The sequence below is a fragment of the Gastrolobium bilobum genome, unplaced genomic scaffold (assembly GCF_033153095.1).
Source record: "Gastrolobium bilobum isolate Gb01-03AN ecotype WA unplaced genomic scaffold, APGP_CSIRO_Gbil_v1 utg130629, whole genome shotgun sequence".
Classification (NCBI taxonomy): Eukaryota; Viridiplantae; Streptophyta; class Magnoliopsida; order Fabales; family Fabaceae; genus Gastrolobium; species Gastrolobium bilobum.
In genome coordinates, this window is record NW_026899829.1 from 15,581 (window position 1) to 87,669 (window position 72,089).

At 38.0% G+C, this 72,089-nt stretch overlaps 2 protein-coding genes, 1 long non-coding RNA gene and 1 pseudogene across 4 annotated transcripts; 3 read left to right on the forward strand and 1 right to left on the reverse strand.

Moving 5' to 3' along the window:
- Positions 1 to 12,033: 12,033 nt before the first annotated feature.
- Positions 12,034 to 12,372, reverse strand: LOC133293792 (uncharacterized). The gene has a single exon (XM_061492396.1). It carries the CDS (start codon positions 12,370 to 12,372, stop codon positions 12,034 to 12,036), a length of 339 nt encoding a protein of 112 aa, XP_061348380.1.
- Positions 12,373 to 33,436: 21,064 nt separating this feature from the next.
- Positions 33,437 to 60,620, forward strand: LOC133293793 (uncharacterized; annotated as a pseudogene).
- LOC133293795 (uncharacterized) lies at positions 38,588 to 40,812 on the forward strand. Of its 2 annotated transcripts, XR_009749114.1 has the most exons (4): positions 38,588 to 39,041; positions 39,128 to 39,241; positions 39,918 to 39,986; positions 40,731 to 40,812. It is a non-coding gene; the product is annotated as an uncharacterized LOC133293795 (long non-coding RNA). The 2 variants fall into 2 exon arrangements; XR_009749113.1 differs by having other exon boundaries at positions 38,588 to 39,241.
- Positions 60,621 to 65,703: 5,083 nt separating the features above from the next.
- Positions 65,704 to 68,537, forward strand: LOC133293794 (uncharacterized). The gene is made up of 3 exons (XM_061492397.1): positions 65,704 to 66,036; positions 66,193 to 66,481; positions 68,347 to 68,537. The coding sequence occupies exons 1-3, from the start codon at positions 65,704 to 65,706 to the stop codon at positions 68,535 to 68,537; spliced, it is 813 nt and encodes a 270-aa protein (XP_061348381.1).
- Positions 68,538 to 72,089: the final 3,552 nt, after the last annotated feature.

Genomic DNA, 72,089 nt, shown 5'->3' on the forward strand with positions numbered 1-72,089 from the left:
AAGTGGACAGTAATATATCTATTGGGATGTAATATGTAAGGCGTCATGAGAAGGTAGTTTGAGGTGTGAGTTCCGAGCACTAGGACATGTGAGTACGTGTAAACCGAGTGTGGTGATATGAATTTTGGGCTCCAAGGAAAGTGTAGTCGGGGATTATGTGAGTACTAGGACATGTGAGCACTAGGACATGTGAGTATGTGTAAACCGAGAAGGTAGTCGGGGATTATTGCCTTACGATACAGAATAACAACGTGTTAATATTGATGAATTGAGTGAATGTTGTATTAGAAGGGACTAATGAGGAATAAATGTGTAGTTAAGATGGTGGCCTGATGGCCTTTCATAAGAAATTAGTTGTGATGGGATTAGGTGGAAATGCTAATAAGGACCAGTGACTTAAATTTTAGTGATTCAAGAAAGGTTGATAACTCAATGGAGTGATTTGGAGCACGATAGGCGATACATGCTAAGTGAGAGAGATATATCTCTGGGAGATACACAGTATTGATAAAATTTTTGAAAATTGTTTAAGGACGAAAATAGTGCCAGGTAATAGAACGATCGTGTTTGGAGATTATCCATATGGGAAGACTTATATGTGAGGATAATGATATAGTATTTTAAGTGGGACATCCATGATAAAAATGTCAATAATGAGGAAATGATGGTATAAATGAATGAAAAATATGTTGAATCTATAATAGTGTTACAGAATGATGAGTAGTAAGGGTTAATTGCTAAGAATATTATGGAGTAGGCCTTTGATACGGAAGACATTGATGGATGTTGAGTTTAGGCTATGAGAGGGCTAAATTTATGGAGTTTAAACGGTTAAGTGATAAACAGATTCATTGGGTGTGTAAATTATAAATATGATGTTGTAGATGGAGAGATTCATTAATAGAATTGTGGGTGAATACCTTGGAATGAATGATAGGGAGTATGAGCTGTCATGAAGATAGTTAGTTTTGTATCACTAGGAGAAAAATATAGTTATGATTATCTAAGAAGAGGTGGAGACACAAACAAAGTAAAGAAAAGTGTATAAAAATGGAATTTATGGGAGTTGGGATCATTGGTTACTATAGAGTGTCATTGGAACTAGAAGGTATGCGCTTGTGTGCCAGCTAAGGAAACAACGGAATGGTAAGATTAGTAACATAAATGGAAAGGACTGATATTTGGAGACAATGTTGAAACAGTGGGAACAACGGAAAGATTGAAGTATCAAAGAAGTGTGAGTTGGAAATATTCCAGGAATAATCAGTAAGTATACATAAGAATGATTATAGTCTATTATAGATACGGTTAGATGCTTTTGGGAACGACATTGGTTCAGAAAGATAGATAAAGAGGAGAATGAGATGAAGTGAGACAGACAAATTGTTATGTGGTTATATATTACCTATAAATTAGTGAAAATGCAGTCGTAAATCATGAAAAGCTTAAAGCATTGTGAATTAAAGGTCGTAGCACCATAAGAGACAAATTTGTAAAATGGGTATATCACGAACTACAATTAACGAAAAAGCAACAGTAGTCTATGGAAACAGTGAAAATATAATGAATCAAGAGGCCAGATCCCCGAAATTATCAAGTTTGTGAAGGATTAGGTAACGATGGATACCACAAAAACGAGGTTATGCCTGTAACGAAGGTAAAATTTTAAAGATGCACACCTAAGGAGGCTAATAGAGAGTGGAAAGATGAGATTCTCTGATTACACCCCGTGTTACGGGATCGTTAGGATGTTAATTTTGCGGAAAAAAATTCTAAAAGGTGGAGTGATTAGAACACCTCGCAATTTTAAGTTTAAATATTAAAATATTATTGAGTAATTAAGTGATGGATTAGTGAAAATCCTAAAGATTAGGCCAAAATACAAAGAAAGGGCAAAACGGTAATTAGCCAACACGCAAACTTAAGAAGATAAAAATTGAGTAGAAGGTATCAGATGATAAAAATAACCCTGAAATTGAATTCAAAACGAAAAATTGAGTGGTTAGGCAAGTTTCAGAAAAATCAGTGAATAATGTTTTTACCAGGTCAAAATACCGCGCTACGAATGCACCGTAAAACGTGCCAGTTGAGTTTTGAGCTCTAGGTTTCAAATATGATTTATAAATGGTCTATAGAACTAGGAATGGGATTTCTGATAATATTTTATGGAATTAATTCAGTTTGGGGAAGCGTGTCAACGGCACGCGAAACAGCTTAAAACAGTGTTTTCTCCGAACGAACGGTAAACTCAGGATTCATCTGAACAAGTATAATTAAAGGAGAATAGTTAATGTTAAAAATTAGAGTTTCTAAATAGGTTGTGAATTTATGGATGTTTAGTGGAATCAGAGGGAAATTCAATAAAGTTTTAAATCGCGTGAGGTGGCGGTGGGACCCACCTCACTCAAAGTCATTTAAACACCTAAGCACCTACTATTCATCACGACTTTCACCCCCTTTCTCTCTCCTAAAACCGTGAGCCCCTCCTCCATAGACATTTTAGGTTTCAATTCCTTCCTTGCTAAATCAACCAATTCTCAACCAAATCAAGTGATTTTTGTGTTGAAATTTATTGGAAACAACATTCCAAACACATTGGTGGTATCCATTTCCCTTGAAACCCTCTCTTTGGTGAGATATTGGCCATTTCCAGTTGCGAATTTTTGGAGAAATTTGAGGTTCATGGAGTCATTTGACCTTTCATTGCTTGGATAAGTCTTGGGGTAGCATCAAGCCTTAGTTGTGAGTATATTTCCACCTCATTTACATGGTTTGATTGTAGTTTATTTTCATGAACCCTAAACCTTGAAATTTTGATGTGTGATGTTAGAGAGCTCAATTGGGAAAAGTTTGTACATGAAAGTGTTTTAGAATAATGTGTATTAGTTATAATTGCCATGAAAATTTTAGGTGAAAAATGTGGATTTTTAACTTAGAATATTTTGAGTAATCATGACATGGATTTTGGAAAATGCGTGAGATGTTATTGGTGAGTTGTTGGATGATTATATGTTGATATAATGGTATTGTTTGAGGTGTGGAAATGTTGAAAATTGAATGAAATCCCTTGGAATTCCATAAGTACCAATTCGGCCTTTAGGGAAGTGTAGGAATTTGATGTTGTTTGTGTTGATTGGATAATATATCAAGTGTGAATGGTATTAAATTGGGTTGTGTGGTGGTTGGAAAGTGGTAGAATCAATGAAAAATAATAAATTGTATTTAGGGTCATAAAGGAACCTAGAGTGAATTATTTAGCAAAACGATGCTTAAAAAACGTAAAACGGAAAAACGGCACTTGAATTAGCCTCTTGGAAACCTAAGGATGTGTAATAAAATGAGAAAGAAAATTTAGAAAAATAAATTTGAAAATTTTCCTTGCTTGGCCGAACCTTCCAAGAGGAGGGGAGTGATTTTGACCTTTTTTGCGTTTTAATGTAATTGACGTATACTGTTAGCTTTACATGGTTATGTAGGTTGTCGTACGTCAATTTGAATCCCGAACCGTGAATTGGTGTATTGCCCTTGGTCCTGGACCAAGTGGATTGAGGTAAGTGATTGGATCAATGCATGTATAATTATGAATTAGCATGTGTTGTGTGAATTTTGAGTAATTGGGAATGTCCTCTGTGTAGGCATTCTGTTGAGTAACAAGTTTGGGAAATAAACTGTTGCGGAGCTAAGTGGAGGAACGTATTAAAGTAACCTCTTGGTACTGGGTCTTGTTCCCCTTGTGTGTTCCACCATGCCAGTTGATGGTATTGGTAGGAAATGTGTATGAGTAGTGTAGAACCGCATGAGCATGCATGTAGTATTTATGAGGGTACTTATGTACCGAGTCTCTGGCTAGTAGACAGTGTAGCCTTTGGGCAATGCGGACTTCCACTGGATAGGTCTTCGAGAGGGAGTTCCAGTTGACCTAGGGTCGTGGTGTGTCATCCGGGTAGGAGCACACTAGGAAGTCTCGGGTGTATATGGATGGAAGGGGTACCTTGGTTGTGGTTCTTGGAACACGCCTTGGATGAGCCCCGTAGGCTTATTGCTTGGTCGAACCGAGAGCTGCTCAGGGATATTTTTTTAGGAGCAATAATACAGAGTGATAATCGAGATTGCAAACAAGAGCAATCTACTCTGACGGATAGCAACCCTCTTCAACTATACGCAAGCGTACGTGTCAAGCAATACAGGGTGTTGTTAGCCCCAGATTTATCATCCTCTGGGAGCAGTTGTGAAGAAGGAATCGTTCAGGGAAACTTAATTCTTAGAAAAACGAAAGGAAAGTAGTTATTCTCAACCAAGCTTCACAAGGAGCAATCTCTAGCCAGCTAGTTAAACAGTGTTAACCATTCTGAACTAGATGAGAGCAGTGAATAACTTAGCATAGTCATCGAATATCAAGGCATCAAATTGAAGTAACTCAAAAGAAATTAGTGAAGTGATTATAAAAGCAGTAATAGATAAGCACAATTTGGTTGTCGTGAAGAAAGTTATAACAAAAGTTTGATGTGAGATTGAGTTTAGAAAGAGTTAAGTAGGTGTTTCGGGTTCTATATTTTCATCCCTTTGGTTAACCCTGCTTGGTAGCATATTTTAAAAATGGATTCTGCTACTTTCGTCGTTTTGCCACAAGTAAGTAAAAGAGCAAGGCCTTACTCTCCACATTACTCCATAGAACTTAGGGTTAAATGCAAGGAAACCATGCTGCCTTCTCAAAAGAGCCTGGATTCACATGGCAGTGCTCTTCATTCCAGGTGTTCCTCCCTCCTTTCTTCAGGCTGAACTACCCCAAGATCTTGACACTGCTCCGCATGCCCTTGTCAGTGTTTCATCGACCGAGTGGTCCCAGGATGAGGTTGCCAGCCCAAAGGGTTTCACAGAATCAATATATTAAACCAAAAAACAGCTCAAAATTCATTCATAAAATATGTGTTCCTTGCAAAGTTATCCTAAGACAAAAGGGATTACTTCTATGGAACCCTCACCTACTTAGAGGAAGTTAGCTCCTAGCGAGCATTACAAAAGAAAAATATCAGGAAAAATAAATGGCAAGCCCTCGAATGGTGTCCCGATCCCTTCTCATGAAGGTTGATTCTTCCTTTTATAGAGTTCTTCTGTCAGATCCACATCGTCCCTTTCATCAAGGGTTGTGCCTTCTTTAAATCCTCTCCAATAGCCGGTCTGCTCTCTGCCAGCTCAGCTCTGCATGGCAGTGGTCCCCCTTGCTTTTCGTGCTTTTTCTCGGGTGAGAATTTGGGAATCAGGGAGACACCTCCACCTTCTCTGCTGTGGCTGACGTGGAGGCTCCTGATTGCTGCCTTTTACTGCTTTTGTACTGTAGCAGGCTTTTATGCTCCCTCCTGCGCAGCATTCTTCCTTCTTTTCCTTAATGTATGGGCCCTTCTGTTAGGTCTCAGGTTTCCTGATAAAAAAAAAATCAACCTAATAATCATATCTGAAAAAGATAATGTCAATTTGCTCCAGGCCTACTCTAATTCCCATTTCAAGTATTGCTCTGGTCCACTTTTCAAGAAAATTGCTCTTCATGGAAAAAGAAGGTTAAAGAGAGTGATTTGTGACCAAAACAGGGGTTTTGTGGAGTGATATATACTTAATGGACCTCAACTTTTGAGGACCATCAATACCCCAAAACTAAACATTACTCGTCCCGAGTAATCCCGCACTACTTACAACCTTCTTGTGTTAGGTTAATGCTCCTCGAGACTACTGATGAAAAGTTAGACACGACTTCTTCCATTGCTTCATTGGAGCACCCATCTCACTTGTAAGGTTCACCAGCTTTATTCAGTTTGTGTGTGACCTCTTCCACTCTTTCAGTCAGTTTCTCACCGAGTTGCTTCAGGAATGAGCTCTTTGCTTAATTTCTTCTCTTGCTTCTTAGTTCCCCCCTTTTTTCTCAGGTCTTTTGGCTGGAAGTCAACTACCCTTGTCTTTGCATAGGGCTGACCTTCAACAGTGTGCTCTTTGAGCGGCTCTTGCTCCTAACTTTTGATGACTTGGGCCCTTTGGGCACAATTTGGGAACAGAGGAGCTGACCTTTTTTTTTTTTTAACCAAACAGGGGTGGAGCAAGTTCTTTAAATAAACTAAAGTCCCTTCCTTTTAGCAATTTCATGAGTCCACTGAATGACAGAGTATCAGATTCTTGAGTGGTGCTTTTGTGCTTGGTGTTGCTCCAAATCAGATAGGTACTCTATGTTGCTTGTCAGAAATTGTGAATTCCTCAAAGCATCTCAAGGAGCAAAAACCTAAACAGCAAGAGCAATTGGGTAAATCAGGATACTCAGGACAGCAAACTTGACAGGAAAAAAGAAAACATTTTTGGAAAACAAGTAAATCGGGGGGGCGAATCCCTGGTACACTGCAGAGGTTGTTATCTAGGATCAGTTTGGTCAAACATATTCCACTTCAAACATTCAGGCATTCATTCAAAAAGATTTAATCGAGTTAAAAGAATAGAGAACGAATGAACCTGGGGTCACCGTAGTGACCCTTATTGCTCCCCAGCTCCTTGGTCTGCTCCTCTGTGGGGAGCATTTGTCACTGCTTCTGGAGGCAAGATGTTAGGAAATGGTGCATATTGTGTCTGTCCTTTGAATTTTTCGCCCCAGTTACTGGCGAAGACTTGATCATGAGCCTTGAAGTACATCCAGAGTTGAATTTCTTCTTCTTTGTTCTTCATTAACTCATCTTTTAGGAGATTAATTTCTTCCTTCCGGCCAGTTTTGTCTTCTTCATGGGTCTGTTCTCTTTCTTACATCCTCTTTTTCAGTGAGTCCACTGCTTTTACCAAATCCTTTACCGTCTTTTGTAAGCTTGAAGATCCCTCCCCTTCCTCGAGCTTTCTTTTCTGCGGCAGCGGTTCAGCATTTTTTATCTGGGCCAGTTCTCTCTGCAGGCCTCTCTTTTCTGCTTCAGTGTGCAAGTGGGCTTCTTTCAAAGCTTGTAGCTCCTTTCCAAGTGTATCTTCTATGGCCTGCACCTGAACTGCTAGAAGGTCTGCACCGAGCCCGAACAGAGTTTGACACATAGTCGTGTCATTTGTTTCAACCAAGAACTGTCTTCTTACCTTGCTCGCAGTAGCTTTCTTAAAGGGGAGTTTCTCCCTTCTTTGAGTCTTCCAGGGTTCTTCACTTTTCACACTACCCGAAACCTCCATTCTTTCTTCTTCTTCCTCTTCTCCCTTCTCTTCTTTTTCTTCCTCTTTCTCACTCTCCATTCCTTCGTTTTCCCTAATTCTTCTCAGTGTGGACTGGTCAATATCCGATCCTTCTGGGATAGTCTCTTCCTCAATCGGACTAGTGGGCTTCAGACCAGCCCTTTACACATTTCAGTAACGAGACAGGGGAAAAAGAATGGAGAGTTCCTTGGTGCATTCACCTCCAATTGTCTGTACACTATTCTTCCAACATCGAACTTTTTCCTGGTCAAGATGCAGAAAACCAGCACTGCTCTTTTTCAGTTTACTCTAGAGTCATTGCTCACAGGAATCAGACGGGAGTTTATAAAATGCATCCATACCTTTGCTTCGAACTTGAGGTACCTCCTAAGGACAGACTCCTTGGTTCCCCAAGTTTCTCCTTCTGAGCCTATTCCCTGAAGCACCTCTCCAGTTATGACTTCATCTCCTCGGCCAGCACAGTATTTTTCGAACTCATCCTGATCAGTGGGGACTGAAGTTGTGTTGTATGCTCCATTAATCTCCTTAGGGGAGAAGTCCACCTCTACTCCACTAATAATGAGCTTGGGAAGCTCTTCCTTCCTCACCTCCTCTAAAAATGCACTTACAAACTCAGTGCGAGCTCTTGTAGGAGGTTCGACAAACAGTTCCCAGTCCAGTGTTGCTATGTCCTCTTCCAGCCATCGTTCGATCTCTCTATGCTTGGAGCTGTTAAGAACGATGCTCCTTTCCGGCATGATTGTACGGTCATTTTTCGTTTCAAAAGCTTTGAGCTTTTGCCCTCCTCGAGTTCTCTTGCAAGAAGAGGCGGCAACAGGTATAATGGTTTTCTGACGCGTCATGGTGTAAAGATCTGAGTCCGGGAGATGGAGTGAGGAGTAAAGGTTTGGTCTTTGTAGTTTTAAGGGGAATAGAGTGTGAAAAGGGGATGATGGTCCCTGTGTTAACTTATAAGGAAATGAAGGAAGGGATGAGAGGGTTTGAAATGCTCTTTGTGCATAAGGAGTGGTGATCGTGGGCTATGATGAGTAGTGGATAGGTGGGGGTGTCTACTGTGCTTTAAGGCGTGTGGGAAAAGTAACTGTCCTCTCTGCTCTGACGGTTACTCCCTCTTTGAAAATTTCCGTTTCTGTTGATTGAAGGGTTGCGACAGCTGCCTACTTCTGTTGATTGGAGGGGTGTGATAGCTGCGACGTGGGTATTACAACATGGAGCTGTTTTTTTTTTTTTTTATGTGTAGCCTATTGCAGACCATTGGATCAAAAGGGCCAGTAGGAGCAGCCCAACTAAAATTTGGGCTCAAATAGAGGAATCAAATTCTAAGTAATGGTTGCTCCATGTCTTCTATCTTTGGGATCAGGTTGCTCAAGAGCAACCCCAAAACTAGCCTCCTGCCATGGTTAGCACAATAAAACTTTTTTTCTTAAACATGAATAACATAAACATAAAAATAAATCTGGGTTGTCTCCCAGTAGCGCTTCGTTTATAGTCCTAGCTCGACTTGTTGCCCCCTTGTTCAAACTTCAACTGGGTCAGTGAGATGAGAAGTCAGCTCCTCATGCTCATTGATCCCCCTGTTGTATTTTTTTAGTCTGTGTCCATTTACTCTGTACGTTGCTCCAGATGTCTCATGAGCAATGGTAAATGCTCCATTGGGGAGTGCTTCAGTGATCTCATAAGGACCTTCCCATCTTGATTTCAACTTTCCAGGAAACAATTTCAATCTGGATCGATATAACAACACCTTGTCCCCAACTCCTAGTTCCTTCTTGATCAGCTTTTTATCATGCCACCTTTTCACCTGCTCCTTGTAGAGGTTGGCGTTTTCAAATGCCTCGCTCCAGAATTCTTCCAATTCAACCAATTGAAGCAACCTCTTTTCCCCAGCCATTCTGGCGTCCATGTTCAGCAAAATGATCGCCCAGAATGCTTTGTGTTGGAGTTCCAAAGGCAAATGGCAAGCCATTCCGAATACCAATTTGTAGGGGGAGCAGCCAATAGGCGTTCGGTAAGCTGTTCGATACGCCCATAGGGAGTCATCCAGTTTGTTGGACCAATCCTTTCTACCTGGGTTCACCACCTTTTCCAGGATCCTTTTTATTTCCCTGTTGGACACCTCCACCTGCCCGCTGGTCTGTGGGTGGTAGGGGGTGGCAATTTTGTGCTGCACTCCATATTTCTTCAGAAGCAGTTGGAATTGTCTGTTTACGAAATGTGTACCCCCATCGCTGATGATTGCTCTAGGGGTTCCAAATCGAGTGAAAATATTTTTCTTGATAAACTTCAGCACTATCCTGGCATCATTGGTGGGGGTAGCAATAGCTTCTACCCATTTCGACACATAGTCGACTGCAACAAGTATATACTTGTTCCCAAAAGAAGGTGGAAAAGGTCCCATGAAATCAATGCCCCACACATCAAACAATTCAATCTCCATTATTGGAACAAGGGGCATTTCATGCTTTCTTGTAATATTTCCTGTTCTCTGGCACCTGTCGCATTTTTTAACAAAGACATTAGCATCTCTAAACAGGGAAGGCCAGTACAGACCTGATTGTAGCACTTTAGCTGCTGTTCTTGCTCCAGCAAAGTGTCCTCCATAAGGGGAATTGTGGCATTGCTCCAGTATTTTCTGTTGCTCTTCTTCAGGGATACACCTTCGAAGTAATTGGTCGGGACACTTTTTGTAGAGCAAAGGGTCGTCCCAAAAATACTTCTTGGCTTCATGATGGAATCTCTTTCTCCCTTGGTAGCTTAAGTGGTATGGCTCTATTCCAGCAGCTAGGTAGTTTGCAATATCTGCAAACCAAGGAGCATGTTTTTCAGAGATCATTAGCAGCTGCTCATCAGGGAACGTCTCTTTGATCTGATCTCCTTCTTGTGAGGCCATCCTCTCTAATCGAGATAAGTGGTCAGCCACCTTGTTATCACCTCCTCTCCGGTCCTTGATTTCAAGGTCAAATTATTGGAGTAACAGTATCCATCTAATCAATCTTGGCTTGGCATCCTTTTTGGCAAAGAGTTGCTTGATTGCTGAATGATCAGTGAATACTGTAACTTTGGAGCATATCAGATATGACCGAAACTTGTCGCATGCAAACACAACTGACAACATCTCCTTCTCCGTCACTGTGTAGTTGACCTGCGCCGGAGTAAGAGTTCTACTGGCGTAGTACACAGTTCTGAAGATTTTGTCTTTTCGTTGCCCAAGTACTGCTCCCAAGCCGATATCGCTGGCGTCACACATCAATTCGAAAGGAAGACTCCAATCTGGGCTTTGAATGATAGGTGCGGACACCAGCCTTGACTTGAGTTCAAAGAAGGCTGTCATGCATTTTTCATCAAAATTGAACTTCCTATCTTGCTCCAGGAGTTCACAGAGTGGCTTTGCAATCTTGGAGAAGTCCTTAATGAAACGCCTGTAAAAACCGGCATGTCCCAAGAAGCTTCTTATCCCTTTCACTGTGGTCGGGGGAGGTAGCTTCTCAATTGCCTCCACCTTGGCTTTATCCACCTCGAGACCTTTGCTTGAGATTTTGTGTCCTAGCACAATGCCTTCTCTTACCATGAAATGGCATTTTTCCCAGTTCAGCACTAAATTGCTTTTGACACATCTTTCCAATACCTGTTCAAGGTTATTAAGACAAGTAGGAAAAGAACAGCCAATAACAGAAAAATCATCCATGAAAATCTCTACTGCTTCTCCTACTAAATCAGTGAATAAAGCAAACATGCATCTTTGAAAAGTTGCAGGGGCATTACACAGCCCAAATGGCATTCTTCTGAATGCAAAAGTCCCAAATGGACATGTAAAAGTGGTTTTGTGTTGGTCTTCAGGAGCAACCGAGATTTGGTTGTATCCAGAATACCCATCCAAGAAACAAAAGAATTCTTTTCCAGCCAGATGATCCAGCATTTGGTCAATAAAAGGGAGGGGAAAATGATCCTTACGGGTCGCATTATTCAACTTTCTATAGTCTTGACAAATCCTCCACCCAGTTATCTTTTTGGTGGCTATTAATTCATGTTTTTCATTTTCAACTACAGTGATGCCACCCTTTTTTGGAACACATTGCACAGGGGCAACCCATTTGCTGTCAGAGATAGGATAGATTATACCTGCATCAAGCCATTTGATGATTTCCTTTCTTACCACCTCTTTCATATTGGGGTTCAGCCTCCTTTGATGCTCCACAGATGAGCTGTCAGGATCTTGGAGCAAAATTTTATGCATGCAGATTGTTGGGCTAATTCCCTTTATATCAGCCATGGTCCAACCGATTGCTCCTCTGTAGTCCTTAAGCTTCTGTGTGAGCTGAAGTTCCTGTTCATGGGTTAGTAAAGAAGAAATAATCACAGGGAGAGTGTTTTCTTTCCCCAAATAAATATACTTCAGGTGTTCAGGTAAAGAGGCTTTAACTCCAAGGTAGGCGGTTGCTTTACTGAGGGCAAATTTGGTCTTTGCTCTTGCTCCGATCGGTTCAAGGATTCGAAGATCCTTTCTTTCTTGTCCTCAGTATGAATGGAATTAATGGACGCAAGGTATTCCTCCAATTCATCAAAGTCCTTCATGCCTATTTCTGACTGCAACTGCTCCTGTTGTTCTTCTTTTATGATCAAGTCAAGAGTTGAAATGCTAGAGCATTCCTCAGTGCTATCTTCATCAAACTTCATTGCTTTCATGACATTGAACTTCACCTCCTCTCCATTTACACTCATGGATAGTTCGCCTTTTCTGACGTTTATGACAGCATCACCAGTGGCCAGGAATTATTGGAACTTCTTGGTCTGCTTCAAAATCCAAGATGATGAAGTCAGCTGGTAGAATGAACTTGTCTACTTGGACAAAGACATTCTCGATTTTTTCTCTGGCTTGACTATGGATCGGTCTGCAAGCTGAAGAGTGACTGCGGTTGGTCTTGCTGCTCCTATGTTAAGCTGTTTGAAGATAGAAGCTGGCATTAAATTTACACTCGAGCCCAGATCACAAAGTGCTCGACCAAGGTAGTTCTTCCCAACTGTACACGGGATGGTGAATATTCCAGGGTCCTTAAGTTTGGGAGGAATCTTAGTCAGGTATTTGCATGATTCTTCAGTGAGGGCTACAGTCTCAAATTCCTCAATCCTTCTTTTTTTTGGCAAAACGTCCTTCATAAATTTTGCATACGAAGGCATTTGTTCCAGAGCCTCCACCAGAGGGACATTTATGTGAAGCTGTTTCAACAAGTCTAAAAACTTGCTAAACTTCCTATCTTGATGTTGTTTTTTTAACCTCTGGGAGGCTCAATTGGTTCACTCCTCTTTTTGCATGGTGGAACATAAGTTGGGACTGAAACTAGTTCATTGTCTTTCATTGCTCCAACATCTGCTCCAGATGTTGCGGCAACTGGTGTGACTTCAGTGAGATCATCGTTCTGGACCTTCTCCCTTGATTCTGTCTGACCTTCAAGGGGTTGAGGGTCAGTAGCTTCCTCAACTCCTTCTTCCATAGGTTGTCTTGCTAGTTCGCGTTTACGAGATCGTGCTACTAAATCTGGAGGTGGCAGAGTTTTTCCATCTCGTAAGCTTATAGCATTACAACGCTCCTGGTTTTCCTGGGACAGTTTTTCTGTGTCACTAGGGAGTGTCCCTGGTTGTCTCTGTTTGAGTGCTCAAGCCAACTGACCAATTTGGGTCTCCAGGCTCCTCATGGCTGCACTGTTCTGATTCATGTATTCCTTGACAAAAGTCTCAAAGGATTGGGACTTCCCTTCACCCTTATCCCGGTTTTGATGGTTCTGCCTGGGATATGGGGGTCAGTTCTGGTAGTTTCCTCCACTACCTCCAGCATTATTCTGACTTTTCCATCCCCGGTTGTTGTTCCCTTGATAATTATCATTGCTCCTGTTGTTATTATCGTAACCACCTGCATAACACACAGCAGCCAAATTGTTACAATCCTCAGATTCATGAGGACCTCCACAAATAGAGCAACTTTGACTTGATTGAGTCAAGAGAACTTGCTCGGCTGGTTTTTTCTGTTCCATGGGCTTCCAATTTTTTATAGTATTCTGGAGCGAAGCCATCTGTGCTGAAAGAGCATCAGTTGAGCTTATCTCAAGAACTCCTGCTTTCTTGGAAGCATTGTTCTGTGTGGAAGGCCATTGAACATGTTTTTTTGAAAGTTTTTCCAACAACCGGTAGGTTTCCGGATAAGTAAAATCCAAAAGATCTCCCCTGCAGCCGCATCAACAGTGGCTTTCAATGGTGGGGTTAAGCCATGATAAAACGTGTGAATAATTCCCCAATCAGAAACTCCAGGATTTGGGCAAATTTGTATTAATTCCTTAAAGCGCTCCACGCTTCAATAAGACTTTCTCCATCATACATTTGGAAAGATGCTATATCAGCCCTCACTTGGGCTTGTTTTGCTTGGGAGAAAAATCGGGTGACAAACTGTTCAGCTACTTGCTCCCAACTAGTGACGAAATTTGGGGGCAATGTTCTCCTCCATTATTTGGCTTTTCCTGCTAGGGAAAATGGAAACAGCCTCATTCGCATACTTTCCTCTGAGATACCATGAACTTTGAAATTATCAACTATCTCAGTAAAGTTGTCCGAATGACTGTGGGGGTCTTCCATAGGCAATCCATGGAATTGACCAGCATTCATAATCATTTGGAACATTGCAGGTTTGATTTCAAAGTTCGGGACATCCAGAGGATGAGGAACATAGCCTCGTTCTGGACCATTTCTGAAGGGAGCAGCCATATCATTCAACGATGGCCCTCTTCCTCCATTCTATCCTTCTTCATTCTCATGATTATTATTTTCATTGTTACCATTTTCACCATTATTTAGAACTTCCTCCATTGTATTATTTCTTAACCTTTGAACTCTTCTTCTATTTCTGAAGGTTCTCTCGGGTTCTGGATCAAAATGTACCATTTCCAGTCCAAGTTCTCTAGGTTCTGTGCTCATACAATAGGAAGAAGTCAAACACAATAAAAACAAACAAGATTTCAAAAACACAAACAACAATGATCCCCGGCAAAGGCGCTAATTGCTTGGTTGAACCGAGAGCTGCTCAGGGATATTTTTTTAGGAGCAATAATACAGAGTGATAATCGAGATTGCAAACAGGAGCAATCTACTCTGACGGAGAGAAACCCTCTTCAACTATACGCAAGCGTACGTGTCAAGCAATACAAGGTGTTGTTAGCCCCAGATTTATCGTCCTCAGGGAGCAGTTGTTAAGAAGGAATCATTCAGGGAAACTTAATTCTTAGAAAAATGAAAGGAAAGTAGTTATTCTCAACCAAGCTTCACAAGGAGCAATTTCTAGCCAGCTAGTTAAACAGTGTTAACCATTCTGAACTAGATGAGAGCAGTGAATAACTTAGCATAGTCATCGAATATCAAGGCATCAAATTGAAGTAACTCAAAAGAAATTAGTGAAGTGATTATAAAAGCAGCAATAGATAAGCACAATTTGGTTGTCGTGAAGAAAGTTATAACAAAAGTTTGATGTGAGATTGAGTTTAGAAAGAGTTAAGTAGGTGTTTCGGGTTCCATATTTTCAACCCTTTGGTTAACCCTGCTTGGTAGCATATTTTAAAAATGAATTCTGCTCCTTTCGTCGTTTTACCACAAGTAAATAAAAGAGCAAGGCCTTACTCTCCACATTACTCCGTAGAACTTAGGGTTAAATGCAAGGAAACCATGCTGCCTTCTCAAAAGAGCCTGGATTCACATGGCAGTGCTCTTCATTCCAGGTGTTCCTCCCTCCTTTCTTCAGGCTGAACTACCCCAAGATCTTGAGACTGCTCCGCACGCCCTTGTCAGTGTTTCATCGACCGAGTGGTCTCGGGATGAGGTTGCCAGCCCAAAGGGTTTCACAGAATCAATATATTAAACCAAAGAACAGCTCAAAATTCATTCATAAAATATGTGTTCCTTGCAAAGTTATCCTAAGACAAAATAGATTACTTCTATGGAACCCTCACCTACTTAGAGGAAGTTAGCTCCTAGCGAGCATTACAAAAGAAAAATATCAGGAAAAATAAATGGCAAGCCCTCGAATGGTGTCCCGATCCCTTCTCATGAAGGTTGATTCTTCCTTTTATAGAGTTCTTCTGTCAGATCCTCATCGTCCCTTTCATCAAGGGTTGTGCCTTCTTCAAATCCTCTCCAATAGCCGGTCTGCTCTCTGCCAGCTCAGCTCTGCATGGCAGTGGTCCCCCTTGCTTTTCGTGCTTTTTCTCGGGTGAGAATTTCGGAATCAGGGAGACACCTCCACCTTCTCTGCTGCGGCTGACATGGAGGCTCCTGATTGCTGCCTTTTACTGCTTTTGTACTGTAGCAGGCTTTTATGCTCCCTCCTGCGCAGCATTCTTCCTTTTTTTCCTTAATGTGTGGGGCCTTCTGTTAGGTCTCAAGTTTCCTGATCAAAACAAATCAACCCGAAAATCATATGTGAAAAAGGTAATGTCAATTTTCTCCAGGGCTACTCTAATTCCCATTTCAAGTATCGCTCTGGTCCACTTTTCAAGACAATTGCTCTTCATGGAAAAAGAAGGTTAAAGAGAGTGATTTGTGACCAAAACAAAGGTTTTGTGGAGTGATATATACTTAATGGACCTCAACTTTTGAGGACCATCACTTATATGCCGAGGAGTTGCGTAGTATTGGTAGCTACCATTCCAGCTTCGTCGTATTTTATATCCCGATATTCCCCAGTTTCTCTAAATCCCTTGCTATATCCCGTTTTGAAAGTGGTTGTTTTATATTATTTATATGCCTCGAAGTGAACCATTGGGCGGAGTTTTCTCCAGAACCTCTGGGTTACTGAGATATATCCGTATATCTCACCCCGTCTTGGGGCACTATTTCAGGAAGTAGCAGTGGCAGTGGAGCGGCGGGCAAGAAGCCCGTAGGATGACTAGTGGGAGCACCTTTACCATTTTGCATTTTGTTGGCCATGTGGCCTAGGCTAGACTTAGGGCATGAACATCTCATATATATGTAGGATGAGTTTCATTAGCATATTTGTTCATGTCGTTTTGCTTAAGTCTAGTAGTTTGTATCATTTAAGCTTATGTTTCATTTTGTAACTAAAGTTATAATATTTATAAGTTGTAAATTGAAGTTGAAGTTGTAAGTTGTAATATGTAAGTTAAATGTTGTAAATGTACAAGAAATGCATGATATACTATGATGGAAGGGCTTTAGGCCTATTGTAGGTTTATGATTACTTGTATGTTGGAAATATGCATGAAAAGGGACTTTGTTGATTGAAACCATTTAAGGATTTAAAGTGAGCTATATTGTGTAATAAATATAAACTGAGTTGGGTTGTAAGTGCCCCAAGGCATTGTTGGTCCTTGTGTGTGCCACCCATTGGATTATTAGGTAAATTTGAGGTAGTAGTGAGCTTATGCAAATTTGGGGATTTTAGGAAAAACAAAGGAAACTCTAGCGAATTTTCTGTAGAATTGGCAGATTTTAGACGAACTTCGAGAGAGCATATCTCCCTCCACAGAGGTCCGATAGGGACATGCCATACGCCACTTTGAAGCTTGAGATGTCCCCTACATGGTGTTAAAATGGGCTTAGATGGGAACAAATTTACGTCCGATCACCTATCTGCCCTCATCTCATTCATGAAGGCGTGCATCATATCAGGGTCTCGGTCATATTTCTATTTGCAGCAGTCTCTTTCTACAGAGCATTCAGAACTGCAGTAATAGGATCTGGTGCTGCTAGACGCCCTTCACCTCGAGTTCCACGGCGACCTCGTGCCCTACTCATGATATCTGTACATGTAACACAAAGGAATGAGCTTATCAGACCCACACTGAGGAATCACATATACATTAATCATAAACAGTTCACAGATAGCTATGCAACACGAAATACAGTAATACATTATCAGAGTTCCCTTACAAAACTGCTCTGATACCATAAAATGTAATAGCCCGTTGTACACCGGTATTGTTAACATTAATTATGATATTAAGCGCAGTTACAATCATAACAATTCATTTATAAAAAAGCGAGTAAACTTTTTTCATTTATTACGCGAGCATTTAAAACAATAAAGAGCGTAATAATTAAAAGCCATGACCGTAACTGTAAACTATTTGCGGAATACTTATTTAGACTATTTTATAACTTATTTTAGTTACTACAAGTTACTAAGGGGTTCCCATAAACCCACTTAGCTAATTTCTCACTTTTACGTTTTCTACCTATCCGAACATGGTTCGGTCTTTATTTTTCTGCGAACAAACCACATTCTACAAGCCTTCCATCTTTTGATATGTTATTCTAAACACAATTACCTTTCTAAGAAACTATCACACGAGTTATTTCGACCTCGTTTGCTCCGGATATCGCAGTTTGAGGTTGGACAAGCAAAGCTGCCAGCCAACCCCAAAACAACTCCAAACATCCCTCACGCCACGATTTACTGCAGAAAATCCACTCAACCAATTGCTCTCAAATTTTTATACAACAAACTAGACACCTCAAGCTTCAATTTTATATATCATACACTTAATTTGACTACGAAACGAAGTGGGAATTAATTTCCCAAAATTGGTCCAGAACTGCCACATGTGCAATAAGCAAATGGGTAGTTTGCGTTTACAGACTCCTATAGGACGGCGCTCAACTTAGAATTTTACCAAATAATACCACAAGGTAGAGGACATCTCAACCTTCAAAATGGAGTATGGCACGTCCCTATCGGACCTCTGTGGAGGGAGATATGCTCTCTCGAAGTTCACCTAAAATATGCCAATTTCTAGAAATTTCGCCAGAGTTTTCTTTGTTTTTACAAAAATCCCCAATTTGCAAATGCTAATGATACCTCAAATGTACCTAATAACCAATGGGTGGCACACACAAGGACAAGCAATGCCTTGGGGCATTTACAAGCCAACTCAGTTTATAGTTATTACACAATTCATATCATACTGCTCACTTGATTAATACTTAATACGTTTCAATCATCAAAATCCATTTACATGCATTTTCTAAGCATTCACATAATCATAATCCTAAAATAGGCCTACAACCCTTCCATCATATTACATCAAGTATCCATTGTACAATTACCACATCTCAATTACATATTACAACTTACAAATTCATAACTTGAAATTACAACTTGAAACATAAAGCTTAAATGACATATACAACTAGACTTAGGCAAAATGACATGAACAAATATGACTATGAATCTCATCCTACATACATATGGAATGTTCATGCCCTAAGTCTAGCCTAGGCCCAATGGCCATCAAAATGCAAAAGTGCAAGGTCCTCCAAAGACTTATCCTACGGGCTTCTTCCCCGCCGCTCCCGTACCACTGCTACCTCCTGAAATAAAGCCCACAAGACGGGGTGAGATATACGAATATATCTAAGTAACCTAGAAGTTCTGGAGAAAACTCCGCCCAATGGCTCACTTCGATGCATATAAATAATATACAATAACATCTTGAAAAAACGGGATATAGCAAGGGATTTAGAGAAACTGGGGAATATAGGGATACAAAATACGACGAAGCTGGAATGGTAGCTACCAATACCACGCAACGCCCTGCCTAATGGCTCAACATAAAAGCCTACGGGTCTCATCCAAGGCGTGTTCCAAGAACATCCAACCAAGGTACCCCTCCCGTCCGCATACACCCGAGACTTCCTAGTGTGCTCCTATCCGGATCACACACCACGACCCTAGGTCAACTGGAACTCCCTCTCGGAGACCTATCCAGTGGAAGTCTGAAACGCCCGAAGGCAAAACTGTCTACTGGCCAGAGACTCGGTACATCTAGTGTACCACTAACATACATAATAAATGCATGATCATGTTATTCTACATTACTTACATACACTTCCTACCATCACCCTCAACGGGCATGGTGGAACAAACAAGGGGATTAAGCCCCAGCACCAAGAGGTTACCTGTTTAGTCCTCTTCACTTAGCTCCCAATAATATATTCTCCGAGCTCTTTATACAGCAGAAATGCCTACACGGAGGACATTCCCAATTACTTAAAATTCATACAACACATGCAAGTCATCAATTACACAAGCATGGTTCCAATTACTTACCTCAATCCCACTTGGTCCAGGACCAAGGGCAATCCACCGACTCACAATTCGGGGTTCAAATCGACGTACGGCAACCTACAACAACCATGTACGACTCGTCAGTACACGACAATTCTATCAAAACGCGAAAAACGTCAAAAACCTCCCCTACACCCTTGTAGGTTCGGCCAAAGTGGTGTAATTTTGAGATTTATTTTTCTAAATTTTCTTTCTCATTTCCTAAGCATCCTTAGGTTGCCAAAAGGCCATATCAAGTGTTGTTTTTCATCTTACGTCTTTTAAACGTCGTTTTGCTTAATATTTCACTCTAGGACCCTTTATGACTCTCAACACCATTTATTATTTTTCATTGATTCTCCCACCTTCCAACCACCACACAACCCATCTAAATATCATTTAACACATGATTCATCATCCAAGCCACGCCAACAACATCAAATCCCTACAATTCCCTAAATGGCTGAATTGTAGCATAAGCAATTCCAAAGGATCTTTACTCAATTTTAACCACTCTACACCTCATACAATCCTATTATATCAACATACAATCATACAACAACTCACCAATCCAATCCTAACACATTTCTAAAACTCAAAGTCATGACAACCTAAAATTTTCTAAGTTAAAAATCCACATTTTTCACCAATAATTTTTATTGCATTTATGGCTAATACACATCATTCCAAGAAACATTCATGTACAAACATTTTCCATTTGAACTCTCTAAACACATCAATCAACTAAGCCCTCTTTAGGGTTCATAACTCCAATCACATTATTCAATCGTTTAAATGCAAGGAAACTTACTCAAAAGCTTGGCACAAGGCTCCTCCTAAACATACTCCACCATTGGAGCACCTAGAAGCTCCATGAACACAAATCTTCCTATGTGAGCCACGGCCCTTGGGGAGAAATACCTCAAAATCTAGTCACTCTCATGGTCCAAGGGTACCACCAATGGCTTTAGAAGACAATTTCCAACAAAATTCAAGTTAAACTTTGTTGGATTTGGTTAGGATTTGAGTGATTTAGCAAGGAAGAAGAAATCTTGGTGTATTTCCATTGGGGAGGGGGTTGGCTGCGGGTTTCAATGGGAGGGAGGAGAGAGATGATGATGACAAATGGGTTATGCACATGTGGCATGCCCTACTTAAGTGGGGTGGGTCCCCCGCCACCTCTTGCGATTTAAAACTAATCCGAATTTTCACTAAACGTCCGTAAATTCACGACCTATTTAGAAAATCTAATTTTTAACATTAACCATTGTCCTTTAATTATACTTGATCAGATGAATCCTGAGTTTTTCGGTTATTCGGAAATACTGCAGTTTTAAGTTGTTGCGCGCGCCGTTGGTGCGCTTCCCCAAACTAACTTACTTCCATCAAATTTTATTAGAAATCATATTTCCTAGTTCTATAGACCATTTGTAACTCATTTAAAACCTAGAGCTCAAAACTCAATCGGCACGCTTTACGGTGCAACTGTACCGCAGTACTTTTACCTGTAAAAACACTATTCACTGAATTTTCTGAAACTTGCCTAACCACTCAATTTTTTGCTCTGAATCCATTTCCAGGGTTATTTTTATCATCTGAGACCTTCTACTCAATCTTTATCTTCCTAGGGTTGCGTGTTAGCTAATTACCGTTTTGCCCTTTCTTTGTATTTTGGCCTTAATTTTAGGATTTTCACTAATCCTCCTCTTTATTTCTCATTTAATATATTGATATTTAAACTTAGAAATGTGAGGTGTTATAGTATTCGAATACTTTTCGTGTAGTATTCGAATACTTGTTCATTGGTATTCGAATACTCCTTGCAAGAGTATGGGAATACTTTTCTGGGAAAAAAAGTATTCGGATACCTTTGAAGAAGTATGCGAATACTGGAAAGTATTCGAATACAGTGAGGTTTGGTATTCGGATACTGTGGTATTCGGATACTAGGGGGAAAAGTATTCGGATACTTGTAAGTATGCGAATACTTAAATGCAAGTAATCGAATACTTTCTGGAGACAGGGAGTATTCGAATATTCATCGAGGAGTATTCGAATACCTCCTGCAGAAACAACATGATATGAGTTAAAATGAGTAAGAAAGCCCTAATCACTTCATGTAATCTTGAGCAATGATTATTGATGATTAATTACTGTATAAACAGATTGTGATTGTGCTGTTTGTGGGCCTTGAGCTTGTGTGGACTCTTGGCTTGGATTGCAGCTTGCAAGGTAAGCTTTCGTGTCCTCGATTTAGCCATTGTGTGGTTCCACCATACCCCATGGGGAAATGGTTTATATGCATGATGTGTTTACATGCTTTGATAATTGAAAATGCTGTTGAGCTTTATGTGCAATTGCTTATAATATGTATGTGTTGTTCCACTTAGACGGTAAGCCTGAGTATGTGGCGTCATACAAGACGGTGACACTGTGGGTGGGTGCAAGTGGCGTCTTGCACTAGTGTGGGTAATAGACGTATTCCTGCATTTCTCTGGCCAATAGATTAGTTATAACACACATGACATGATTATCTGCTGCATTGCACTATTTTGGAACTTATACTGTTTAACTATTTTTAGAACTTATATTGCACATGTAAGTGAGCTTGGGGTGGAAAATCCTTGAGGACCCCTTGCCTTACTGAGATTTCTGTTCAGAGATCTCACCCCACGTTTGGGGCGCTTATTTCAGGTTCAGGTAATCGAGGGGTTGAGACCTCTAGCGGCAGGAGGCCGGAGCTTAGTTGATTGATGTTTATCTGCTTATGCTGACTATGCTTGGATGCTGGTTTATGTCTGTTGATATCATGCTTATAGCTTCATTTGATGTTATTGTTGAGACTCTGTTGATTATGTTGCTATTTGGTGAGCATGGGGTTTGTCTATGCCACATTGACTTGACTTGATGTTTTTAGTTTGGAGTTGTACTAATGTATTAGGATATTGTCCGAACTACGTTTTGTAGATCTGTGACTTAGATACTCACTTATTTATCTATTGAAGTATTCAGTTAGCTGTCTTTTGCAATTTACATACAGGCGATGCTTTATGAAAATGATTAAGTAATCAACTTGGCTAAGTTAATGACGTCATAATTGAAAAGAAAAAGAATATTCCGCATTTTAATTAAGCGTGGCTTAATACGATGACATGTTAACAAACCGGGTATACACGGGGTGTTACATACAACAACCATGTACGAATCATCAATACACGGTAAATCTATCAAAATACGAAAAACGTCAAAAATCACCCCCCACATTATGTAGGTTCGGTCAACAAGGTGTTAATTCACATTTTATTTTTCTAAATTTTCTTTCTCATTTTCTTAGGCATCCTTAGGTCACCAAAAGGCCATATCAAGTGCCACTTTTCATTTTACGTCTTTCAAACGTTGTTTTGCCTAATATTTTGCTCTAGTTTCCTTTACAATTCTCAACACCTTCAATTATTTTCCATTGGTTCACCGACCTTCCAACCACCACACAACCCCTCTAATTACCATTTAACACATAATACATCATCCAAGCAATGTCAACAACATCAAATCCCTAATTTTCCCTAAATGGCCGAATTGCATCACATGCCACACCAATGACCATTCAATTAAATTTAGCAATGTAATAAACCCTATCATCCCATTATTAACTCATATACACCTCCAATAATCCAATTACACAATCCTAACAATAATCTCAAACACAAAATCCTATTTTTCGCCAATAATTTTTATTGCATTTAAGACTACTACACATCATTCTAAGACACATTCATGTACAAACATTTTCCATTTGAGCTCTCTAACATCACAAATCAACAAAACCCCCTTTAGGGTTCATGAATTAAATTTGAAAATCAAACCATCAAAAGGGTGTAGGAACTTACTCAAAAGCTAGGCACAAGGCTCCTCCAAGACATACTAGACCATTGGAGCATCACTCAACAACATGAACACAAATCTACCAATGTGAGCCGGGTTTAGGAGGTGATTTCCATTGAATTTCAAGTTAAACTTTGATGGATTTGGTTAGGATTTGATGAAGTTATAGAGGGAAGAAGATTGAAATCAAATCTTGCTTCTAATGGGGGGAGGGCCGCGAGTTTTGAAGGGTGAGGGGAGAGAGAAGAAGATGAATAGTTCCTTTGCCAATTTGTCATCTTATCACTTAAGTGGGGTGGGGCCCACCGCCACCTCACGCGTTTCAAATTAATTTAAATTTCCCTCCGATTCCACTAAACGTCCATAAATTCACAACCTATTTAGAAACTCTAATTTTTAACATTAACCATTGTCCTTTAATTACCCTTGATCAGATGAATCTGGAGTTTTTCGGTCGTTCTGAGAAAATGCTATTTTAAGTTGTTGCGCGCGCCGTTGGCACGCTTTCCCAAAATTACTTATTTCCATCAACTTTTATCAGAAATCATACTCCCTAGTTCTATAAACCATTTATACCTTGTATTGAAAACCTAGAGCTCAGAACTCAATCTGCACGCTTTACTATGCAATTGTACCGCGAAATTTTTACCGGGTAAAAACACTATTCACTGAATTTTTTGAAACTTGCCTAACCACTCAATTTTTCGTTCTGAATCCATTTCCAGGGTTATTTTTATCATTTGAGACCTCTTACTCCATTTCCTTCCTAGGGTTGTGTGCATGGCTAATTTACCGTTTTGCCCTTTCTTTGTATTTTGGCCTAATTTTCAGGATTTTTACTAATCCTTCCCTTTAATTCTCATTTAATATATTAATATTTAAACTTAGAGATGTGAGGTGTTATAAATTTGTTGAGTGTATTTTCCAGAATAATTGATTGAGTAAAGGCTGTTTGGAGCCGTTTTGGGGTTGGCTGGCAGATTTGCTTGTCCAACTTCAAACGGCGATATCCAGAGCAAACGAGAACTTTAGGACTCATGTGATAGCTTCCTAGAAAGGTAATTAAGTTTAGAATAACATATCAAAAGACGAGATGCTTGTAGAATGTGGTTTGTCCGCAGTAATTAAAAGACCGAACCATGTTCGGATAGTTAAAAAACGTAAAAGTGAGATTTTAGCTAAGTGGGTTTATGGGAACCCCTTAGTGACTTGAGAGATGTAATATATGATATAAAAGTAGTTTAAATAATTATTCCGCAAAGAGTTTATAGCTACGGTCACAACCTTTAATTATTACGCTTTTTATTGTTTTAAATGTTCGCGTAATAAACAGAAAAGGTTTACTCGCATTTTTATAAATGAACTGCTCTGATTGTAACTGCGCTTAATATCATAATTAATGTTAACAATACCGGTGTACAACGAGATGTTACACATATTCTCTTAGGGCGTCCATGGCATTTTGATAGACGTGTGATGCACGATGGGTACACTAATAGATACGCATTGGTTATGAATAACAAAACCATTACTCTTGCTCTTTTAAGTCCAATGCAAGTGTATAAGGATCAAGTAAGGCTGAAAAAAAATAGTGACCAGAAAAAAGAAAGAGAAAATCAGAGAGAAGAAGAGAGTGAAAAACAAGTTTCAGGTAGTGAGAAAAGAAAAGAGAGAAAAAAAGGAGAACTTCTTTGTGAAAGTTAGGGAGATTAACAAAGCATTAGTCGTAAAATAGCCTATGATTGTACTCTTGTATAAGGAGGCTTGCTTTAACACTAATGAAGTTGATTCCTCTTTGCTTAGTGCAATTGTTTCTATTTTGCAAAATTTTGAGGATGTGTTCCCTAAAAAAATACTTGATGGTTTACCACCAATAAGGGGAATAAAGCACCAAATTGATTTCATACCAGGGGCAACAATTCCAAATAGGCCAACATATAGAACTAACCTTGAAGAAACAAAGGAACTCCAAAGGCAAGTTAATGAGCCTATGCAAAAGGGGCATTTGCGTGAGAGCATGAGTCCATGTGATGTTCCAGTATTGCTTGTGCCTAAGAAAGATGGTTCTTGGAGGATGTGCGGTGATTGTCGCTCCATCAACAATATCACTGTAAAGTATAGACATCCTAATCCTAGAATTGATGATATGCTAGATGAGTTGCATGGTGCATGTGTTTTTACTAAAATTGATCTTAGGAGTTGATATCATCAAATCAGAATGAAAGAAGGTGATGGGAAAATTGCATTCAAAAAACAAAATATGGGTTGTATGAATGGTTGGTTATGCCATTTGGTTTAACTAATGCACCCAGCACCTTTATGAGGTTGATGAATCATGTTTTGCGTGCATTCCTTGGAAAATTTATGGTTGTATATTTTGATGACATTCTGATTTATAGCAAAAACTTGAATAAGCATGTTGAGCATTTAAAACTTGTTTTGAATGTTTTGAGGAAAGAGAAGTTGTTTGCTAATCTAAAAAAAATGTTGATTTTGTACTAACAAGCTTGTGTTCCTTGGTTTTGCTGCTAATTCTTAAGGGATAGAGGTGGATGAAGAAAATGTAAAGGCAATTCAAGATTGGCCTAGTCCTACTTGTGTGAGTGAAGTTCAAAGTTTTCATGGGCTGGCTAGTTTTTATAGACGGTTTGTGAAAAACTTTAGTAGCCTAGCAGCACCATTGACTGAGGTTATTAACAAAAATGTGGGTTTTAAGTGGGGTGATGAAAAAGAAAAGGCATTTAATCTGATTAAGGAGGAATTAACTAATGCTCCTTTGCTTGCTTTGCCTAACTTTACAATACTTTTGAAATTGAGTGTGATGCCTCAGGAATAGGTATTGGAGTTGTTCTAATGCAAGAAGGCAAAGAGGACCAAATCCTTTTGGTCAAGGACCAAAGGCAATCCACTAAACTCAATCCTCAAGGATCACGTCCATGGGAGGCAACCTACAATGATCACACATATGATCATCAATTCAATTGTAAATCAAGTTGAAATTGCCAAATGGGCCAATCACAAGATCAAGGGCCAAGAAGTTTGTAGAAGCTCTTAGTGGGTTGATCCAGCAAATGTGGGCTAATCATGAAGACATCAAGTCCAAATTTATTCATAATTAGAACTTAGTTAATGTCATCAATGCAAAAGAAGTTAAGTGGAATGAGTAGCAATTTCAAATTTCAATCAATGTTTAGTGGGGCTACCAGCATTTTCAATGTTATTAATGCTTGGTGGGGTTGATTAACATTTTCAATGTCATTAATGTTTAGTGGTCTGATTAGAGTCTTTTCCTTTTTCCAAGTTGTCAACTTTAAATTAGTGTCTTTTCATTTGCTAGTCTTTTCCTATTCTTGGAGGGATGTTCCAAGATAAGGGAGGATATAACTCTTGTAATCAGATTTTGAAGTTATAAAATAATAGAGAGGTTTCTTCTCTCTGGTTCTTATCTAGAACTCTGAACTTATCAAGAAGTTTGTTTTTGTGGCGTTCAAACTAGACTTATCAATCACCTTCTTCTTTCTTGAATATGGCATCTCTATCCTTCTTATACCTTTGGTTCTTATCTTCCATAGATAACGAGTCAAGGTTCTTTATTTCTTGTTTTAAATTCCTGATTGTAGAAACGATCCTAACTAAATTGGTCTTGGGTCTCACTATTCTTAGTGAGGTTCATATCACATCCTCCGGCTTAATCCGGATCTGGTGATATCCGGACTGAAGACTGGTCCAGAAGATACACAAGCACCCCTCAACTGGTCCAGAAGATCATCAATTCATGGTAAAGGGCACATGTTCTTAATCGTAATCTTATTCAAATGTCGGTAGTTAATACACAATCTCATGCTACCATCCTTCTTTTTCAAAAATATAACAGGTGCTCCGCATGGAGACACACTAGGTCTGATAAAATTCTCTGTAGATAGCTCCTCAATATGCTTCTTCAACTCAGCCAACTCCAGTGGCGACATCCGTTATTGAGCCAAAGAGATAGGCCCCACACCTGGCAACAGATCAATGGAGAACTCAATCTCCCTCTCAGGTGGAAATTTCGGTATCTCATTAGGAAATACGTCCACAAATTCATTAACCATCAAAATATTCATAATTTCTTCTTCCTTATCACCAACAAGTCCACCCAATAGTACATAACCCAGATCACCAGCCTTCAAGGCCTTCTCAGGAATCACATATAGATTAATCATAAAGAGTTTATAGACATCTATGCAACACAAAACACAATCATACATAATTAGAGTTTCCTAATAAACTGCTTTGTTACCATAAAATGTAACAGCCCGTTACGTACCGGTGTTGTTAACATTGATTATGATATTAAGCGCAGTTACAATCACAGCAGTTCATTTAAAAATGAGAGTAAACTATTTCCTTTTCATTACGTAAGCGTTTAAAAACAATAATAAAATGTAATGACATAAGCTGTGATCATAACTAAATTCTAAACGCGAAATAAATAAAATAAATTCCTAACTATCATACATTACTTATTTTAAGCTACTAAGGGATTCCTATAAACCCACTTAGCATAAATCTCACTTTTACGATTTTTCTATAACCGAACATGTTTCAGTCATCTGGACACCGTGCAAAATTCCCATGCTACGAATCTCTCATCTTTTAGTATGTTATTCTAGACTCAATTATCTTTCCAACAAGGTATCACACGCCTCATAAAGATTACTCTAGCTCCGGTTATCACCGTTTGAAGTCGGACAAGCAAAACTACCAGCCAACCCAAAACAGGGCACCAAATATCCCTCACCATTTCTGCGATTCTAGACAAATCACTCAACCAATTGCTCTCAAATTTTTATACAGCATACCAGACACCTCAAGCTTTAGTTTGACATATCATGAGCCTAATTTGAGTAAGAATTGAGGGAGAATGATATGAACCTAACCAAGAATAGTGAGACCCAAGGAAAATTTAGTTAGGATCATTTCTACAATCAGGGATTTAAACAAGAAATAAAGAACCTTGACCCGTTATCTATGGAAGATAATAACCAGAGGTATAAGAAGGATAAAGACGCCACACTCAAGAAAGAAGAAGGTGAGTGATAAGTCTATTTTGACACAACATAGTTGACATCTCAAGCTTCAAACTGATGTATGGAACGTCCCTATTGGACCTCTGCTCTCCCAAAGTCAGCCTAAAAACTGCCATTTCTCCACTCAATTGAACCTACAGGTTGCTATAGAGCTTCAAATGCTACCAAATTTTGACACAACATAGCTGACATCTCAAGCTTCAAAATGATGTATGGAACGTCCCTATTGGACCTCTGCTCTCCCAAAGTCAACCTAAAAACTGCCATTTATTATAAATTTGGACGACACCTCCTTTCTTTATTCAACCTATTCCACTTTATCAAAAGTGTGTTTTAAAGCCTCAAACGGTACCTAATAGACAAGGGTGGCACACAAGGACCAACAATGCCTTGGTGTTCTTGCAACCCATAACTATTTACATCATTCTCCTTAATTTACAATCCATTACTTAACTTTATCAAAACTTAAACTCATTACAATCACATAATTCCATTTCATGCATTCTTAAAAATTGACATATAATTCAAAACCTAAAATAGGCCTATTGCCCTTTCATCACATACATGCTTTACAATTTTACACAAGGTCCATAATCATTACATTACAATCCTCCAATGTCAAAATAGGTAGTTATGAACAAATGAAGCATGAACAAATAAGGCATGATACAAATTATTAATGCAATATATAATGTTCATGCTCTCAGTCTAGCCTATGCCAAGTGGCCCAAAATGAAAAATAGCTCTAACTCCACAAGCTCAACCTGTGGGCCTCTTGCCTATAGCTCCAGTCCCGCTACAACCACCTGAAACACAGCTCCATAACGCGAGATGAGATATACGAATATATCTCAGTAACCCAGAAGTTCTGGAGGATCACTTCGCCTAATGGCTCACTCACATGTAAATGTACAACAATGAATCATAACAACAAAGGGATATAGCAAGGGATTTAGAGAAGTAGGATGTATAAAGAGAAAACAAACGATGAAGGAAGAGAAAGAAAACATACAATGAATCATAACAACAAAGAATCCTTTCCCGTTTGAATCTCGATTCTCTCATGAGAAAAAAACATGACATGATCATGTGGGGAATCATTACCATATCAAAGGTGGATCAATGGTTATAAAGGAAGAGAAAGAAAAAATAATACTAAAATAGGTAGTTATAAAATCATAACCGTTGATTCACCTTTGTATAGTTATGATCTTCCCACATGATCAAGTCATGTTTTTTTCCACGTGAGAGAATCAAATTCCATTTGGATCTGGATCCACTCATGTGGAAAAAAAAAACATGACATGGTCATGTGGGGAATCATAACCATATCAAAGGTGGATCAATGGTAATAAAAGAAGAGAGAAAAAAAACTAAAATAGGTTGTAATAAAATCATAACCATTTATTCACCTTTGTATGGTTGTGATCTTCTCCCATGACCGTGTCATTTTTTTTCATGTCAGAGGATACATTTCCATTTGGATCTGGATCCTCTCAAGTGAAAAAACATGACATGGTCATATGAGGAATCATAACCATACAAAGGTGGATGAATGGTAATAAAGGAAGAGAGAAAAAATATATTAAAATAGGTAGTTACAAAATCATAGTCGTTGATTCATCTTTGTATGGTTGTGATCTTACCACAAGACCATGTCATGTTTTTCTCCACATGAGAGGATCCAAATCCAAATGGAAATGTATACTCTCATATGGAAAAAAACATGACACAGTCATGGGGGAAGATCACAACCATACAGAGGACGATCAATGGTAACAAAGGAAGAGAGAGAAAATATATTAAAATAGGTAGTTATAAAATCATAACCGTTGATTCACCTTTGTATGGTTATGATCTTCCCAATATGTTTTTCTCCACATGAGAGGATCCATTTCCGTTGGATCTGGATCCGCTCATGTGACAAAAATATGACATTGTCATGTGGGGAATCATACCCACATCAAAGGTGGATCAATTCTAATAAAGAAAGAGAGAAAAATATTAAAATACGTAGTTATAAAATCATAGCCGTTGATTCATCTTTGTATGGTTGTGATCTTACCATAAAGACCATGTCATGTTTTTCTCCACATGAGAGGATCCATATCCAAATGGAAATGTATCCTCTCACGTGGAAAAAAAAAACATGACACGGTCATATGGGAAGATCACAACCATACAAAGGAGGATATGGTAACAAAGGAAGAGAGAGAAAAATATATATTAAAATAGGTAGTTATAAAATCATAACCGTTGATTCACCTTTGTATGATTATGATCTTCCTAATGATCATGTCATGTTTTTCTCCACATGAGAGGATCCATTTCCGTTGGATCTGGATCCGCTCATGTGACAAAAATATGACATTGTCACGTGGGAAATCATAACCATATCAAAGGTGGATCAATGCTAATAAAGGAAGAGAGAGAAAAAATACTAAAATAGGTAGTAATAAAATAATAACCGTTGATTCACCTTTGTGTGATTGTGATCTTCCCACTTGACTATGTCATGTTTTTCTCCACATGAGAGGATCTATTTGCATTTGGATATGGATCCTCTCATGTGAAAAAAAACATGATATGGTCATGTGGGGAATCATAATCATATCAAAGGTGGATCAATGGTAATAAAGGCAGAGAGAAAAAAAATACTAAAATAGGTAGTTAGAAAATAATAACCGTTGATTCACTTTGTATGATTATGATCTTCCTACATGACCATGTCATGTTTTTCTCCACATGAGAGGATCCATTTGCATTTGGATCTGGATCCTCTCATGTAAAAAAAAATGACATGGTCATGTGGAGAATCATAACCATATCAAAGGTGGATCATTGTTAATAAAGGAAGAGAGAGAAAAAAATACTAAAATAGATAGTTAGAAAATCATAACCATTGATTCACCTTTATATAGTTGTGATCTTCCCACATGACCATGTCATGTTTTTTCCACGTGAGAGAATCGAATTCCATTTGGATCTGGATCCTCTCATGTGAAAAAATAATGAAATGGTCTTGTGGGGAATCATAAACATATAGAGGTGGATCAATGGTAATAAAGGAAGAGAAAAATATATTAAAATATGTAGCTATAGATCATAACCGATTGATTCACCTTTATATGGTTGTGATCTTCGCAAATGACTATGTCATATTTTTTTCGCAGTAGAGGATCCATTTCCATTTGGATCTGGATCCTCTTATGTGAAATTGACAAGGTCATGTGGGGAGTTATAACCATACCAAGAAGGATCAATGGTAATAAAGGAAGAGAGAGAAAAATATTAGAATAGATAGTTAGAAAATCATAACCGTTGATTCACCTTTATATAGTTGTGATATTCCCACATGACCATGTCATGTTTTTTTCCACGTGAGAGAATCGAATTCCATTTGGATCTGGATCCTCTCATGTGAAAAAAAAATGAAATGGTCATGAGGGGAATCATAACCATATCGGAGGTGGATCAATGATAATAAAGGAAGAGAAAAATATATATTAAAATATGTAGCTATAAAATCATAATCTTTGATTCACCTTTGTATGGTTGTGATCTTCGCAAATGACTATGTCATATTTTTTCCACAGTACCTCATCCATTTCCATTTGGATCTGGATCCTCTTATGTGAAATTGACAAGGTCATGTTGGGAGTCATAACCTTACCAAGAAGGATCAATGGTAATAAAGGAAGAGAGAGAAAAAATATTAGAATAAGTATGTATAAAATCATATCCATTGATTCACCTTTGTATGATTGTGATCTTTCTATATGACCATGTCATGTTTTCTCCAAATGAGAGGATCCATTTCCATTTGGATTTGGATCCTCTCATATGAATAAAAAAATTACAATATCATGTGGAGAATCATAACCATATCAAAGGTGGATAAATGGTAATAAAGGAAGAGTGAGAAAAAAAATACTAAAATAGGTAGTTATAAAATCATAACCGTTGATTCATCTTTGTATTATTGTGAACTTCCCACATGACCATGTCATTTTTTTTCCACGTGAGAGGATCCATTTCTATTTGGATCTAGATCCTCTCTTGCGAAAAAAATATGACATGGTCATGTGGGGAATCATAACCATACAATTGATCCTAACTAAATTAGTCTTGGGTCTCACTATTCTTGGTGAGGTTCATATCATTTGGTATCAAAGCTCTAGGGTTCTAATTCAGGTACAAAAAATGGGTTTTTGTTTTCTTGTTCCTTCTATACCTTTTTTTTTATCTTTTTCTTATTCAAGTACTTCAATATAAAAAAAATCGAATTTATTATTTCTGATATTGTCTTGTTTGAAAAAAAAATAAAGCAAAAAAATAAAGAAAAAAAGGAGAGGAAATTGATGATCTTGTTCTTTTAGCCTTTTTACATCAAGAAAAACTTCAACTGAGTTCATTGAGTTTTAGCAAAGAACTAAAAGAGTAAATTAAAAGAGGGGTAAAAGGCAAAAGTGTGTGAGCTTATAAGAGGGTAAAAGTCTAATTTTGAAGCACAAGTGTGAGAGCTACTAATTGGGCGAGAAACACGTGAGGGTGTGTTTGTGAGGATATTATAAGTTTTTGTCTTTTGCAGATTAAAAATTAATGTCTGAAGAGGGTGAAACTCAAATTCCTAAAGATTTTAAATTCTACTTTGAAGCCATGGTACAAAGATTTGAAAGATTGGACTCCAGGTTCAAGGAAATGGAAGATAGAATAGAAAGAGTTGGACAAAGGGAGAAACAGCCTATAACTTCAGAACATCAAAATAAAGATGATACCAATTCTACAATTGATATGAGGCAGAATGAACGATGAAATGAAAGAATAGAGTACGCATTAAAGAAAGGGTTGATAACAACCAAGGAAGTGATGAAGATTCCTTTCTTCCAAGGCAGAAATGATTCAGATGCTTACTTGGAGTGGGAAAGAAAGATGGAGTTGGTGTTTGATTGTCATAACTACTTGGAATTGAAAAAGGTAAAATTTGCTGCCATAAATTTTTTTTATTATGCTATTGTTTGGTGGGATCAATTTGTGTCAAACAGGAGGAGACATGGTGAAAGACCCATTGAAACATGGGAGGAAATGAAAGCTGTCATGCGAAGGCGATTTATTCCAAGTTAGAATGAAGATTACATTCTTACAAGGCAGAAATGATTTAGAAGCTTAGTTGGAGTGGGAAAGAAAGATGGAGTTGGTGTTTGATTGTCATAACCACTTGGAATTGAAAAAGGTAAAATTGGCTGCCATAGAATTTTCTGATTATGCTATTGTTTGGTGGGATCAATTTGTGTCAAACAGGAGAAGACATGGTGAAAGACCCATTGAAACATGGGAGGAAATGAAAGCTGTCATGCGAAGGCGGTTTATTCCAAGTCACTACCATAGGGACATGTTTCAGAAATTAAAAAGTCTCACACAAGGTTCTAAAAGTGTTGAAGAATATATTTCAAGGAGTGGAGACAGCCATGATTCGAGCCAATGTAGATGAAGATCGTGAAGCTACTATGGCTAGATTTTTGCTTGCTTAAATCGACACATTGCAAATGTGGTAGGATTACAACATTATACGAAGTTAGATAACATGGTGAACATGGCCATAAAGGTGGAGAGGCAACTAAAAAGGAAGGGTACCATGCGTATGGGACATAATTCGACTTCATCTTCAAGACCAACATGGAATAAAAATGAAGAGAAGCCTCATTTCAAATCTCCAGTTGGTTCCTCCAAAACCAACAAGTTGAAAACACTTCCAACCAAGGTAAAACTGAATCTCAATCCTCTAAAAATAGAGATGTAAAATGCTTTAAGTGTTTGGGTAGGGGTCATAGTGCTTCTCAATGTCCAAACAAGAAAGTCATTTTTTGAAAGATAATGGTAATATTGAAAGTGAAGGGGAATATGATAATGAATCCATGCCATCCTTACAAGATGCAAGTGATATTGAATTCCCAGTTGAAGGAGAGCTTTCAATGGCTAGAAGAACTCTTAATGTATAGATCAAGGAAGAAGATAAGGAGTTGCAATGAGAAAATATTTTTAATACTAGATGCAATGTAAAGGACAAGGTGTGTTCCATGATTATTAATGGAGGAAGTTGTACAAATGTTGCTAGTACTAGTTTGGTGGAGAGGTTAAATTTAGTAACTCTGAAGCATCGTAGACCATATAAACTACAATGGTTGAATGATTATGGAGAAATCAAGGTGAACAAACAAGTGGTAGTTCCATTTTCAATTGAAAAATATAAGGATGAGGTGTTATGTGATGTTGTGCCCATGCAAGCTGGGCATATTCTCTTAGTTTGATAGATGTGTAATGCATGATAGGTACACCAACAGATATTCCTTGGTTATAAATAACAAAATCATTACTCTTGCTCCTTTAAGTCCAATGCAAGTGTATGAGGATCAAGTAAGGTTAAAAAAAAAGAGTGACCAGAAAAAAAGAAAGATAAAATATGAGAGAAAACAAGAGTGAAAAGCAAGTTTCAGGTAGTGAGAAAAGAAAAGAGAGAAAAAAAGAGAACTTCTTTGTGAAAGTTGGTGAGATTAACAAAACATTGGTCTTTAAACAACCTATGATTGTACTCTTGTATAAGAGGCTTACTTAGCACTAATGAAGTTGATTCCTCTTTGCCTAGCGTAGTTTTTTATGTTTTGTAGGATTTTGAAGATGTGTTTCCTGAAGAAATACCCGATGGTTTATCACCAATAAGGGGTATAGAACACCAAATGATATTATACCAGGGGAAACAATTCCAAATAGACCAACATATAGAACCAACCTTGAAGAGACAAAGCAACTCCAAAAGCAAGTTAATGAGCTTATGCAAAAAGGACATGTGTAACAGCCCGTTGTACACTGGTATTGTTAACATTAATTATGATATTAAGCACAGTTACAATCACAACAATTCATTTATAAAAAACGTGAGTCAACTTTTTCCGTTTATTACGCGAGTATTTAAAACCGTAAAAAGTGTAATAAATAAAGGGATAGGATATTGTGACACCCAAGTTATGTTACACCCATGTGACACCCAGTCAATCTCACCGTTAGATCGTTTATGATGATCCAACGGTTATATTTATTTCCATCTTTGTATGGTCATGATTTCCCAAATTTAAAGTGAAAGCATTAAATATGGGAAATCATAACCATACAAATGTAGAAATAAATATAAAATATTAAATTTGGGAAATCATGACCATACAAAGATAAAAATAAATATAACCGTTGGATCAACATAAGCGATCTAACAGTGAGATTGACTGGGTGTCACATTGGTGTAATATAACTTGGGTGTCACAATACCCTATCCCATAAATAAAAGTTGTGACCATAACCGTAAACTCTTGCGGAATACTTGTTTAAACTAATTTTATATCTTATTTTACTTAATACAAGACACTAAGGGGTTCCCATAAACCCACTTAGCCAATTTCTCAATCTTACGTTTTCTACTTATCCGAGCGTGGTTCGGTAATTATTTTTCTGTGGACACACCGCACAAAACCAGTCCTTTATCTTCAGTTATATTTTTTTTCTTACTTAAATACCTTTCCAATGAGCCATCACACAGGTCATTTCGATCTCGTTTTCTCCGGATATCGCCGTTTGAAGTTGGGCAAGCAAAACTGTCAATCAACCCCAAAATAGCTCAAAACATCTCTCACTCCACGAATTAATGCAGAAAATACACTCACCTAATTGCTCTCAAATTTTTATACAACAAACTAGACACCTCAAGCTTCAATTTGACATATCATACACTTAATTTGACTAAGAAACGAAGCGGGAATAAAATTTCCAAAAACTGCCAGAAACAGCCCCTGCACAGGTGCGTTCTGGGCAGTCTGAGTTCACAGGCTTCTACAGGGTTGCGTGAAACCCAGAAAATTCTCAGATATTAAAAACATGTAGGGGACATCTCAAGCTTTAAAATGGCGTATGGCACGTCCCTATCGGACCTCTATGGAGGGAGATATGCTCTCCCGAAGTTCACCTAAATTCTGTCAATTCTACAGAAATTTCGCCAGAGTTTCCTTTGTTTTTCCTAAAATCCCCAAATTTGCAAATGCTTCTAACACCTCAAATGTACCTAATAACCAATGGGTGGCACACACAAGGACCAACAACTCCTTGGGGCACTTACAACCCAACACAGTTTACAGTTATTACACAATACATATTATATGGCTCACTTTATAATTCCTTAACTTATTTTAATCACCAAAGTCCATTTACATGCAATTTCTCAACATAAGCATATAATCATATTCCTAAAATAGGCCTAAAGCCCTTCCATCATATTACATCAATATCCATGTATACTTACAACATCTCATACAAATATTACAACTTTAACTTACAAATTGAAACATAAGCTTAAATGACATAAACTACTAGACTTAAGCAAAACGACATGAACAAATATGACTATGAAACTCATCCTGCATACATATGAGATGTTCATGCCCTAAGTCTAGCCTAGGCCAAGTGGCCATCAAAATGAAAAAAAGGTGCTAATCGTCCAATGACTCAACCTACGGGCTTCTTGCCCGCCGCTCCGTTGCCACTGCTACCTCCTGAAATAAAGCCCCCATGACAGGGTGAGATATACGAATATATCTCAGTAACCCAAAGGTTTTGGAGAAAACTCCGCCCAATGGCTCACTTCGATGCATATAAATAATATAAAATAACCACTTTTCAAAACGGGATAAAGCAAGGGATTTAGAGAAACTGGAAAATATAGGAATACAAGATACGATGAAGCGGGAATGGTAGCTACCAATACCACGCAACATCCTCGGTATATAAGCCTATGGGTCTCATCCAAGGCGTGTTCGTATAACATCAACCAAGGTACCCCTCCCATCCGCATACACCCGAGACTTCCTAGTGTGCTCCTATCCGGATCACACTTCACGACCCTGGGTCAACTGGAACTCCCTCTCGGAGACCTATCCAGTGGAAGTATGAAACGCCCGAAGGCAAAACTGTCTACTGGCCAGAGACTCGGTACATAAGTACCCTCATAAATACTACATGCATGCTCATGTTGTTCTACACTACTCATATACATTTCCTACCATCACCCTCAACGGGTATGGTGGAACACACAAGGGGAACAAGCCCCAGTACCAAGAGGTTACCTTATTAAGCCTCTTCACTTAGCTCCACAGCAGTATGCTCTCTGAGCTCTTTACTCAACAGAATGCCTACACAGAGGACATTCCCAATTACTCAAAACTCATACGAACACATGCAAGTTAACAATTATACAAGCATTGTTCCAATCACTTACCTCAATCCCATTTGGTCCAGGACCAAGGGCAATCCACCGACTCACGGTTCGGGGTTCAATTCAACATACGACAACCTACAACAACCATGTACGAATCATCAGTACACGTCAATTCTATCAAAATATAAAAAACGCCAAAATTCACCCCTACACCTTGTAGGTTCGGCCTCTTAAGGCTTATTACAAAATTTATTTTTCTAAATTTTCTTTCTCATTTTATTATACATCCTTAGGTTGCCAAAAGGCCATACCAAGTGCCGTTTCTCACTTTACGTCTTTTAAACAACGTTTTGCCTAATATTTCGCTCTAGGATCCTTATGACTTTCAACACCATCAACCATTTTTCATTGATTCTCCAACCTTTAAACCACCGCACAACCCATCTAAGTACCATTTAGCACATCATACATCACTCAAATAATTTCCAACAACATCCATTCCTTAATTTCCCTTTAAAGGACGAATTTCACATAAGCTATTCCAAGGGATTTTCACCCAATTTTAACCATTCCACACCTCATACTGTAACATCCCGTGAAAGTTAGGAACTTATGTAAATTGTCTTTGGTATTGTGAATACATGCTTCGGATTCGTGTTACATACATTTAACTAGGGTAGAATGAAATTTTAATACTTCTAATTACATTATATGTAGAAACATTAGTTAATACCTAGTGAAAACATGAAATAATAATTGTTAGGAAAATATTTAAATTGCAATTGAGAGTGTGAAGTTATGTCATGAAATCGAACAACATGTAGGGTAGGATAGGTTTAATTTCCGAATTACATCACATAATAAATCCTATATAATACATAATAAATCACATAAAAATTATGATCCATTAGGAGTTAAATTTAGACCATCTTGCCTTAATGGGCTACGGCCCAAATACCTTTGAGGGAGGCTCCAATCAGCCAAAGTCCTCTTACAATTGATCTATGAATAATCCTTATCTCTTAACTGCTCTTAGAAGTAAGAATGCATGCTTTTCTATTGGTTGAATAAAACCTCATTCAATCATCCACACTACTTCATCTAGCGCGCTTATGAGAGAAGAACAAACTGAAACATTAGTCTTGGATTCAGAATGATAAGTAATCCATTATCCTCTCTTCCATCTATGCGCACGGCTAGGAACAAAAGAATCAGAAACCCAGCCAACCATTTCTCTCCCAAACCGTAAACTATCAAGAAGAACACCTCAAGTGTTGATTGCATGACCTTCCTTCTCATCCTCCCCATCAACCGTGAACCCCTAAGACCAGAACTTTCACCTCAACTCTCACTTTGTCCCCTTACTGTTCGGAACCGAAGGTACACCTCAAGGAGGTGAGACATTCTTTGGTGGTCTTCCTTGTTCGTCTTTGCCTTAGGCGATTTGAGGGAGACCTCTCTGCATGCAGCTCGAAATCCAAAGTCTCCTCATGGCCTTTTTGCTTCTCTTGTGCCCAGCCGAAGACCTTCATTCAAGGAGGTAAAACAATTCTACTCCTTGTTCAACGCAACCTAAATCAGTTCTGATTAAGTTTTGTTTCTTTCCACTGCATGCCCTTGACTTAGCCGCGATGGAATCTCTCCTTCCCTTGTATACAATTGGTTTCGGCCTCTTGGAGCATTGGATAGGTGAAGGGCAACTCCTCATTTGGTTATGATCTGTTGTATGCTGGTGAACAGGTAAATTGAGTTTCAGGTCTTCCATTCCTTTTTACTATACCCTGTTTCAGTTTACTTGAGTGTCCTAGGAAGCTAAATTTTGTTTTGCTATTTTTCCCTAATTATGTTCCGGCAGTAAACCCTTGCTATATGAATGTTTAGAACAGATTTTAGGAGCTTGGAAAATAACTCCTCTTGATTTTTTCTGGACTGCCATTGGACTAGGAAGATTTATTAGGCCTTGTATGTAGGAAAAACAACTAAGACAGCATGCTAAGATTAGTTTGTTCATGCCAAAGTAATGTAGTCGATACTTTAATAAAGACAAATCTTTAAGCACCTAAAATTCTAGCCAAAAACCCGAACCTGTCTTGTAGATTACCTTGGGATTTTGCGGGTACTTATTATTAATTGGCAGAATAAAATTTAGGGCAGAAAACTAATAGCTTTGGAAGCACGGGGAATCGATTAAGAAAATACAAACATAAGAAGTATGGTAAAACCCGAATTGGTATGCTTGGGAAATGTTGGATTTTTTCACTGTTTATGAGTGGATAAAAATTATTTGAAGTCAGAATTTTGTTAGGGAAAGAACCACGCAAACCGAATAGGAATAAAGGGTCTAGGGGAATGAAAACGTCTTATAATGTATAAGAAAATTTTGGGTTGTAATTCTGAGTTGTTACATTCTATTTAGGTGCGCAAAACCCTTAAGAACGTGGGCTAATTTTGGTGCTGTTTGCATTAATATTTGGACGCATGCAAGGTAAGTTTCTGGTGGCATTACCTAATGTGACTATTAGCTAGCGTATAGAATTGTGAATTGTTGCTCACACGTGCCTTGGATTAATGTGCTGTTATATGCTATATGTATGCTGCCTATGAATGTGACAAGATGGAAAATTCTGTATGAGAAGTAATTGTTATGTGGCAGCTTGGTACGGAAAGTACATGAAATATATGTTATTATGATGATGATCTAGTCATGCATATACACCTCATAATTCATTTATTTCTTGTTTGTGTGTGAAGCATATCATGGCATACATGCATGAATTTCATGCTGCTCATGGACTAGGATAGTTATATATATATGCATACGTTTGAGCACGCATCATATAGGCATCCCTTCGGTACCAGGGTATGGGACACTTGGCTTCCGCCCGCATAGGCCACAGTTGGAATTCACCTTTGAGGAGGAGCCATCATGGAATATCCACTGTGTATGTTAGTACGCGCACGACGGTGCTATGAGCGTAATGATGGCGTTATATACGCACTAACAAGGAAATGTCGTAATATACGCACTATTATGACTATTACGAATATACATGACCATGGCGTTATATGCGCAATAAGATGATGATTAACAGTTGTACGAAATTTTAAATGTTGATGCGACTGGTTTGGAATTCTGTGCCTAGTTTAATACTGTTGCATTATTGGTTTTGCTATCACACTACTGAGATTTTTCTCACCCCTTCGAGGGCTCAATTTTTATAAATTGCAGGAGTACTTAGAAGCATTTGAGGAAGTGTTTGATGACATGATCACATGAATAAATCTATTTGAGTTATGCTGTTGGCAACACTTGAAAAAAGGTTATGAAATATTATTTATTTTTATTTGAATCTGTACATAGGGGTCTCTATTTATAGAGACTTCTTGACCTAATTTTGACTTAATGGGCTTGGCCCAATATACAAGTAACAGAATGACTACATAATTACTATTTACAACACTCCCCCTCAAGCTGAGGAATAGATATTTATCATTCCCAGCTTGCTAGCAAGTTCTTGAAATCTATCTGAAGGAAGCCCATTTGTCAATAGATCAGCTAATTGACGCCCAGTGGGAATGTATGGAGTGGTAATCAACCCGCTATCAAGTTTCTCTTTGATGAAATGGCGGTCGACCTCAATATGTTTAGTCCGATCATGTTGAACTGGATTATGAGCTATACAAATAGCGGACTTATTATCACATAGCAGCTTCATAGGTCCCTCATATTTTATTTTTAGATCATCAAGTACAATTTTCAGCCACAGTAACTCACAAATGCCTTGGGTCATAGCTCGAAATTCAGCTTCTGCACTTGATCTGGCGACCACATCTTGTTTCTTACTTCTCCATGTCACCAAGTTACCACAAAGAAACATGCAATAACCAGTGGTAGAACGACGGTCAGTCACGGATCCAGCATAATCAGCATCTGTGTAGACTTCTAAAGATAGATTGCCATCACGTCGGAATAACAACCCTTTACCAGGAGTACCTTTCAGATACTGAAGAATTCTCTCTACTGCCTGCATATGTTTCTCCTTTGGATCGTGCATAAACTGACTGACAACACTAACAGCATAAGCTAAGTCTGGTCTAGTATGGGCCAAATATATCAATTTCCCAACTAGCCGTTGATATTGTCCTTTATCAACTGGAGGACTCTCCTCTTCATAGCACATCTTGTGATTCTGCTCAATAGGAGTATTAGAGGGTTTACACCCGAGCTTTCCTGCTTCTTTGAGAAGATCAAGAACATATTTCCTCTGGCTGATAAAGATTCTTTTGCTCGAATGAGCTACTTCTATCCCTAGGAAATATCTCAGTTTCCCAAGGTCTTTGACTTCAAACTCAGAGGCAAGCCGTGTTTGCAGAATCTGTCTCTCCACAAAATCATCATCTGTGATAATAATATCATCAACATATACAAGGATCACAGTAAGCTTCCCATTTTGGGAGTGCTTGAAAAAAAGAGTGTGATCTCCTTGACTTTGTTTATATCCTAAGGTCATCATAACCTTAGTAAACTTTCCAAACCAGGCACGAGGTGACTGCTTCAATCCATACAAGGCATTTTTTAATTTACAAACTTTATTTTCTCCCTTCACAGAATCAAAACCAGGCGGAATTTCCATGTAGACTTCTTCTTCTAACTCACCATTGAGGAAAGCATTCTTCACATCAAATTGGTTTATATCCCAATTGTAATGGGCAGCAAGGGATAACAAAACTCTCACCGTATTCATCTTTGCAACTGGAGAAAATGTTTCTTCATAATCAATGCCATAGGTTTGAGAGTAACCTTTGGCAACTAATCGAGCTTTGTATCTCTCAAGAGTTCCATCAGAATTATATTTCAGGGCATAAACCCATCTGCACTCTACTGCTTTCTTTCCAGTAGGTCTATCAATAACCTCCCATGTTTTATTTTTCTCCAATGCATTCATCTCCTTTTGCATGGCTTGAGCCCAATTCCCATCTTTCAAGGCTTCATGTACTGATTTTGGGATTGCAATAGAGTCTAGTGCTGAAACAAAGCTTTTGTGCTGCACAGACAGATTAGCAGAGGAAACAAAATGGGAGATAGGGTATTGAGTACAAGAGGAACAAGATTTCTTGGGACATGATCTTTTTCCTTTTCTAAGAGCAATGGGTAAATCATCAGAATCAGTAGTAATGGGTAAGTCATCAGAAGTATCATGATCAGAAATATGAGATCCAGGACTTACCAGTGGTTCAGACGATTGAGGTTGCTGCTGAGGCAATGTAGGTTGTGTATCAGTCATAGGAGGATCAGTCACAGGAGGATCAGACATAGACACATTGAGAACAGGAACAAGAGGAAGACACACTGACTCAGGTGAAGGAGTAGACACTGAAGATTCAAATTCAAAGAAGGAAGGTGATGAGTCTTCTAGTGAATTATTCTCCCCCTGAAGATGAGGACCTTGGAAAAAGGACTCAGATTCCTGAAATGTAACATCCATAGAAACAAAAAATTTCCGACTACCAGGGTGATAACACTTGTAGCCCTTCTTATCAGGAGCATATCCAAGGAAGACACATTTAAGAGCCCTAGGATCCAACTTACTGCGATGCTGTTTATGAATATGAACAAAGACAACACACCCAAACACTCGAGGAGGAAGACTTTGCAAAGTTGGAACAGAAGGAAAAAAAGAAGTCATGGAGTGAATAGGACTTACATGATCGAGAACCCGAGTGGGTAGACGGTTGATCAAGAACGCTGCAGTAAGAATGGCATCTCCCCAATAGCATTTGGGTACATGTGTTTGAAACAGTAAGACACGAGCAACTTCAAGAAGGTGACGATTTTTTCTTTCAGCAACCCCATTTTGTTGAGGGGTGTCTACACAAGTAAGTTCATGAATCATACCTTGATTTCGTATAAATTGGGAAAAACTGTGATTAACATATTCAGTACCATTATCTGTTCTTAGTCTCTTGATTTTTCTACCAAATTGGGTCTCAACCATTTTATAAAATTGAAAGAACAGATGTGGTACCTCAGACTTTTCATGCATTAAGTAAACCCAAGTTACACGAGTGCAATCATCAATAAAAGAAACAAACCATCTATTTCCAGAAGCATGAGAGACTTTAGAAGGACCCCAAACATCAGAATGAATAAGATCAAAAGGTTCAACACTCTTAGTACTACTAGAAGGAAAAGACACACGATGATGCTTAGAAAACTCACAAACATCACAATGAAAAGACTCAACAGGCTTAGTTAAAAACAATGACGGAAATAAAGACTTGAGTAAACCAAATGGAGGATGTCCCAAGCGCTTATGATGAAGCCAAATCAAAGAATCAGCAGTTGATTGACCATGAGACATCAAGATGTGATCTGTTACTTTATTTGCGGGAGATTGTGACACCAGATAGTACAGCCCACCTTGCTCTTTAGCACTATCAATCGTCTTCCCCGTGGCGAGATCCTGAAAAACACAATGGGTAGGGAAGAAGGTTACAGTACAATTCAGATCTTTTGTAATTTTATGAATAGAAAGAAGATTCGTGGAGAGATTAGGAACATGAAGAGCATCTTTAAGATGTAAGGACTGCTGTAAGTTTATGTCACCAGAACCCGCAACTGATGTATGTGAGCCATCAGCTATGGCTATAGTATGAGTTCCAATGGTAGGATGATAAGAAGCAAAGGAGTCAGCACAACAAGCCATATGATCAGTAGCACCAGAATCAACAACCCAGGAATGTTTAAAATCATTACATGAAGAAAGGAAACAATGAGTTTTAGGGCTCATACCAGTCAAAGCCAAAGCACTAGTATCAGATGGCTTACTCAGATAATCAAGGATGGTTCGGAGCCGTTCTAACTCATCTAGACGAAATGCAGGTTGGGTCTCATTAGGTGCAGGAGTTATTCCAAAGGAAGTAAAATGCGCTTGACCACGCATCCTTGCCATCTTTTCTAAGACAGTTTGCTTTCCATGGAGGCGAAAGCATAAATCCTTGATATGACCTGTTCTTTTACAATAAGAACACCATCGATCATCTCTCTTAGGTTTAGAAGATGCACCATCATAAAACTTTGTAAAGGAACTCCTTTGAGAAGAGGCCATACTGCACAAAAAACAGTCAACGAAAAAAAGGCTCTAAGAAGCCAAAAAATTCGGAAGAAATACCAAACGATGTTCGATCTGAGAAAACAACACAAATCCAGAAAGAGAACAAGGAGACGAGAAGAATGGTGGTGGTCCGGTCAGCGCGCACCTGTCTGTGGGTGGTTGCGGTTGAAAATTCACCGGAAAGGGTTCTAAACGGTGAAGACAGAACTGGTTGTAGGCAGTCGGAGGTGTTTGGGTTGTTTGTGGCGGAGGAACGTTGCGTAGAATGATAGAACGAAAAAAAAGAAGGTCAACAGTGGTCCCCTTAGTCCAAAAGGTCCCCGGAAAAATTTTTCCGGTGGCGGCAAGAGGCAAAGAAATTAGGGTTTTGTAAAAAAAAGACAATAGGCGCGGAAGCAGAGCCCTCAGGATCGAGAGCTCTGATACCAACTTGAAAAAGGGTTATGAAATATTATTTATTTTTATTTGAATCTGTACATAGGGGTCTCTATTTATAGAGACTTCTTGACCTAATTTTGACTTAATGGGCTTGGCCCAATATATAAGTAACGGACTAAATAAATACAAATAAATGACTACATAATTACCATAATTACTAATAAATGACTACATAATTACTATTTACAACAGCAACCCTGTTGTTTGCTCACTGTTTTTGCTGATTGTATTCTGATTATTTGACCTTGTTGTATTTTCTTAAAGAATGGCATGCCATGATGTATATTCTGTTTTGAAAAGAAGTGTAGCATGATGTTTATAATTCTGGTAATTAGTTTGCGAAAAGAATTGTTGTTGTACTTAAATTCGGATTTTTGAACTGTTTTTGCGAGCACTTTGTGAGTTGACGTTCTGGGGCTACAGACCTCCGAATGAGGTATAATTCATATGTACGTAAAGCCCCAGTTGTGTACTTTCAGATTATATAAACTTTACAATAAAATTCTGAAATTCCAATTTATTATGATTTTTGTAAGTCAGGAGGTTTCTGGAAAAATACAATGAATTTTCAAGTACCTTGCGAGTTCTATTTCGTGGGGCTATTCACCTCCGATTCGCTTATAATTTATATGTACGCGAAGCCCCAGATGTCTAGTTTCTATGTATCAAAGAATATTTTCTTAATCTGTTGATTTCTAATTTACATTATTTTTTCAAGACAGGCTATTTCCAAGAAAAATCAGAGTTGTGCAGCGAAAGCCTTCCAAAAATTTACTTGCTGCTTTTATTTTGTGAAGTCAGTTTTCCAAGAAAGATTTTAATTGGTAACATGAAATTGTTTTTACTGAATAAAGAATTTTACACGTCAACGTTACGTCTCTAATTCCGCTTAGCAGACATCTCCCTTGAATGCATACAGGGGAGGGTGTCACACTAAATGGTATCAGAGCAGTTTTGATTCATGGTGTTTGTATTTGATGAAATGTGTGTTTTTGTACTTGGTCGTTGCATTGTTGTGTTTTGAAAATTTTGACTGTTTGAATATGTCGTTGAATGATTGCTGTTTGGATATAACTGCTGCATGGGTTGATGACTAAAATTCCTTATCCCTTAGGTGTGATGGTACTGGTAGTGCCCGGTATTAAGCATGGTTGTACCCATTCCCTTGCTAAGTGGTGAGCCTGATCAACTCACTGTCGCGCAAGAGGTGTGTGCACAATTATGGTTATCACAGGGTATACTTGTGCCTGAGCACTATGTGTGAAATAGTGAAATGCTACTGGAATTAATGGTTAATTGTCAATTCTGTTCCCTATGGATTATAAATGAGGTTCTATATATATATATATACTTGATGTGATTTTTTTTTTTTTGTGATGCCTTGAGCCGTTAAGAATCATTGCTGTTACATAATTGTCTTAGTGATATATAACATTTTCTTGGAAGTTATGATTACGTTATAATGCTGTTATGTGTATTCCTAGAGTAATCTGTTGACTCATATATATTTCTTTTATGATCATTGTGAGGCAAATTATGTGGTAAGAACCTTGAATCTTTCTTTGTATTAATTCGAATTCCTCATGAAGTGAACATACCGAATTTCTTATTTAATGACGCACATCAGTTAGATATCATGCCAGCTCATGAATTGTCTGCATATAACTGAACATTATATCCACGATGTACTGTGTCATACATAATCCACGGTTATGAGAGAGAGTCTAATTGCATTTACTCACGATAGCTTTAAGGGATGTTGTCAGGTTGGGATCAATAAGAAGTAAGTACCCATACTCTCAATCTTTCCCTGTTTGTTTTGATTAAGGCTGTTGAAACCTTGGTATGTTTCATGCTTTGTTGGATTGGTACTTTAAATTGAAGAGATGAAGTGTCTAGTGTGTGAATTATGACCCACTTAACCTTGCTTCAGTTTTAATTGGTCTTTGTTGAAATAATTAGTGAGGAACTTTTAATAGTGTTGGTACCTCAAAATTTTAAAGCTATATTTTATCAACCACAAGATTTTAGATTCGAGATAAGCAAGATATTTTGTATTATTTCTATGTAACGTAAGGAGCAGTGACATAACTATTGTAGTAGTACTCGAATAATTTAGATGTTATATATTTGATTTATGTAATCAGTTTCTTAATCATAAAATAAGATTGCCTATTATAGACCCATACAATAGATGAATTCTGCCTCGTGTATATTGAAAGCTTTATAGTATCAGCTCATTTTTTTATGAAGCAAAGTCTGCAAATTCTTTAGTTGGTTTTGGTGATCTGAATATGTATGAATATGTTGTCAAGTATTCAATTTTCTGTTTTGACATTGTTAAACGTTACATTTTAAACTTTTACTGCATCTTTGATTTTGTTCACTAACACCCAACACACTTAAGAAATTTTATAAAGTATGTCTTACCTTGTTGGTAGAACTCTCTTGATATGCCTAAACTTGTCCCACTGAAGAATGTTTGTCTTTTTTTTAATTTATTGTCATCAAGGTGTAATCTTATGCATGCAAGATACTATCTGAAATTATGGATTCAAACTAAACTTTGTGGTCTAATTGATTGAAGGTGTTAATCAGCTTATTGTGTATTTTATACCAATATCTGATTAATTGACTAAAGGAACTAATCAACACCTGTTTCGCATAGCATACTATGTGTAATCTTTTTAACCAATTTTAATCGAGTTTTATTAATTTTGCCCAAAACTACAACATTCAAGTGTTACATACTCTTACAGATAATATACACCTCATATACGTTCCCGATGTAAAGACATGCAATTTTCATGCATAGGAGTTTAAATGGTCGAAGCAATTATATTTGACGTATTGGGTGCTTAAGCATGCAATTTTACATATGCATCATTGTCCTTACGTGGGTCTGCACACTGATTTATATATATAAGAGTTTACCTTATCCGTACACTTTAAGAGTTTGAACTTTGCACTATCATGATATTTCTGAATGGTAGTACCTTACACTGGCATCGTAGTAAAATTTTGTATTTGTCTTAGGGGTACATTTTAAATTTCAACGTAGTACATGTTGGATTTTGAAATATGAATTGTATGTACAGGTGAATCGGTATTAACTTACGATGTGTAATTAAGAAGACTGATCTAGCTGCATTTTGTGATAATCTGAACTAATCTCTCGATTTAATTGTGTGTGTGCTCAAACCTCTAAATATAAATTAAGATTAAGCTTCTCTAACTTTCGTTAAATTTTTGGGAACCGTTGATGGTTGGTGAATATGCCTAGAGTCAGTTACTAGTTAGAACTTCTTGTATACTTGCATAGTTCTTTGGACATCTAACATAAAGACTGAGTATACGAAATAAAAGTTAAATTTAACGTGAACACCCTGATGTTGTTTAATCATTAGTTAACAGGCATGATATTAAATCTTTAACTTAAATACGCTGTTGTAAATCATATGCTTAAAAGTTTTATATCTGTTTTGTGTGCATCATGATATATTAGTATTATTTTGAGATGTTCCTATCGACTAGATGCATTGCTGCTTGTATGGATGGGATTAGCCAATTGTTAAGGAACTTTGTATTTGGTGTATTTCTTGCATGAGGTCTCGTACCATAAATTTTATTTGTCCTTTGAATGCAAATTTAACTACAGCTAGGAACTTTGAATGCAATTATTGTGAACCTGATTTATGAAAGCCTGGTCTGTTTTGATGGGTCATGTTTGATAGCTGTTTCAAGATTGCAATACGTGTCAATGATTGAAAAGTTCATATCATGGTTAATGGATCCCCTGATCAGTGGAGTCAATTACATCTGAGGTACCTAGGACAACAGAAAGCTCGAGGAAGTTTCCTCATATGGGTGTTTTGACGAACTGTATGAGAGGTACCACTTAGCATGATATGTCTGAAAAGCAGGATAGAGATTTTGTGATTTTATGAAGATTCTTCTCGTTTGAAACTTAGAATGTAATGTGCTCTGTTTTACTTGCTTGACTTCCTGAAGGCTAATAAGTATAGAATTTTGTCTGTGATGTTATTAAGTAAAGTAATTAATGTCGAAGTCTGAATATAATACAAGTGCGTGATGTGTTTAGTGAGTGAACTGAATCGTTATCATTGATAAGAATTAAGTTAGGGAATAATGACAATTCTAAATTGTAACATGTACATTGTGAAGACAAAACACTTGTAATTGGAGGCCCTAGTTAATCAGCCTATGTTTGCGTAAGTAATAGGAGGTGAAGTTACTTCATTGTTACATGGAAACCTACCTTCTAAGGAACCTCTTCATTTTAACCACTGATTTGTTAGTTGTATTTTGTATGGGAACTTGCAAACCTGTGATCGGTTGAGTGGTAGTGTGATAGGACATCAAGGATGAGTGATGAGGTAGGGATTCGAGAAGTCTTCTGTCTATTGCCACGATCTACTTCACATGTTATCGTTTTGAATCGGAGGAATAAATTTTAGATCAATTATGCTCACTCTAGTATTATTGTTAAAGTTTATTTAGTGAAGAAGTGTTTCGTGAATGGATTTGTTTAGTTTGCCAATCAAATGTGTGCTAGAGTCATGAGCCTCATTATAAATGTTGATAGTTGGAGTTCTTTGTTAGTAATCTCATACGTCAGTTGTGCTTCACTTTGTGGTAGTATGATTTTTTTAAGGTTGATAAAAAGGGAACCAGACATTTGTTTTTTTATGAGTGAGTTTAGAAATTTTTTATCTTCCTCCATGTGAGTAAAACCGGGTTATATATATATACTTGACGAACAAGTAAGGTGCAATTTGATTATATCCCCGGATTAATGTTCGATGACTTTGTAGATGCCTACCTGGATGTAACATAACGTAGTGTACGAATGAAATTGCGTTAGACACCTGAATTAAGTAGCTTTTGGGATAGTATGCGAGGAAGTTTGGGGACAAACTTCGAAACAAGGTGGAGAGAGTGTAACATCCCGTAAAAATTAGGAACTTATGTAAATTGCCTTTGGTATTGTGAATACATGCTTCGGATTCGTGTTACATACATGTAACTAGGGTAGAATGAAATTTTAATACTTCTAATTACATTATATGTAGAAACATTAGTTAATACCTAGTGAATACATGAAATAATAATTGTTAGGAAAATATTTAAATTGCAATTGAGAGTGTTAAGTTATGTCATGAAATCGAACTACATGTAGGGTGGGATAGGTTTAATTTCTGAATTACATCACGTAATAAATCCTAGATAATACATAATAAATCACATAAAAATTATGATCCATTAGGAGTTAAATTTAGACCATCTTGCCTTAATGAGCTACGGCCCAAATACCTTTGAGGGAGGCTCCAATCAGCCAAAGTCCTCTTACAATTGATCTATGAATAATCCTTATCTCTTAACTGCTCTTAGAAGTAAGAATGCATGCTTTTCTATTGGTTGAATAAAACCTCATTCAATCATCCTCACTACTTCATCTAGCGCGTTTATGAGAGAAGAACAAACTGAAACATTAGTCTTTGATTCAGAATGATAAGTAATCCATTATCCTCTCTTCCATCTATGCGCACGGCTAGGAACAAAAGAATCAGAAACCCAGCCAACCATTTCTCTCCCAAGCCGTAAACTATCAAGAAGAACACCTCAAGTGTTGACTACATGCCCTTCCTTCTCATCCTCCCCATCAACCGTGAACCCCTAAGACCAGAACTTTCACCTCAACTCTCACTTTGTCCCCTTACTGTCCGGCCGAAGGTACACCTCGAGGAGGTGAGACATTCTTTGGTGGTCTTCCTTGTTCGTCCTTGCCTTAGGCGATTTAAGGGAGACCTCTCTGCATGCAGCTCGAAATCCAAAGTCTCCTCATGGCCTTTTTGCTTCTTTTGTGCCCAGCCGAAGACCTTCATTCAAGGAGGTAAAACAATTCTACTCCTTGTTCAACGCAACCTAAATCAGTTCTGATTAAGTTTTGTTTCTTTCCACTGCATGCCCTTGACTTAGCTGCGATGGAATCTCTCCTTCCCTTGTATACAATTGGTTTCAGCCTCTTGTAGCATTGGATAGGTGAAGGGCAACTCCTCATTTGGTTATGATCTGTTGTACGCTGGTGAACAGGTAAATTGGGTTTTAGGTCTTCCATTCCTTTTTACTATACCCTGTTTCAGTTTACTTGAGGGTCCTAGGAAGCTAAATTTTGTTTTGCTATTTTTCCCTAATTATGTTCCGGCAGTAAACCCTTGCTATATGCATGTTTAGAACAGATTTTAGGAGCTTGGAAAATAACTCCTCTTGATTTTTGTTGGACTTCCATTGGACTAGGAAGATTTATTAGGCCTTGTATGTAGGAAAAACAACTAAGACAGCATGCTAAGATTAGTTTGTTCATGCCTAAGTAATGTAGTCGATACTTTAATAAAGACAAATCTTTAAGCACCTAAAATTCTAGCCAAAAACCCGAACCTGTCTTGTAGATTACCTTGGGATTTTGCGGGTACTTATTATTAATTGGCAGAATAAAATTTAGGGCAGAAAACTAATAGCTTTGGAAGCACGGGGAATCGATTAAGAAAATACAAACATAAGAAGTATGGTAAAACCCGAATTGGTATGCTTGGGAAATGTTGGATTTTTTCATTGTTTATGAGCGGATAAAAATTATTTGAAGTCAAAATTTTGTTAGGGAAAGAACCATGCAAACCGAATAGGAATAAAGGGTCTAGGGGAATGAAAACGTCTTGTAATGTATAAGAAAATTTTGGGTTGTATTTCTGACTTGTTACATTCTATTTAGGTGCGCAAAACCCTTAAGAACGTGGGCTAATTTTGGTGCTGTTTGCATTAATATTTGGACGCATGCAAGGTAAGTGTCTGGTGGCATTACCTAATGTGACTATTAGCTAGCGTATAGAATTGTGAATCGTTGCTCACACGTGCCTTGGATTAATGTGCTGTTATATGCTATATGTATGCTGCCTATGAATGTGACAAGATGGAAAATTCTGTATGAGAAGTAATTGTTATGTGGCAGCTTGGTACGGAAAGTACATGAAATATATGCTATTATGATGATGATCTAGTCATGCATATACACCTCATAATTCATTTGTTTCTTGTTTGTGTGTGAAGCATATCATGGCATACATGCAAGAATTTCATGCTGCTCATGGACTAGGATAGTTATATAAATATGCATACGTTTGAGTACGCATCATATAGGCATCCCTTCGGTACCAGGGTATGGGACACTTGGCTTCCGTCCGCATAGGCCACAGTTGGAATTCACCTTTGAGGAGCCATCATGGAATATCCACTGTGTATGTTAGTACGCGCACGATGGTGCTATGAGCGTAATGATGGCGTTATATACACACTAACAAGGAAATGGCTTATATACGTACTATTATGACTACTATGAATATACATGACCATGGCGTTATATGCGCAATAAGATGATGATTAACAGCTGTACGGAATTTTAAATGTTGATGCGACTGGTTTGGAATTCTGTGCCTAATTTAATACTGTTGCATTATTGGTTTTGTTATCACACTACTGGGATTTTTCTCACCCCTTCGGAGGCTCAATTTTTATAAATTGCAGGAGTACTTAGAAGCATTTGAGGAAGTGTTTGATGACATGATCAAATGAATAAATCTATTTGAGTTATGATGTTGGCAACCCTGATGTTTGCTCATTGTTTCTGCTGATTGTATTCTGATTATTTGACCTTGTTGTATTTTCTTAAAGAATGGCATGCCATGATGTATATTCTGTTTTGAAAAGAAGTGTAGCATGATGTTTATAATTCTGGTAATTAGTTTGCGAATAGAATTGTTGTTTACTTAAATTCGGATTTTTGAACTGTTTTTGCGAGCACTTTGCGAGTTGTCGTTCTGGGGCTACAGACCTCCGAATGAGGTATAATTCATATGTACGTAAAGCCCTAGTTGTGTAATTTCTGATTATATAAACTTTACAATGAAATTCTGAAATTCTGATTTATTATGATTTTTATAAGACAGGAAGGTTTCTGGAAAAATACAATGAATTTTCAAGTACCTTGCGAGTTCTGTTTCATGGGGCTATTCACCTCCGATTCGCTTATAATTTATATGTACGCGAAGCGCCAGATGTCTAGTTTCTATGTATCAAAGAATATTTTTTTAAGCTGTTGATTTCGAATTTAAATGATTTTTGCAAGACAGGCTGTTTCCAAGAAAAATCAGAGTTGTGCAGCGAAAGCCTTCCAAAAATTTACTTGCTGCTTTTATTTTGTGAAGTCAGCTTTCCAAGCAAGATTTTAATTGGTAACATGAAATTGTTTTTACTGAATAAAGAATTTTACATGTCAACGTTACTTCTGTAATTCCGCATAGCAACATCTCCCTTGGATGCATACATGGGAGGGTGTGACACATACAATCCCATTATATCAACATACAATCATACAACAACTCACCAATACAATCCTAACACATTTTCAAAATTCAAAGTCATGACAACCTCAAAATTTTCTAAGTTACAAAACCATATTTTTCACCAATAACTTTCATGGCATTTATAGCTCTAACACATCATTCTAAGACATTATCATCTAATGCACATTTTCCATTTGAGCTCTCTAACATCAGAAATCAAACAAGTCCTCTTTAGGGTTCATAAACAAATTCGAAAATAAATCTTCAAATCAATCCATGAGGGATGTTGAAACGTACCCACAATTACGTCACAAGACTCCTCCTAGAACTCCACAAGCAATGGCTCAAGAAATCAACCCCAAAATCACAAAAATCCTAAGAATTTCGTGGCTGTAAATGCCTCTTTTCTCACAATAGAGAGGGTTTCAAAGGAAACTAATCGGTGGAACGGGTTCGGATGATGATTTCCATCGAATTTCAAGACAAGAATCACTCGATTCGGTTAAGATTTGATCAAGTTATGGAGAAAAAATAAAAAAAACTCCATGGGCAAGGAGGAGGGGGCTGTCACGGTCTTGAAGGGGGAAGGGGAGAGAGAAGATGTCATGTAAATGTGACTTTTAAGTCACTTAAGCCATAGGTGGGTCCCACACGCGATTTAACTTTAATCAATCACTAATTTCAACCACAAATTCATGACCTACGTTTTTTTCTCGTTCATGTCATATTTTTGTTTCCTAAAAATACTGATAAAAATTTCATGCTTATTGGTACAATTATGCCACAGTATTTTTACACCGGTAAAAACTCTATTCACTGATTTTCTAAAACTTGTCTATCCACTCAATTTTTCGTTCTGAATCCATTTCCAGGGTTCTTTTTATCATCTGAGACCTTCTACTCAATTTTATCTTCCTAGGGTTGTGTGCATGGCCAATTACCGTTTTGCCCTTTCTTTGTATTTTGGCCTAATCTTCAGGATTTTCACTAATCCTTCCTTTTTAATTCTCATTTAATATATTAATATTTAAACTTAGAAATGCGAGGTGTTATAACATGTGTGTGACAGCTTGAGTCCATGTGCTTTTCCAGTATTGCTTGTGCCTAAGAAAGATGGTTCTTGGAGGATGTGCATTGTTGTGCCATCAAAAATATCACTCTAAAATATAGACATTCCATTCCTAGAATTGATGATATGCTAGATGAGTTGCATGGTGCATGTGTTTTTACTAAAATTGATCATAGGAGTGGAAATCATCAAATAAGAATGAAAGAAAGTGATGAGTGGAAAAATGCATTCAAAACAAAATATGGGTTGTATGAATGGTTGGTTATGCCATTTGGTTTAACTAATGCACCCAGCACCTTTATGAGGTTGATGAGTCATGTTTTGCGTGCATTCCTTGGAAAATTTGTGGTTGTATATTTTGATGACATTCTGATTTAAAGCACAAACTTGAATGAGCATTTGAGCATTTAAAATTTGTTTTGAATGTTTTGAGGAAGGAGAAGTTGTTTGCTAATCTAAAAGAATGTTCTTTTTGTACTAACAAGCTTATGCTCCTTCTTGGTTTTGCTGTTAGTTCTAAAGGGATAGAGGTGGATGAAGAAAAGGTAAAGGCAATTCGAGATTGGCCTAGTCCTACTTGTGGGAGTGAAGTTCAAAGTTTTCATGGGCTGGCTAGATTTTATAGACGGTTTGTGAAGAACTTTAGTAGCCTAGCAGCACCATTGACTGAGGTTATTAAGAAGAATGTGGGTTTTAAGTGGGGTGATGAACAAGAAAAGGCATTTAATCTGATTAAGGATGAATTAACTAATGCTCCTTTGCTTGCTTTGCCTTACTTTACTAATACTTTTGAAATTGAGTGTGATGCCTTAGGAATAGGTATTGGAGCTGTTCTAATGCAAGAAGGGCATCCTATTTCCTTATTTAGTGAAAAGCTCAGTGGAGCTGCTTTACATTACCCTACATATGACAAGGAGTTGTATGCATTGGTCAGGGTTTTAGAAACATGGCAACACTATCTTTGGCCAAAGTAGTTTGCAATTTACACAGACCATGAATCCTTAAAGCATTTGAGGGGCCAACACAAGCTGAACAAGAGACATGCCAAATGGGTGGAATTCATTTAAACATTTCTTTATGTGATTAAGTATAAGAAGGGTAAGGAAAATGTTATGGCTAATGCATTATCTCGAAGGTATACTCTACTTTCCACTTTAACTGTAAGATTGCTTGGATTTGAGTACATTAAGGACTTGTATGCTAATGATCTTGACTTTGGTAATGTATTCAAATCATGTGAGAAAACTGCATTCGGAAAGTTATTTAGAAATGAATGATATTTGTTTAGGGAGAAATAATTGTGTGTGCCTAAAAGTTCATTGCGTGAGTTGCTTGTTAAACAAGCTCATGGGCGAGGCTTGATGGGGCAATTTGAAGAGTCTAAAACCTTAGATGTTCTGCATGAACATTTCTTTTGGCCTCGTATGAAACGTGATGTAGAGAGAGTTTGTGAAGGAGGCATTACTTGTAAACAAGCTAAATCTAAAGTTAAGCCTCATGGGTTGTATAGTCTTTTGCCTATACCTAGTGAACCTTGGGTAGATATATCCATGGATTTTATTTTAGGATTGCCTAGGTCAAAAGGGGATAAGGATTCAGTGTTTGGGGTTGTTGATAGATTTTCAAAAATGGCACATTTCATTCCATGTCATAAATCCAATGATGCATCACATATCTCTGACTTGTTTTTCAAAGAAATTGTAAGATTGCAAGTGTAACACCCTCCCTTGTATGCATCCAAGAGAGTTGTTTGCTAAGCGGATTAGAGTTCTTTAATCATATTTTAGAGACTGAAAATCACTTTTACAATGCCAATTAAAATAAATTTATTTTGAAATCGGGTTCATCACAAGAATCAGAGTATACTTTCAAAATTTCTCAACTACTAAAAATATAACTTTCCTGGCAGACCTTGCTGTCTTTAAAAATTCGTATAAAATTCACTTCAACGATTCAAAAAAATATTCTTTGTAATCTAGAAACTAGACATCCGGAGCTTCACGTTCATATAAAATAATAGTGATTTGGAGTTCGTTTGACCCTCGAAACATAACTCGCAAAATAAGAGAGAAAGTAGTGGAAATATCACAAATGTCCTGGCTGGTAAAATTCATAATAAATCGATTTTTCAGAATTTCTTTGCAAGGTTTATATATAATGAAACTAGACACCTGGGACTACGCGTGCATATAAATTATAAGAAAATCGGAGGTCCGTAGCCCCAGTACGACAACTTACAAAGTGCTCGCAAAGACTTTTCAAAACTCAGCATTTAGATAACATGTCAAAATCCTTTTCGCAAACGTTTCAACATCTGTTTCCAAAATATTTGCTGGTCATAAAATCGTAATGCAATAATAAAATCATAGTTCACAGTAATAAAATCTTCTCAATTTCATACAGTCATCCATAAAATATCACATCAATAGCAGCATGCCCAAACAGTAGAAGCCAACAGCAAATATCCAAGTCCTCAAAAGCTTTTACGTCCTCCTGCCATTTTGTAAAAATAGCAGCCCCAAAGGGGTGAGAGAAAATCCCAGTAGTGTGGCAACAAAACCATAATGCAACAATATTAACTAGGCACAAAATCATAAATAGTCACTTCAAACATTTAATCCTTTTCATCATATATCATAACGCGTATATACCGCCCTTTTTCCTTTACGCTCATAGCACCGTCGTGCGCGTAGCATCACAGTGGGTATTCCTAATGGCTCCCATGAAGGCGAATCCCACTGTGGAACCTATGCGGACTGAAGCCAAGTGTCCCCTCTCCTGGTACCAGGCATGCCTATATGATGCATGCTCAGTCACATGTCCTCAATACAAATATATATATATTCAAGATGTCATGAATCAAGTGTACATGCCGTGTTATGCAATCGCACCCAACAGAAAAATGTATTATGATGTAAAATGCATGCATATATCATATCATTCTTTCATATTCTTACCATTGGCTCATCATCATCATAACATACATAGAACAAATGTGAGCAACACATCACAATTCCATACACTAGCCAATAGTCACATTAGGTAATACCGCCTACACATACCTCGTACGTCGAAATTTACTTTACCGATTCACAATGAAACAGTCCAACGTCTCAAGGATTTTTCACACCTAATTTACAGTATAATAAATCAGTGCACATTCGATTTATTCAACAAATCTCCAAGTTTAAAGTTCCTACATTCTTCGACCAGCAAGGTTTATTTTTTCTAAAATTATTCTTGACTCTCATTTAACCTTTATACACTTTTAACAGCGAGAAATTTTCCTATAAAACAGTGAGCAGAGGATCCTATTATAGCAGCGTTTTCTCAGAGATTAAATATAACAAGCTGTCTAGTAAATTTTTTACAATGAAACAATGAGCAGGGGAGCATCAATCAGCAACTTTATTCAGCAAAAACAGTGACATCAACAGTAACGTTTTTAAGCAAAACAGTGGCCATAAAATAACATCCAGGACAAAAGTATATATATAATTTACATGTACATAGCGCTACTAAGAGAGCATGCACACTACCTTTATTTCTTTTCTTCATAAAAGTTCATGATACCTTTATTAATACCAAACAGTCCCATGTTTATACTAGGTTAGTTCCAAGTTAACTTCTTTAGGTTTTTATTTATGCTAAGTTTAAACATAATAGAGTACCACTAAACAGAATAATCCAGCCCTCCAAAATGTTCTAAAACCGAAACAAGTGCACAAAGGAATAGAAGGGAACTTACGGCTCTTTGTCCTCAACCAAGAGTTTAACTCAAAAAGACAAAATAGACAGGGCTTCCTCTACTCAAAACTCCAACGTTCAGCCTAGTGACGCACGATGAAGGGAGAAGCTTTACCAAGATGAGGTCCACGCATACAACAAAGGATGGTCTTATAAGAATCTTGTGTGATAAAAGGAAACGAGAAGAAAATTTAACCACTTAGGAGCTTTCGGCCAGCAGAGGAAAAAGAATAAGATGATGTCCATCCTTGTTTCTCATTCAAGAACTTACGGTTTCAAGAAAGAAGAAAAAGAAGGGAGAACTAGATGATAGCTACACTCCTTCTCTTGATGACACAAGGTCACGGTTTTGGTAGTATGAGGGGATTTGGACTCTTGTTCCCTTTTTTTTTTCTCTCTATGATGATACGGTTTTTGGAGGGTGAAGGAAATAAGAGGTAGGTGGTTGGTTTAAGGAAGATAGTCACGGTTTGTTGAAGGAACAAAAGAATGGGATTGAAATGTGGTTCTTTTTCTCTATGGTATTCGCGGCTAGGTGATGTTTTGGCACTAGGTTCTCTTCTTAACTCATATACAGTGCTGTTAAGAAATGAGGGAGAGACAAAACTGATTTTTTTTTTTTAAATGGTTCAGCATTCTACCTTTGGTTGTTGCATCCTTTTGGACGCACATGGAGGAAAAAGTGAGAGTGACAATTTTGCCCAATAAAGAAACATGCAAGCTGAGGGTTTTTGCCTCAATTGGCTGCATGTCAAGGCTGGTCAATAGTGTAGAATAACGATGGAAGGTTCAACAAGTAATGTCAGCTCCTTTTTGCTCCTTCAAAGCGCATGTGAGAGAGGTGGAGTGCTGGACTTGAGATGTTTTATTTTTAAAACTGATGGCTGACTTGGTTTCCTTTGGGTAGTCTAACAAGCAACCAAGTTGCTTTTTGGTACAACCTATGCGTAAAGGGAAAGAAAGAAAAGTAAGTGGACTGCTTTGGGTCATAAAAGGTACTTTGATTCAGAATTTTCTGATCAACATCAGCCCCCTTTTTGACAGCATCTAGCGTACAAGATGAGGAATGCAAGGTGAAAAAAGTTGTTGCCATGTGGAGATATTTGTCCAATTGTAAGTTGCCTTGTAGGATTACTAAGTTAAGATAAATTTTCAGCAAAAATATAGGGGTTTTGGGCTGACCTAATGACACTCTTCCATGCTCTATAAATTCGGCCAAAAGGGGTAATTAGGGACCAATACATATGTAACCCAAAAGTGATACTACTTAGCTTCTAGCCTTTAACATTTCGATTCACATGTGACCTAAAGTAACATCATGTTTTTCTTTTTTTTTTTCTATTATACAATTTATACATTCTTATACTTTATATCTAAAGTTTCATATGTCTAAAATAAATCCTTACTATAATTCAATAATTTCCTAATTTAATTTTAATTCTATGCTAGTTCTCAATAAAAATTGAAAGTCAATAAACAATATTAGCGTAATCTATATTAGTTTTTCCTAATTTTGAGGGATGTTACAGCAAGGCATTCCCAAAAGTATTATTTCTAATCGAGATTCAAAATTCTTAAGTTATTTTTGGGAAACTTTGTGGGGTAAACTGGGAACAAAACTTTTGTTTTTTACTACTTGTCACCCACAAACACATGGGCAAATAGAGGTGGTTAATAAGACCTTATCTGCATTATTGCATTCTTTGATTCAAAAGAATTTGAAATCATGGAAAGAATGTTTGCCACATGCTGAATTTGTATGTAATACGATAGTCCATTCAGCATCTAAGTTTTCAACATTTCAAACTGTGTATGGATTTAATCCATTATCTCCTTTGGATTTAACTCCTTTACCGGTATGTGAACATGTTAACTTGCATGGAAAGAAGAAGGCTGAACTTGTTAAGCAGATTCACGAAAAAGGTCGGCAACACATCGAGAGGAAAACTGAACAATATGCCAACCAAGCCAATAAAGGGCGCAATAAAGTAGTTTTTGAACTAGGAGATTAGGTTTGGCTACATATGAGAAAGGAAAGATTTCCAGCCCAAAGACATTCCAAACTGCTTCGAAGGGGTGATGGACCATTTCAAGTGATTGAGAGGATAAATGATAATACCTATAAGCTTGACCTTTCAGGTGAGTACAATGTTAGCGTAAGCTTTAATGTTTCTGATTTATCTCCTTATGATGTAGGTGCAAATTTAAGGACAAATCTTTTTGAAGAGGTAGGGAATGATATGAATAAGGAGATAATACCAAATGATCCATTACAGTTGCGAAATGGTCCAATAACAAGATCAAGAAGTTTGAGGAAGCTCTTACTAAGCTGATTTAAGAACTGTGGACTAATCATGAAGACATCAAGTCCAAATCAAATCCTAATCAGAATTTAGTTAATGTCATCAATGCAAGGGAGGTTGAGTAGAATTATTAGCAATTTTCAATGTCATTAATGTTTAGTGGGCTGATTAGAGTCTTTTCCTTTTTCCAAGTTATCAACTTTAAATTAGTGTCTTTTCCTTTTTCCAAGTTATCAACTTTAAATTAGTGTCTTTTCATTTGTTAGTCTTTTCCTATACTTGGAGAGATGTTCCGAGTATAAATAAGGGAGGATACATATAACACCTCGCATTTCTAAATTATATATTAAAATGTTAAACATGGATTAAAGGGAAGGATTAGTGAAAATCCTGGAAATTAGGTCAAAATACAAAGGAAGGGTAAAATGGTAATTAGCCAACACGCAACCCTAGGAAGATAAAAATTGATTTGAAGGTCTCGAATGATAAAAATAACCCTGGAAATGGATTCAGAACGAAAAATTGAGTGGTTAGGCAAATTTCAGAAAATTCAGTGAATAGTGTTTTTACCGAGTAAAAATATTGCCGTACAGATGCAACGTAAATCGTGCCGATTGAGTTTTGAGCTCTAGGTTTTGAATACAAGTTATAAATGATATATAGGACTAGGAAATGTGATTTCTGATGAAAATTGATGGAAATTAGTAAGTTTGGAGAAGTGTGCCCATGGCGCGCGAAACAGCTTAAAGCAGCATTTTCTCCGAACGACCGAAAAACTCTGGATTCATCTGATCAAGGGTAATTAAAGGACAATGGTTAATATTAAAAATTAGAGTTTCTAAATAGGTTGTAAGTTTATGGACGTTTAGCAAAATCGAAGTGAAAGTTCATGTTATTTTGAAATCGCGTGAGGTGGCGGTGGGGCCCACCTCTTAAATACCCTTTAAGCCACCTAAGCTCAACACTAGTCACCATTTTCTCTCTCTGTTCCCCTTGCTCAAACCGACAGCCCCCCCCTGGACTACGTTGTTGATTTTGATTTTCTTCATCTCATAACTTCATCAAATCTTAACCGAATCGCGTGATTCTTGTCTTGAAATTCGATGGAAATCATCACCCAAACCCGTTCCACCGATTAGTTTCCCTTGAAACCCTCTCTATTGTGAGAAAAGAGGCATATACAGCCATGAATTTATTGGAGAGTTTGTGATTTTGGGGTTGATTTCTTAAGCCATTGCTTGTGGGGTGCTAGGAGGAGCCTTGTGACGTAATTGTGAGTAAGTTTCTTCACCTTTTGATGGTTGATTGATGAGTTTGATTTTCATGAACCCTAATCTATTTTTGGTTGATTTGTGTTGTTAGAGAGATCAAATGGAAAATGTGTTTTAGATGATAATGTCTTAGAATGATGTGTTAGAGCTATAAATGCAATAAAAATTATTGGTGATAATATGATTTTAACTTAGGAAAATTTTGAAGATGCCATGACTTTGTGTTTTGGAATTGTGTTAGGATTGTGTAATTGGATTGTTGTATGGTTGTATGATGATATAATAAGATTGTATGAGGTGTGGAATAGTTAAAGTTGATTGAAAGTCCCTTGGAGTACACTTGGTTCAGTTCTCTACCTTAACGACAGAAAAAAGGATTGATCAAATTCTATTGAGTCTGACTTATAGTGATCATTTATCAAAGAATAACTCTGGTTATCAAATGATTGAACAACCGGGAGCAATTTACTTACGATACTTAGTTGACATTCATAAAAAGTATCTAATGAATTATGAGCTGAATACATCCTGTTTAGCAGAAAGACGTATATTTCTTGCTCATTATCAGACAATCACTTATTCACAAACCCCATGTGACCTATGTAGAATTCGACCTTGTGAAGAAATTAAGGGATTGATGTTGTAAAAATTCTTTGAATGATGTGTTGTGTATTATAAGGTAATTAGAAGGGTTGTGTGGTGGTTAGAAGGTTGGAAAACCAACGGAAAAATAATTGATAGTGTTGAGTGGTGTAATGGAACCTCGAGCAAAATATTAGGCAAAACGATGTTTGAATGCTGTAAAATGAAAAGTGGCCGAACCTACCTTGTGTGGGGGAGGATTTTTGACGTTTTCGTATTTTGATAGATTTGCCGTGTATTGATGATTCGTACATGGTTGTTGTAGGTTGTCGTACGTAGATTTGAACCCCGAACCGTGAGTTCGGTGGATTGCCCTTGATCTCGGACCAAGTGGGATTAAGGTGAGTAATTGGAACCATGCTCGTAGAATTGTAACTTGCATGCATTTGTATAAGTGGTAATTGATTGGGAATGTCCTCTGTGTAGGCATTTCTGTTGTGAAACGAGCTCAGAGAATATAATACTATGGAGCTAAGTGGAGAGGACTATACAGGTAACCTCTTGGTACTGGGGCTTGATCTCCTTGTGTGTTCCACTATGCCCGTTGAGGGTGATGGTAGGAAGTGTATGTAAGTAATGTAGAATAACATGTTCATGCATTTAGTATGTGTGTTGGTACATAGGATGTACCGTGTCTCTGGCTAATAGACAGTTTGCCTTCGGGCGTTACGGACTTCCACTGGATAGGTCTCCGAGAGGGAGTGCCAGTTGACCTAGGGTCGTGGTGTGTGATCCGGATAGGAGCACACTAGGAAGTCTCGGGTGGATATGGATGGAGGGTGCCTTAGTTAGATGTTCTGAGAACATGCCTTGGTTGAGACCCGTAGGCTTATATGCCGAGCCAATAGGCTGGACGTTGTGTGGTATTGGCATCGACCATTCCAGCTTCGTCGTACTTTGTATCCCTATGCTCCCCTATTTCTCTAAATCTCTTGCTTTATCCCGTTTTCAAGATGTTATTTTATGGTATTTATATGCATCGAAGTGAGCCATTGGGTGGAGTATTCTCCAAAACTTCTGGGTTACTGAGATATATTCGTATATCTCACCCCGTCTCAGGGGCTTTATTTCAGGAGGTAGCAGTGGTGCAGGAGCGGCGGGCAAGAAGCCCGTAGGATGATTAGCTGGAGGATCATACATTTTGTATTTTGGTGGCCTTTGGGCCTTGTCTAGACTTAGGGAATGAACATCTCATATGTATGTAGGAGGAGATTCATTGTCATATTTGTTCATGTCATTTTTCCTAAGTCTAGTTACATATGTCATTTTAAGATTTATTCATTATGTTGTAATTGAAGGCTATGGTTTGTAAATTGTAGTATTTCATTTGGAAGTTATAAATTGTAGATGGATAGTTGATGTAATATGGAAGCATGTAATATGATGAAAGGGCAATACGCCTATTTTAGGATTATGAATAGAAAATGCATGCAAATGAACATTGGTGATTGAAATATGTTAAATGTAATAAAGTAAGCAATATGGTATGGATTGAGTATTTTGATATAAACTGTGAAGGGTTGTAAGAGCCCCAAGGCATTGCTGGTCTTTGTGTGTGCCACCCTATGATTATTAGGTACCATTTGAGGTCATAGATCACTTGTAAAAATTTGGGGATTATTGGAAAAATAAAGGAAACTCTGGCGAATTTTCTATAAATATGTAGAATTTCGGCGAAATGCGGGAGAACATATCTCCCTCCACAGAGGTCCGATAGGCACGTTCCATATGCCATTTTGAAGGTTGAGATGTCCTCTATCTTGTGGTAAAATTTGGTAAAAATATGGGTTGGGAGTCTGCCTGTAGGAGGTTGTGAACTCGGGCTGTACAGTGGGCTATTGCACATTGGGCAGTTCTGGACCGGTTTTGGGAAAATTATTCCCACTTCGTTTCTTTGTCAAATTAGGTGTAGGATATATCAAATTGAAGATTGAGGTGTCTAGTTTGTTGTATATAAATTTGAGAGTATGTGGTTAAGTGTATTTTCTGCAGTAATTGATTGAGTGATGGATGTTTGGAGCTATTTTGGGGTTTGCTGCCAGCTTTGCTTGTCCAACTTCAAACGGTGATATCCGGAGCAAACGAACTCAAAATAACTCGTGTGATAGCTTCCTATAAAGTTAATGAGTGTAGAATAACATATCAAAAGATGGGAGGCTTGTAGAATGCGGTTTGTCCGCAGAAAATTAAAGAGCGAACCTTGTCCAGATAGGTAGGAAACGCAAAAGTGAGATTTTAGCTAAATGGGTTTATGGGAACCCCTTAGTGACTTGAGAGATGTAAAATAAGTTATAAAAGTAGTTTAAATAATTATTCCGCAAAGATTTTACAGTTACAGTCACATCTTTTATTTATTACGCTTTTTAGTGTTTTAAACGTTCGCGTAATAAACGAAAAAAGTTTACTCGCATTTTTATAAGTGAACTGTTGTGATTGTAACCGCGCTTAATATCATAATTAATGTTAACAATACCAATGTACAATGGGCTGTTACATTTTATGGTATCAGAGCAGTTTTGTAAGGGAACTCTGATAATGTATAACTGTATTTTGTGTTGCATAGCTATCCGTGAACTGTTTATGATTAATGTATATGTGATTCCTCATTGTGGGTCTGATCAGCTCATTCCTTTTGTGTTACATGTACAGATATCATGAGTAGGGCATGAGGTCGCCGTGGAACTCGAGGTGCAGGTCGTCTAGCAGCACCAGATCCTATTACTGCAGTTCTAAATGCTCTGCAGGAAGAGACTGCTGCGAATAGAACTATGACCGAGAACCTGATGAAAAATAATCAGGATATGATGCATGCCTTCATGAATGAGATGAGGGCAGATAGGACTCGGCACAGGAGGGATGATTCTCCTCCACATACGGCTACGGTGACTCCTACCCGTACGCCATATGTTACTCCTCAGCAGGAGGGGAGTGGGGCTAGTCGTCATTCTGAGGAGGCTAGTCGCCACACTACTGATCCTACTTATATCCCAAAGCCTTCTGTGGATCCTTCTGTTGTTGCTCAGTCTTCTGGGGTTGCTGGGCAGGTATTTGCTGGTACTGATGAGAAAAGGCTCATTTCTTTTAGAAAACATAAACCGCTAGCATTTCAAGGGTCAAGGGACCCGAAGGTAGTGACTACTTGGCTGATAGGGATGGAGAAAATATTTCAGGTTATGAGGTGTCAGGATCCCCAGAGATTGATGTATTCTGTCTATATGCTTGAGGGGGATGCCCACGAGTGGTGGTACAATGCATCTCGCCCTTTTACTATTCAGGGGGAAGAATTAACTTGGGCATTATTTGAGAGATTGTTTCATGAGGAGTATTTTCCCAGGGATGTTCGGGAAGATAAGCAGGGTGAGTTTGATAAATTGGTACAGGGTACCACGACTGTTGATGCCTATGTGGCGAAATTTAATGAGCTGGTTAAGTTTGCAAACTACGGGGGTATGCTGCCAGCTCCTGAGATTTTATCTTCTAAATTCCAGAGGGGATTAAATGAGAAGATTGCCAAAAGAATGTCTAATACTGCTGTGAGAAATTTTGCTGATCTAGTGACCCAGTGCAATAGGGTTGAAAGTGTTTATAGCAGGTATCCGAAGTCTAGTTTTGCGAGGACATCTGGTCCGTCTAATAATAATAACAGAGGTGGCTACCATCAGAATAATAATAGAGGTAGGGGGTTGCAGGTAAGGCAGCCTCCAGGTAAGTTCAAGAGGGGTGGTGGTCAGAGAAGTGGGTTTAATGACCGAAATTCTAATCCTCGATGTGAGAAGTGTAAGAGGTATCATCAGGGGCCTTGTACTGCAGCTCCGAATTCTTGCTTCAAAAGTGGTAAGGTTGGGCATTTTGCCAAAGATTGTTACAGTAATACGGGGCAGGCTGCGAATCTGCAGTCCTTGCCATCTGCTCCTACCGTTGGACGGGTTTATACTACAAATGTGCAGCAAACAGAGAAGGCACCTAATCTGGTTAAAGGTACAATTTTTATCTCAAATATTGATTTGTTTATTTTATTTGATTCGGGAGCGACACACTCGTTCGTGGCTGAATATGTTGCAAAAAGGGTTGGGGTTAAGAGTATCACGGATGATTCCCCCTATGCGTATTACTACGGCTACAGGAGAGATTAGTGATTCCTCCTTTATTTGTAAAGAGGTCGAGTTTATCTACGAAGGCATACACAATTGATTTGATTATCTTGCCTCTGGCCTCTGTTAATTTGATATTGGGTATGGATTGATTTTCTCAAAACTGCGCCATAATTGATTGCTGTGGAAAGAGGTTGATATTATCTCAGGAGAAGCCCTCGGTAAGTCCGTCTCCCTTTCTGTCTATGTGTCAGACAATTAAAGCCTTAAAGGCTGGTGATCTGGGTTATGTTTTCTTGGGTGGATTGGTGGGTGATAAGGAGATAGAGATTTCTAGTATTCTGGTGGTTAATGAGTTTGTGGATGTATTTCCTGATGAGATACCGAATTTTCCACCTGAGAGAGAGATTGAGTTCTCGATTGAATTGTTTCCTGGTGTGGGGCCTATCTCTTTGGCTCCATACCGGATGTCGCCGCTGGAGTTGGCTGAGTTGAAGAAACATATTGAGGAGCTATCTGCAAAGGATTTTATTAGGCCGAGTGTGTCTCCGTGGGGAGCACCAGTAATATTTGTGAAAAAGAAGGATGGAAGCATGAGGTTGTGTACTGATTACCGGCAGTTGAATAAGGTTACGGTTAAGAACAGGTACCCATTTCCGCGTATTGATGATTTGTTGGATCAATTGAGGGGTGCCTTTGTATTCTCTAAGATTGATCTCCGGTCCGGATACCACCAGATCCGGATTAAGCCGGAGGATGTGCCTAAAATGGCATTTCGTTCTAGATACGGATACTACGAGTATCAGGTGATTCCTTTTGGGCTTACTAATGCCTCGGCGGTGTTCATGGACTATATGAATCATATTTTTAAACCGTATTTGGACCAGTTTGTAATTGTGTTCATTGATGACATTTTAATCTATTCTAAGAGTGAGGAAGAGCATATTGAGCATCTGAGGACTGTGTTGCAGATATTAAAGGATAAAAAGTTGTATGCGAAGCCGTCTAAATGTGAATTCTGGTTATCTAAGGTGCAATTTCTGGGTCATGTGATTTCTGCTAGGGGTGTTGCAGTGGATCCAAATAAAATTGATGCTGTAATTGACTCAGAACGACCGAAGATTGTTACTGAGATCTGGAGCTTTCTGGGTCTTGCTGGGTATTATCGTAGATTTATATAGGGTTTTTCCACAATGGTACTGCCATTGACCCGATTGACACGAAATGATACTCCTTTTGTGTGGACCCAGGAATGTGAAAGATGTTTTCTGGATCTTAAAGAGAAATTGACTACTGCTCCTGTGTTGTCCCTCCTTGATCCGAAAGGTGAGTTTGAATTATACTGTGATGCTTCCAAGAAGGGTTTGGGGTGTGTGTTGATGCAAGAGAGGAGAGTGGTTGCTTATGCTTCTAGACAATTCAAGCCTCATGAAGAGAATTATCCGACACACGACTTGGAGCTTGCTGCTATTATATTTGCCTTAAAAATCTGGAGGCATTTTCTGTATGGGATGAAATTTGTTGTGTTCATTGATCACAAAAGTCTGAAATATTTGTTTGATCAGAAAGAGCTGACTATGAGACAACGGAGGTGGGTGGAATTCTTAAAGGATTATGATTTTGAGTTGAAATACCATCCGGGTAAAGCTAATGTGGTGGCTGATGCCTTGAGTAGGAAGTCTGTCAGCGTGTCCCAGCTGGTGTTGTGGGATAACGAAGTGATTGAACAATTCCATGATTTGAAATTGACAGATGTCTTTGGAGGTAGGATGGATGAATTTGAGTGCTTACGGATTGAAAATGAATTACATGAGAAGATTAAAGAAACGCAAATACGGAACGATAGTATCAAGTATTTGAAAGGGCAGAGAGGGATATCTTTGAATGAACAGGGGTTATTATTGTATCAACGCAGAATTGTTGTGCCTAAGGAGTTAGCATAGGAGGTAATGGTTGAGGCCCATAAGGGTCAGTATGTTGTACACCCAGGTGCCACAAAAATGTACCAAGATCTGAAAACTAAGTTCTGGTGGCCTGGGATGAAGAAGGATGTTGTTGAGTATGTATCAAGGTGCTTAATTTGATAGAAAGTCAAGATAAAACCTCATAAACCTGCTGGTTTACTTCAGCCGTTGGATATACCAGAGTGTAAATGGGAGAGCATCTCTATGGATTTCGTTGTTGGTTTGCCTCAGACTCAGGCAGGTTGTAACACCCTCCCTTGTAGGCCTCCAAGAGAGTTGTTTGCTAAGCGGATTAGAGTTCTTTAATCATATATTAAAGACTGAAAAATGATTTTTACAAGGCCAATTAAAAACTTATAATTGAAATCGGGTTCCTTACAAAAATCAGAGTACGAAAAATTTCTTAACTTACTAAAAATATAAATTTCCTGGCAGACCTTACTGTCTTTAAAAATTCGTATAAAATCCATTTCAACGATTCAAAAGATATTCTTTGTAATCTAGAAACTAGACATCTGAGGCTTTACGTTCATATAAAATAATAGTGATTTGAAGTTCGTTTTCCCCTCGAAACATAACTCGCAAAATAAGGGGTAAAACAGTGACAATATCACAAACGTCCTGGCTGGTAAAATTCATAATAAATCGAGCTTTCAGAATTTCTTTGAAAGGTTTATATAAAATGAAACTAGACACTTGGGGCTACGTGTGCATATAAATTATAGGAAAATCGGAGGTCCGTAGCCCCAGCACGCTAACTTGCAAAGTGCTCGCAAAACAGTTTACACTTAGCTTTCAAAACATCAGAATTCAGTTTTCGTAAAACGTTTCTAAAATCCGTTTCCAAAATACTTGCTGGTCATAAAACCATAATGCAATAATAAAATCATAGTTCACAGCAATATAAGCTTCTCAATTTCATACAGTCATCCATAAAATTAATACAATCACAGTAACATGCCCAACAGTAGAAACCAACAGCAAAGTCCTCATATGCTTTTGCGTCCTCTTGCCATTTTATAAAAATAGCAGCCCCAAATGGGTGAGAGAAATCTCAGTAGTGTGGCAACAGTATTAAACTAAGCACAAAATTATAAACAGTCGCTTCAAACATGAAATCCTTTTCATCATATAACCTTTTCATCATATATCATTTTCATCATATATCATATTGCGTATATAACGCATTCATCACGCTCATAGCACCGTCGTGCACGTGCCATCACAGTGGAAATTCCATGCACGACACCATCATTTGGGGAATTCCACCATGGCCTATGTGGACTGACGCCAACTGTCCCAGTACCCTGATATCAAGGGATGCCTATATGATGCGTGCTCAATCACATGGTCCTATAGGTATAACTATTCTAAGACTCAGGACTAACATGAATTTGGTACATGCATGCCATGCTAAGCTGTCACACACAAACAGACAGGCAAGTGCGGTATGATGTACGGTGCATGCATATATCATCATTTCATAACTTATACTTCTTATTGGATGCCATACTGCCAAGCCACTCTTTCTTTTCATAACAGGAAATTCCATAATCATAACATTTTCATAGGCAGAATAATTTCATCTTTTATGGCAAAATAATCATAAGGCATATGTGAGCAACAATTCACAATTCATACACTAGTCAATAGTCACATCAGGTAATACCGCCTAACACATACCTGTGCGTCCACAATTAAATCAAACAGTACCGAGACAGTCCGCGTTCTTAATGTTTATACGCACCTAAATAAGATACAACGAGTCAGAATTACATGCTATAATTTTTTCTAGACGTTACGAAGCACTTTTATTTCCCTAGGCTCTTAATTCACATACGGTTAGCATGGTCCTTTTCTTAACTAATTCTGACTTCAAATGGTTTCTTTCATTTTCTCATAACAGCGAAAATCCAACATTTACCAAACATACCAATTCGGTTAACATTAAAAAGGTTCATGACATTTTATTTATAAATTCCACTTCCCTATGATTTTTGTGCTTCTAATTACAAGTGAGACAAGTTCAGAATCTGTTTCCCGTTATTACTACCATTTATCAACAAGTTTTCCATTCTCTCAATTTTATTAGGTAACCGGTTTTCCTTGCTCCTAATCTAGCTAAATTTTCTGACTCAAATTAAATTATCAATAAGTTACAGCGAACAGAATCCCAGCCCCCTTGTACAAGCAGGTTCGGTTTAGGCAGAACTATGTGTTCTTAATTTGCTTCATTACACAATCCTTACTACAAGGCTCAAGGGTGCGCTAAAGTGAGCTAATGAGCTTGCTGGAATTTTAATTACAACGCATGCAAGGCTTGATGCTTCACACTAAGGGCTCGTTTGTATTGCCTTTTCAAGAAAGTCCTTTTTTATCACTTCCTTATTTTAAAAGTACTTTCTATAAAAGTTACAGCTATTTAGATTTTTAAAAAATATTCGATTTTTGAAAAAAATATTTGGCTTTTGACTTCTGCTTTTTTTAAAAGCTAAAATTTTTAGCTTCCGAAAAAAGTAGATTTTTGACTTTTTTTATGACTTTTGCTTTTTTTAGAAGCAGATATCCAAACAGATTTTTTTCAAGAAGTGCTTTTTTTTCTTAAAAAAAGCAGCTTTTGAAGAAAAAAAAAAGCTCATCCAAACGGGCTCTAATTCACTAAACAATCTAACACTGTTAAAAGGGGAGTCATTTCCACACTCCAAGGCCAATCTCTTAAGCTAGTCCGCACCAAGGTTCCAACACAACATAAAAGTGAATCGAACGGAAACATATAACCTCTTAAACTACACATAAAATCGAACAGAAAGGTGAAGGTATAACAGAACAGAATTTTATCTTTTCAATATGCATGCCATGACCAAAACAGTGAGGGAAAGGAAGGAGAGTTCGAGGTTGTTTACCTACTCGTATGCACACCGTTAGCCCCCTATGAACAAAGCACAACCTTACACCTTTTTGATGCCTCAAGAGAACGATTCCAGCGGCATGCAAGGGGAACCAGCTCGCACACAGCTGAGACAAACGCATGCAGTGAGGATTCAGACCGATTTGATCTAAGCAAGGGAGAAAGGATAGTGAACGAAGTTTTCCTCACCTCCCAAGGTTGTTATTCGGCTGGACCGGTGGAACAGAAGATGATTGTGAATTCATGACTGACTCCGCATGCAAGGTGAAGTTTTCATCAGTGGAAAGGAACAAAGAACAACCGAAGATGCTTCACCTCTCACATGTCTTTGACCGACAGGTGAAGAAGGAAATTGGGAGCTGTATGGTGGTCCTTTCTTTGGTTCAACTCACGGTCTTTGGAGGGGAAAAGAAGGAAGAGCATGGGGACTTTCATTTCTTCCTCTTGATGGTCCACGGCTAGAGAAGGAAGGAGGGTGAGATTCAAGATAAAACTCTGCATGTAGTAGAATCTCCAACAGGGCGAAGATGATAGGGAGGAATAAGGAAATAATACAATGATACAGCCTCTTGTTTGAGCACACAGCCGAACCGTGAATCAGAGGAAGGACATGCCTTATTATT

What these genes read in the sequence shown, in the direction of transcription:
- LOC133293792 (XM_061492396.1), bottom strand. Translation starts at nt 12,372, where the DNA reads ATGCCTTCGTATGCAAAATTTATGAAGGACGTTTTGCCAAAAAAAAGA.
- LOC133293794 (XM_061492397.1), top strand. Translation starts at nt 65,704, where the DNA reads ATGTATTCTGTCTATATGCTTGAGGGGGATGCCCACGAGTGGTGGTAC. An exon ending in AAAGAATGTCTAATACTGCT is followed by an intron (nt 66,037 to 66,192) that starts GTGAGAAATTTT and finishes AGGGGGTTGCAG; the next exon opens with GTAAGGCAGCCTCCAGGTAA. An exon ending in GGCACCTAATCTGGTTAAAG is followed by an intron (nt 66,482 to 68,346) that starts GTACAATTTTTA and finishes TGAAATTGACAG; the next exon opens with ATGTCTTTGGAGGTAGGATG.